Source organism: Corvus moneduloides, chromosome 2, assembly GCF_009650955.1.
Source record: "Corvus moneduloides isolate bCorMon1 chromosome 2, bCorMon1.pri, whole genome shotgun sequence".
Taxonomy (NCBI): Eukaryota; Metazoa; Chordata; class Aves; order Passeriformes; family Corvidae; genus Corvus; species Corvus moneduloides.
In genome coordinates, this window is record NC_045477.1 from 56,620,890 (window position 1) to 56,687,326 (window position 66,437).

Below are 66,437 nucleotides of genomic sequence, written 5' to 3' on the forward strand. Positions count from 1 at the left end.
GGCAAGAAATGTGGGTGGGGATTTTTCTCCCATTACAGTCTTTATCAGAATATTTGCCTCAGTGTGTGTAATGGACCTTTTTGTGTTCCCTCTCCTGCAGATCAATCAACAGGACAGATGTCTGACTGTCCTCCTGTCTCAATATATATCATCATTACTCCTTTGGAGCTGCTGCAAAATAGCACAGGTGTCAATAAAAATAGAATTTGGACTTTCATTTACTTTCATTTAGGCTTTATAGGTGAAAACGGTAAAATAAACCTCGCCTTCATATTACTGAGCATGTGATGTCAACACAAGGCTGCCTGGGCGATGCAGCAGCCTCCAGAAATAGGGCAGGCTCCTGAAAGCTGAGAATGTCAAGCCAGCCTGGCCTGACAAGCTTTGCCAATGGCTAGCCAAGTGCAATGAGATTACCCTGATCTGAGAAACAGAGATACTAGAGCTCGGGAATTTCCCCCTCGGTGTGATTATCTTGTAATAGCCACTATCCCTCATTCTCATTTCTAGCTGGGAAAGAGGTGCAGAGTGAGTTTACTGGTTTGTGTCCACCGGCTTGTAAACTGCCAAGGCATGGCTTTCAGGGCAACCTTGGATAAGTGCACAGCAACACAAATGTCTCTGTCATTAAGGTGCTGAGCTTTCAACCAGAAGGGTCACTCGCATGTTGTGTCAGTGCAGTGTCCAGGTGTTTGTTTCTAATTTACTGGGGGAAGATTTAGTGAATCACTCAGATTTGGATTGACCATTAGAGCCACTGTTGCACGTTTTTTGCCCTTGATCTCTTGTTGCTCATACCCAGGATTCTCTTTCAATGATGCCTTGGAACAATAAACCCAGGGTGAGGCAGGCCAGGCAAAGTGAGATGTATATGAGAGGTCTGAGTGGAGAACAAGGTGTTATCCCTTGGTTATCTGTTGCATTCCAGAACAACTTGGCCTCCAGCTGAGAAGCCTTGTCCACGCAGGTGAAGAGTTTTGCTTTGGGAGCTAAAGGAAAACGGGATGCACCTGCCTGTGGGTCTTGGTGGAAGACTTTTTAAGGTGAAAATTGTGTCTGATGTGGGAACAGAGACAGGCAACAGCACCAGACACCTACACTTCAGTGGCTACACTTCAGCCACTTTGCCTTAGTGGGATACATGCCCTGGTGTGAAATGCAGGACAGAGGGATGACTGAAAATGGTCAGCCCCAAAAATACACCCAGCCCAGCATTCTGCCCTGGATGAGACCCAGCAGATGCTCAGGAAGTGATACAAAAATAGAGCAAACTTTTGTTTATACTTCCCAGAATACTTTCCATTTCCCCAGTGGTCTGTGACTCAGGAACCTGCTGAACTGTAGATGCCATCTCTGCCCTTGATGGATTCCTCTTCTATCAATCAGCTTACACCCTACTGAACCAACACAAACTTTAAACATCCACTGTACCCTATGGTGAGGGGTACCACAGCTAAAAATCTCCTCTGTTTATTTTGAATTTGTCACTTGATCATTTTCTTTGATGTTCACTCTCTTCCTTTGAAGAGCACTGAATAGTATGAACAGCTGTTTCCCAATCACATCGCTCTTCCTTTCACAGAAGTCGGTCATATTTCTTCTTCAGTCATTTTTTTCCTCCAAGATAAAAAGTCTTAATCTATTCAGTCATTCCCTGAATGGAGGCCCTTTTGTGCTTTTGATCATCTTCAACTGCCTTTCTCTGTAACTTTTCTATTTCTTCTATATCATACTTGAGATCAGTGAATCAGGACTGCACAATGGCATTCAAGAGAAGGGAGACCATGGATTTACACAGCAGCATAATGATTTCCCCTGTTTTGCTCTCTCCTCCTTTCCTAATAATTCCTAGTTTTCTGTTTGCTTTTTTGATTTCTACTGAGTCTTGAGCTGACGTTTACATAGAGTTATCTATTATAACCTGAGGATTTTGCTCCCAATTGGTAATAGCCAGCTTGGAGCCCATTATTTTGTATGTAAAGCTAGGATTGTCTTTCCCCATGCGCATCACTTTACATTTATTTACATCGGATTTTATCTGTGATTTTATTACCATTTCATTCAGTGCCATGAGGGTCTTTCTGCAACTATTCACAGTCAGCCCTTTGCCTCAACCACTCTTAATATCACCAGCAAACTTCTCCTCTCTCTGCTTGCTGCTATTTTGAGATTATTTATTCATATTTCGAAAGCATGGGACAATGTTTTGGCTAATTTAACAGCTTCCTCTCTCAGATTTGAAGTGCCAGCTCCCAGGGAGAGGGGAAAAATGCCACTTCCTGAGCTCTTGGGGTGTCACTGGAGAGCAGCTGGCCTTTCTGGGAATAAATGGCTGGTTGTCTGGTGAGAAAAAAACAGAAATTACCTGTGAGGAGCACTTTCCCAGTGGTGTGTTTTCATGGGAAGCAGCACCTTGCAGCAGCGCCCAGAAAAGGATCAGTGCTGGGTAGCAACAACAGGGGCTTTTCTTTCTGCTGGGAGTGTCCTTGTCTGAGGGAAGAGGCTGGAGAGTTGCCACTGCTATTTGTAGATGAAAGGAGCCAGACCAAGCATCGCTCCAGCACCACAGGGGAGCAGGAAATTAATTCACCTAGAGAAAAAAAAGGAGAGGGTTCCTCATCCCTGTCCAGTGGTACAACTCAGAGCCACAGCATCACACAGAATGTTTCCTTCTCCTCTCTGGCTCTAGTAACTTCTTGTTGCAGCCTCTAGAGCCAGGCAGTGCAGGATTTGCCAGCTCTTTGGTGAGAAGCCTTTCAGAAAAGGTGTGTGGCTTCCAGAAAAATGCTCTGTGGAAGTGATTTCATGCTCCTGCACCTACAAGGGGAAAAAGAAATTGTCTCTTCTCTGATGATAGTGCAAAAATTGCTTCAAAGGACAGAGGCTCTCCCCTTTTAAGAGGCTTAAGCTTGACCATCAGAAAACCAGAACGCTTTTGATGACAAAAGAAAAGAGCAGGCATCAGTGACTCAAGCATGAAGTGTTTCTTGAGCCGTGGGAACACTTCCGTCTCCTGGCAAAAAGATGTGTGCGCACATGTATAAAAAACCGACTGGTTTCACGGACCCAGGGAGCAAAACAGAAATTCAAGAGAGGGCCAGTGGCAGACCCACTGAAATTGCAGCCGTCAACCCCCTCCTCATCTGAGTGGGGAAGGCGCTCAGCCACCCAGGCAGAAGTCCTTATTTCCACCCCAGCCTTTCGGCTGCTGGCCGTGCCACTGCCCACTCTGGGGACTGAACCTGAGGACCCGCAAGCGACCGGGCAAGGGCTCCTCCAGAGTGGCTGAGGATTCCAGCAGTGCCTTCACCACTTATTTAAGGGTGAGATTTGGGCTTGATGCGGTGTGCCCAGAGCCAGCTCAGCAGTGGTGAACCACACCAGCATGGCTCACACATCTGCAGAGCCCTGCTGCATTGATAGGGGCTATAAAATCAGCCCCTTCGGTTCCTGTTACAAACTTTGCACTTCATTCAGGACAGAGCTGGAGGGTCTTTGCCTTCCTCTCTCGATGGAAGGTTTTTGGGAGGAATGAGTAATAAATAACCACCTTCTCACCTTCTCACTACCAGAAAGGCAGATGTGGATGGTAGGCAGCAGCCTGTGTAACTCAGCCAGCACAAACCCACAATGCCTGCAAATAAAGATGGGTAAGATGCAAAATGCACAGGTGCCATTCATTGGCCCGGGTGGCACCAGGGTTTGTGCTGTCAGCCAGCTCATCCAGCCCTGGACCACAGCTGGTTGAAAGATAAGGAAAACCCATCTGGGAAGAAACCTGGGGAAAGATGGGCTGGATTTAGGTGACAGGACTGATCACAGTAGGAGGCACAAGAATGGCTACTATAAATACCACAGAGAAAAGAAAGGCCCTTAAAGCTAAACCAGACTTACACTGCTTTGGAGCCATTATCATAGAACCACAGAATGGCAGCATGGTTTGGGTTGGAAGGGACATTAATGATCATCTGGTTCCAATCATCTAGTTCCAGCGCAGGCTATTTTACTTTCCAAAATGCAAATTTTCTAATTTCCCTTGAAGATTCTTCATATTAACATTGTCTTAAAAACTGACTGTGTCTTGATTTTTAATGTAGTTTCTCAGGGTTTTCTTTTTAAAGAAGAGACAGGAGCTGCTTTTTGAAAAATTGTTTTTAAAGTGTTAAGCCTTTTAAAAAGGCATATAGCCTCTTTTTTCTCTTTTTTTTCCACTTTCTCAGTGCTTCACAGGATGTTAAAAGAAGGCCAAATTCCCAAGTTGTCCACATTTTCATATGAAAAACAACTACAACTTTCTATTGAGCTCTCCAGAAGGAAGTGTAAACATACCGTGTTTGTGGGAGCACAGATAATTAAATATAACCTACATTTCCTGACACTATATATATATATATATGCCTTTATGAGAACAGTCTAGATCTACATCCAATTTAGTTTTTAAAAAATTAATGGCACTGATGCTGATTTTTCTTTGTCCTCCGAGGAGACCACCTGGATAGAAGACTCTTCAAAGTGCACCTTTTGCAGGGCTCCTGTAAAGCTAATCACAGCAGCTGTAGATTGTAAGGAACCACCTCAGGGAAAGGGGAGTCTACCAGCACTGTGGGTGCATGGCTGCAGCACAAGCTTCGTCCTGGCGAAAAGGGAGTGACCATCCCATGAGAGTGGCAGGGAAATAGACTTTACCCACTTCCATACCATTCACTTCTCTTACCCCCCAAACCAGGCTGCTCCATTCCAACTGCCCAACAGAGTCAGATCCAGGTTCTTTAGAAAGGAATCACTAGGGGAAGAGCTCCTGGTCCCAGGCCAACAGTTTAACAGCACAGGCAAAAGCTTTACAGGGTGCAGAGAGCCTTGAATTCATGAGTAAGGACATCACCATTGTGCCCAGCAAGGGATGAGGTATCCTGGGACATCCCCTCCAACCCAACTGCCAAGAGAAGCAGGGCCCCAGTGCCTTTTGTCCCAGCTTCCGTGACCCTGGGAGGACAAACAAGGACTGGTGTTCTGCCCCATCAGCCAGGGGCTGAAAGGGATCTCCCTGACAGCTCAGGCCCCTGCAGCATGGCCCTGCTTTTCCCTGCCTGCTTCTCCTCTCCCTTCCCCAGCCAGACAGCATTGCAGTTTCTGCCAGCATGCAAGAAAATTACCTGTGATTTATCACACAATCAGTGACTTTGTTGGCTTTTTTATTTTGGACATAGAAGCACATTATACTGCTCTCCCACACTGAAATATAGGGGTAGCAAATCCTCCTGCCTGGGACTGTCTGTCTTTTTAGCCTCATAAAAAGCCTGAAAAATGAAAGCAGAAACAAAATCGTCAGTTTGTTGCTTTTTTGTTCCTCTCTATCCCTTACAAGCAGGAAGGAATTCTTAGCTACTCTGTAGAGCCAAAGCCTGCACCTTCAGATTATTAAATTGGTGCCAGAGCAATGGCTGGTGTCACCCACATCAAGTGTACAAACTGCCTCCACCTGGGAGCTGCTGCAGATGAGTTCCTCAAGTCCCTGCCACAGACACAGCCCGAGCACAGTCCCTTTCTTCATGTGAGAATTGGCTGCTGCATTAACAATGATCTCTCTGCTTCCCCCTCGCCTAGTTGCTCTGCATTCTTCCCAGAGAAGCAGGTGGCAATGCTGCTTATTTCTATCAGAAAGCATTAAACCCTGCTCCCTTGTAATGCTGGGAGCTAAGCTCTTAGCTAAGAAATGTTTCTGTGTTGCTTGTCAGTACCTTGCAGGATAAATTACTTGTGTGTCTGATGAAAAGAGGGCTGCTAGCAAATTATATCATCAGAGAACAGCTAATAACATAGAATAAAAGGAGTTATCTTTTTATATGAAATGTGGAAACACAGAAGTGAAGGATGAGTTTTCCTCAGTTATTTGAAAGGGTTTAATTAAACAGTAAGCAAACAAACAAAAATACCCAAGGCGAGGTGGAAAGCACAGATTGTGATGGTCTGGTAGTGCTCTGGGGTTGGTACCAGTGGAGGGGGGAAGAAGACCTGGGGCAGCACATCCCCATCCCCTCTGTCCAGGCAGGCATCTGCACCACACTTCCACATGGAGCCCCAGGTGACCACAATGGAAAAATGTGGGCTTGTTACCTGCAGCTGTGGGGGGAAGCCACAATAGAGTTGGTGAGCTTTAGGTCAACATTGCTTCTGGTTTGTTTCTCATCTCCAGTGAGTGTTCCTCACTAAAGAATGACTTAGGTGACCAATTTCTTGCAGTCTAAGTTGTTATATGAGGTGAGTGATGTCTTTAGTAAAAGCTGCAAGCACCTGAGCCATCAAATAATAATTTTTGACATCCCATTCCCAATGTCCAAAGTTTCCCTTCAGAAAGCTAGTATCTGGGGGAATCAGTAAATCCCATCTCAATTTACAAGTCCTCCCCATGCTAAGGCAAATTAATGGACATCTTAAATCTGTAACCAGCTATTACAAATCATTTTAAACAGCTTTTGCAATAATGCCTCCATCAGACTCCTACAGTCCTGCCGTTTGCCTGCAGAGATGTTGCTGCTTCATCCATCACACAGCAGCCAGGTTTTACAGCCTGACACCGAGGAGATCCTGAGCAGCACCAAGCCATCGCTGACATGCCACGGGTTTCTCCTGACCTCACAGGACCACATGCTTCCCATCGGTGTCAGTCAGCTGCTGGCTCACCCCCGAGGTGGGGCTGGCTGCTGCAACACATCCAGCCTCCCCCAGCACCTGCAAATTAAGGGCAGTTCTGAGTGACCACTCTGATATTTGTGAATGGAATGTGATCGTTTTGATGGGAGGAAAAGAGAAAACTGACAGCTTGTCCTGCTTATGGACAGGCTCAGGCTTGCCCATGGCTGGAGCTGGAACATGTCACAGATGCAAAGTTAGGTTTTTATTTCTTTCCTGTTGGTTTCTTCCAAGCTGCAGCACCAGGTAACACTGAGGGAGGCCAAGCTACTCTTGCAGCCCAGTGAGAATCAACTTCTTCATGCTTAGGCAGGAAAAACTCAATGCAACACATGCTGCAAATGACAAAAACTCTCCCTGTGCCACAGCTGAGGGATGCTCCAGCACCCAGAGCTGTCTACCCAGGATGTCATAAGATGGGGAGCATCAATTTGTATTTGTATGTGTGAATATGGACTGTTTTCCCTCACATGCTGCCTTTCCCTCTCCTCTGTAGTTTGGCAAGGTGATTTCTCATACCCAGCCACACACACAACCATACACACATGCATGGAACACCTCTTTTCAGGGTCTCTCAGATGTAGATGTGCAACAGGAAGAGAGGGACTGTGGAAAGATGACCAGGGTAAAGAAGATGACAGTGTGGAAATTGTGGAGAGGAAAATACAGATGCTACTCCCTGGATGGAACATGGTCAGCATATCCAACCTCCCACACACAGCACAGCACAATCTGAGGAGGACTAAAGGGAGGGTGGAATGGAGACACCATGGCCAGGCTCTGTTGAAACCCTTGCAGACAAGGGAACTCAGTGGTACTTTCCAGCTGATAAGCCCCACAGCAGCTGAAAACCAAGGGAGACAAAGGAAGATGTTCTGCTGTTGAATCAGCAACTGTGGTGAATTCACTCTCCTTGGACTGGCACATGTCCCCATCACAAGGGTCACAGCTTTCTGGGGGTGTTGGCAGACCAAACACAAAGGGTTTGAGTTAATCTCCCCTTTTCACGTGACAGGGACACACACACACACACACAGCTGACACTCCACCCAAGGGGTTTTTCTGCCTTTAAGGGACTCATGGCTCTCCAAGGTGCCATCCAATTTCTGTAGCGTGCTTTTACCAAAAGACAAAGATTTACCAAAAAACAGCCCCTCACTGGATGCATCAGGTCCTAGAAGCAACTCTTGAATGGAAAAAATGGAAGTTTGGTCCAATTGCAGACAAAATGTGGTATTTGGGACCATGAAGTTGTTGGGTCTAAATTCATCCAGCTGTGTGTTACTCCCCAGGGCCACCCTGGACCCATGCACTGGGATCTACTTAGGCTGGGAAGGGGCCAACCAAAAGCACTGAAAGTGCCCTGACTTCCATCACTCCCACAGCCCATCACCATGGAACAGAAAGGGCACATCACCATTAAATCCTGGGTTTAGGATTGAATTGACTTACTGTTCCCCAGGCACAACAATCCTGTCTGCTTCAGTGTGGGGTCCCAGCTCCTGATGAGCACTTGCCATGACATCCCTGCTCCTGCCTACCAGCTCCTTGGAGAGCAGCAATGAAATCACCCAGTGGAGATAAACCTGGGACTGGTCACAAATTTTCATGCAGAAAAATCGCTGTTCCATTCAAAACCAAATTTCCTGCCTGTGTGACTCTTAATGAAATTCCCTCCTGGGAAAGCATTAAGATGAGCTGAAATGCTGTTGCTGGAGGGTAAGAACAACACTCACAAATTCATTTTGAAACACTGTTTCTTTTCAAAACATTAATATTAAATGTCAGTATAAGAACAAAGCTTCTGATTTTATCTAAACAGCATTTCACTTAACATGAAACAAGCATGTGGGGAGAGGAACACCAAAATCCTTTGGTATTTGTCACCACTCACTCAGGTTTCCCACCTCTGACCCCTCCTCAGAGGTGGAAATGCTGTTCTGGCCAGGGCTGAGCCCCACTCGGTGCCAATGTGACTGTCCCAGCCTACTGGTATGTAGCCCTGTCTCTTACTAGAGGCAAACACAACTGGTCAGCACTGAAATAATGCGCTGCTCGTGCTTGGTTGGGGGCTGAGGCCTCAGGGGGAAGGATTCAAGTTGTCTTCCCTGGTGCAGGCACAGACCAAATGCTGGCAGCCCTCACAGCAATATTCTGTACGTGGTCACGGGCACATTGCTAATGGAAACAATTTCTGCAGTGGCTGTTCAGGAGGGTGGCAGTGAGCCAAAGCCCCAAGTGTGTAGAACCATAAAGCACTGGCTACTGCTCTTTGACCCCCAAAATTCAGACTTCTGCTCAGAACCATCTGCTCTGTTAGATAAGGAAGTCATCTTCCTTGTCCCACTACTTCTGGGCAGCCCAGTGTTCTGGAAAAGGATCAGCTCCCAGGGGGAGCTGTAGGGTCAGTGTGCTCCACGGGCACAAAGGGAAAGGGCACCCACGGCATGTTGCATGGTGAAAGGCTGGGTTCTGAGACGCAGGATGCCCTCCCACTCAGCCCCACCTCACAGAGTTTAGCATTAACACCCTTCACTCTGCACGGGCTCTCTTTGCAGCTGAAAGATCCAGAGAAGTCACGCACTTAGGCGGCCAGAAAGTAAAGAGGACCTCTTCCTTCAGTCCAAAAACATTCAGCTCAGGAGCCTGCTCTCCAACAATCAGTGTTGCAATATTTTTGGCAATCTCCTGAGTGATATCACTCCTTGCATCTCATTATCTTCTACCTGCATGAAATACTGAAACGCAAGAAATTAGTGCTCACAGCAAGCAGCCACATCAGCATTTCAGACCAACTTCTCCCTTACCAGGGTGGTAACAGTCACTTTGCAATGAAAATAAAGCTCCTTTCTTCAAGCTCACAATGCCCATCTGTACATCAGGTCCTTGTAAGACCAGGTTTGCCTCAGCTGACAGCATGTGATGGATCCCAGTCTGATCAGCAGGGTTACACACCAAAAACTCAGTACCCTGAAGCACATGGCTTCCATCCTACAGCTGGGGAACCGGAGATTTGGGAACTGCTTGTGCCAAGTGTGACTGACCAGCTTGCTCTGGCTCTCAGCCAGACACACCTGGGCTGGTGCAGAGGGGATGGCAAAGAGCAGCCTGCGCACATGGACCAGGGGCAATTCAAGAGAGGGAACACGAGGTCTCTCTTGGGTTTCCAGGCTCCAGCTGATGGCAATTCCCATGGCTTAGTGGTGTGTTCCCCACCACCGAAAGGGACAAACAGTGATTCTTTTTTCTTTTTGCTGTATTTAGAGGCCTTTATATCAAATGTCTGATTTGCTCCACTGTACTGGCTGGGATCCAGGGCTCAATGAGGATGAAAATGCACAAGAGCAGAAAACAGCATTTGTGGACAGAGCTGGATCTACCTGCAGTCATCAGGATTTGCTTCAGCAGCACAGACTCTTCCTCCTTTCATACCCGCATCACTTGGTCAATACCAAATATGCAGTTTGAGAAAAGGACTATTACATTTTGCTTGAAAAACACATGGCACAGCAGATTTTGCTGCAGGCACCACTGGTGTCCAAAAGCTGGCCAGGCATTCACCTCATTTACAAGACACAATCCAAAGGGCCAGACCCCTAGAGGAGGCTCCAAGCAACCAGGAAGCTCTAGTCACACATCACTGCCCCACACCGCTCAGAGAGAAGCCAAATTCCACAGAGAAGGAGAGCTTTTCCTTTGATAGTTCATTCCAATGACATTGTGAAAGCCAGAGGGTGAAGGGAAACTTCATGCTGGCATTATAGGGGGCAAACTAGAAGCTTCTGGATAATGTGTTTTACAACACCAAGGGCCAGAAGAGCACTCTGGGGTAATGAGAAACTCTGGGTAGATGAGTCTTTGAAAATCCAGGCAAGAACAGTCATCAAATACAGTAATACTTGTGTTTTCTGCCACTACCTCCCAAGCTCTCTTAGTAAAAGCCAACTTAGTTAAAATAAGTTCTTGTATTATAGTTGTGGTTCCTTCCTCCTAACAAAATTGCAAGGAAAGAGACTATTTAGTCACACAAGATTGCTTGTCAGTAAAGAAAATACAAATTTACTTTTATTATAACCATAAAGAGGCATTAATTTAACAATTAGCTGTACATTCAGCACTAAGGTATATATCTGTGCCAAATAAACTCAATTCTCTCACTGCTAAAAAAAGAACACTTCTCAGCAATGCACTGCCTGTACTTACAGGATATTTATTGTCTCTGTATTACAGTTATCTTGACAGACAAGCCTCAGGATACAGAATAAAGCTTTACTCTTGGACCAAAATAGGAGGCAACATTTTTATTTAAAAAAATTAAAACCAGCAAGTTTCTAGTCAGATAATATAAAGCATCTTAAATTAATCTTTTGAAAGTATTTACACTATTTGTAAACGTAAATATCTGAAACTGTACATGTTTAAACAAATGTTCATTTAGCAAACAGGCTGTATAAACTGATTGCTCTTCTAATCTTTCCACCAGCTGTCCTAGAGCTGTCTGGGTACTCTAAGAGAGAAAAAGATCCCAAGCTCAAGAGTGACTACTGCCATGGTTTACCCTTCACATCTCTTCTATACAATATCTGTATTAAGTCAGTCATAACTCTGTACAGTGACCATGCAGTCCTTCTGAAAAACTTTATAAAAAACAAATATACATATATTACAACACACTGGACATTATTTTACAGCCTGTATTTCTACAAAAGTAAAGGGAGAGGGCAAGTTTTTCTCCTTGTTAGTTCCTTTAGTTAATTTTTAAGGAGTCATGTAAGGTCCTATGAGTACCATTTATGTACCTGTGCACCACTGCTGCAACATTTCTTGTGGTAGCTTTCCATCCTACCATCTTATACTCCAGCCTTGTTATTTATAACAGGAAAATTATTAAATCAAAATACCACCCATGTGCAAGGAGATTTCTTCATATTCAAAAGTACAAAACAGGCTTTATAAGTAAGTTAAAAATCTGCCACATCACCCACTACAATTTCATTCTGCAGGGCTGCACAATGAAGATTTAAACACTGAGACACTCTGAAGTGCTCACTGCATTAAGGGCCAGGCATTTAGCATCCAGCTTTCCACACAAACGTCCAATTAATGCTCATCCAACAGCCTGCACTGTTTACCACTTACCGAGTACTTAACCTCTCTCTACAATGCAGATTTGACAGCCTTGCACATCGAGTTTCAGGCATCCCCACACTCCTGATTAGCACTTACTCCAGGGCACAAAGGCTGTGCAAGTTCCAGACCCAGTTCCCACTTTAAACCATGTGACACCACCATCTGATCTTGGGAAAGGCAAAAAAACCAACTCTGCCCTAAAACTAAGTACCTGAAAACCTCAATGCTAAGCCTTGCTGGAAAGCATCTGAAAACATGCAGTTCCCTCAGAAACAACAGAAATTATATTGCACAGCTTTCCATTGCAAATCCCAAGGATGTGAGACTCTTTACATGGAGAAAGGCTAGAGTATGAAACTTCAGGTCAGACCTCACAGCTCCCAATCACAAGAGTATAAGAAAGACAGAACATCCAGTGTTCCAAGAAACACTTCACATGTGGGAAATTAAGTTTTCCCAAGCAAGAACCTCTGAATTATTTTCAAGCATGTGATGGATTACCAGGATTTTCAGGGAAGTTAAAGAAAAACTCAGAGCATGCCTGCTTAAGTCAAATTGTCATACCAATGTGCTCACCTTCCAAGTCTCACAAATAACTATTCCTGCTCTCATTTGATTCCCTGCACTGTATAACCAGCGTGTCTTTGAAAGTGTGACTTTCCATTGCCTATATCAGCTCATTAAGGGAAAGCCAGAATGGCTTTTACATTAAAAAAAAACAACAAAAAAGGTTTTCAATTTTGAAAATATCTGGAAAAGGCAGTAACTGAGCTTCCATAAGAGTGATCAGCAAAGGGGTTTTTGTTTCATTTTCTTCGGCCCACTTCTCAAGCCAGTGAACAGGAAGACCTTTAACAAATCAACAAACCAGTTCATTTTGGTTTTTTTCCCTAAAACAGGGTTTAGCAGCCTGGATAGTTTTGATGCAGACTGGACTGCACAGTGGTATCCTTCGTTTACTTTAAGCAAATGTCTTTGCATTCTCTTCACTGCCTGGCATTCAGCTGAAGCTTATTCCAAGCAGCCTCACTGTTGGGCTACTTGGACATAGACAACAGTAAGTTCACCTGAAAGACAAAATGAAAGTCTATGTTAGACAGAGCAACCAAGTTACAAAACTGATGTATCATATTTTAACCTTTAAACAGGATTCCGGGGAAGCACATTAATCAGAAGAAAATTACAAAACAACAGCCAAAATTTCCATTTAAATGCCTACTCACAGGCTTTTTAAAATTCAGCTGCTGATGATGCTGACCACTCATTTCAGCAGTCAAAACTACTGTGACAAACTTCCTAAGATATCTTCATGTGTTGTCAAGAAATTCCAAAGAACTGGCACACTGGCAAAAAATGTTACCATTCATCTCAAATATCTGAAACACATTTGGGATCCTTCACAATATTTGTTTCCTACACATTACAATATTGTTTTCCATACACTTCAGTTTGCAGGATAAGTGATCCCAGGGTTCATCAGATAAACAATTAGAGGAAGCCACCTCCTCTAGGATAACCCCACCTCCTTATGGTGCATCACTCCCACTCAGTGCTCCAGGACAGTTATCACACATTCCTGGGGCCACACGCACTGCAGGCAACATCCTCTAATCCATAAACTAGATTACCTGTTTAAATACTGTCATCCTGTGATAATCAAGATTCTACCCACATTCCCTAGAACACTAAAGTCCAAGTGACATTTTTAAAAGCCTACTTGGTTTCTGACAGAGAATCCTAATGCAGAAAATTCTTAACCCAAATTATCTCTGAGACTAAAGACCTTACCATGTAGGGTTACACTTCCACAAACATCTGCACATTTCCTCAATACAATTCACTTCAGATGCACTCTAGTAATTCATTCTCGTGCTTCCTAAATGTAAAAGCTGCTGCTTTTTGTATTTGTCAAAAGCAAGATGCCTTCAAATGCACAGGTTTTTTTAAGGCATATTCACTGGCTTTGATACCTTTCCAGGAAGACAATGCCAGGACATGGCAAGACTCTTCTACAGTGCTGTACAACCCAATCCCCAGAAACATCAATCACCACCTTGGTTTAAGAAAATCTATTAGATATTTATTAAAAAAACCCAACCAAACAAAGCCTCCTCCTAGCTGAGAGCCTAAAGATCAGAAAAAGCCCAAAGTTTAATCATCCAGGATTAAGTAGGATAAAAAATAAATAAGGACTCTGAACACTGGAAATACAAAAAATGAAAAAAATCAATGTTTAAAAAAGCCAGTCACATGGAAGACCAACTGATAAAATAGGGAGCTTCAATATATACCTGTTCCATTGAAGGACAAGCTATGATCTGGAGGTCTTCATTACTAAATTCTTCCTTTAACAGAGTATGGAGTTTCTGGAACATTTGCTGAATGTTATTCTTTTAAAAGAAAGAAGAAAAAAATCAATATTAAAAAACGTAACACCCATCTTAAACATGAACCAGAACAAGCACAATGTACATGGAATAGCTACTGAAGTGATGGGGTAGGGGCAAGCAGCCAAGCATTAAGAACTTGTCTAAAACAAGCACCAAAACAGCTACAAGGAATCCACATTAGTTGTGAGATAAAAACTTCACCTAAGATGTGCTAAAGCGAAACACTGAGTCCTGCATCTGGAAGTTTAAAACTCAAGCTTGGTTCTTCTGGTGGTTTACAGTAGGTTTTCCACTGAATCTGTATTATCCTCTCTGCCTCTGGTGTTCCTGCCATGCATAAGTGACCAAAACCTACTGGTTTGGTGTTGGACAGAGTTAATTTTCTTTATGGTAGTTCATTTGGTGCCAAGTGGAAGATGTACAGAATAAAGAGCAGCAGTTACTTCCCTGTCATATGTGTGTGTTGTGTAGCAGAAGCAAGAGCAGTTTGGATTTGGCTTTTTTAAGCTACAGATAGCACCACGAAACACCTCCAGGAAAACATGGCAGCAATACTCACCCTGACTGGCTTAAACAGAATTAACTCTGTATCTTTATTGGACAAGTATAAGGACATGCTTCGTAAAGTTGATGGCAACTTTGTTTTTATTGTCTTGTAAGTGGAAGAGACTAGATCGTTGATCTTTGCTGAAAGTAAAAGAAAATATGTTTAACAGGCTAAAGCGGAGTTCAGCTCGCTGAAACCTACGCTCCACAAAATCACCTCCACTCTTCTGGGCAGATCATTACCACAGATTTGAGTGGAAGGGAGAGAGGGGGCAGCTGGGCTGTGCGGTATCAAACCCATCACAGGACCACAGCGTGCCAGATACTGCTTCCTTTCCCTGCAGAAAATGCATCCACCCCATTTCTGAAAGCTACCACATCCTCCTGAGGTTTCTGAAATCACAGCCCTCCAACAGCAACAAAAAAAGCAAAGTTCTACATAGGCTCCCTCCCAGAAAATTTACCTGGAAAACGAACTGCTAGGAAATAAACAGTGCTAGTAAAGAGAACAGAATATCACAAATTCTCCTTATTGATCACAGGCCGTGTCTGTGGGAGGAAAGACTGCACCGTAATCTGGATTTTGAATCAATCAGACCGGAATCCTCTGTCAGACAAGACCCTCTCTCTTTATTGCTCGGAATTTTAATGATTCTACAAGATCATTGCTTAAAGGCCAGGGGAAAAATACATTCTGTAGTTTTAAAGTACTGCAGTTAATATCCTATGTGGGGTTTTCCCCCCTTCAGCTTCTGCCACATCTAAACTTTTTGCCTAGTCCTGTTTCCCAGACAAATGACGCCAAGAAACAGCAGAAGCTCTACTTCAATCTCTACACACATAATTATCTCCAAACAAACATTAAAAATACTCCTGAAGAAGTGGGAGATGTTAAGTAGAAGCTCAAGTTAGCCCTTGAGAGTGTCTGACCCATTGAGCAGCACTGAATTATGTATGAACATGGCTGGCTTTGCATCTTAAGAATATGATACAACAGAAGGTTCCAATGTATGAATTGGAATAATCAGATTTTTCCACCCAGAAGCACAACTTTGTAATATGAAGAGCAAAACAACCTAGGAACATCTAAAACTGCTCCAAATGTTCCTATGAAGCATTGACATTTAAATTTTTAAAAAGAGGGAAACAAACCCAGATTCCATTTTTGCATAATGACAGAAAAACTGAAACCAAAGTAAATACCAAATGTACAGACAATAAGGGCTTCAATGAGGATACATTCTTTCCTACAAAAGCAAAAGCTTTATCATAACGTAATCAATTAATTCCTTAAGCACATTCTGTATGCAGTTGCAGAAATGCTGTTTACATGCAAGAACAGTCACAGCTTGAGAAATACTCAAGGCATTAATCTACTGCACCAATTAATTACATATTCTGAAGTTTGTCAGGTTTTTAGAGCTGGCTTAAGACATTTCAAATAGCACACAAGCAAAAATGGAAGCCAGGATTTGCAATAAAAAGGTAGACAGTTTTTATATGCAGAATTTTTCAAAATCACAGTCTCTCAGTCCAAGTTATTCTGACCACCTCTTCAGTTTCCTCTTAGTAACATGAATATAAACCAAAGTAAATACCTGGCTGTGCCCAAGGTTGCTGTGAAAGGCTGTAATTGGGACCTCCTTGAGTGGCCATTGTTTTTAAAGCAGCTACCTAAAACAAGTAAAATCAACAAAATGATGTTTCTTTTAGTTGAGTTCACAACAAAGTGACCAAATAAAAATAGCGCAACTCAGATACCACAGTGCATGGAATCTCCACTGCTCTCTCTCTTCTATGACCTGACTTAACAACACACAGGGGAAGCAGCTTGACAGAAATGCAATTCAAAATTACAGCTGTGATAAATTCTTGAAAGTAAAATTCAAAATGGGATTAAATTTACAAAGATGTTTAGGCATCTAAGGATACAAAACCTCAAAAGAGATTTATCCTTAAGCAGCTTAGTCAAACTCCCCAGATTCCAAATGAATCATTGAGATTGCTCAATCTATCAATCTCAACCAGTTACCCATCTACATTTTAGGCTTACCACTGACCTCTACCCCAGCGTGACAGGTATGAGTAAATTTAATACTGTAATCTTCTAAATTCTCAAAAATCAGCAGCTGGGATATCTGCAGTCCATGCAATGCTGTAGCCCCACTTTCTGAGAGGTCATGTCACTTATTCTCAGCACCTACAGTCCAGAATATATCCTATTGTGAGGTTTTCTCAAGATACCTAGAAATCCTGACCTCTAGAGCAGGTTCTAGAACGAAATGTATTGTAACAAGACATCTCATACTCTAAGACCTCCCTCAAGAACACACATGACCCAAGGCTGTTTTTGAAGGCTTACAAATGCAGTCAAAGTGGTTCTGCAAAAAGAAAAGCTCCTGCCAACTTTCACACACCTGTTCCAATTCAATGAAAAGCTAAAGCTTCTTGATCAAAGAACACAAGGGTTAGGGTTGCTTTTAAAAACAAACTATGTCATGTTCCTTTAACTCATTAATCTCAAAAATGCCTGGAAAATTGCTTTGTTGGAACTTAAAAGGAAAGAATATTATCTTCAGCTAATCACAGAGCACTAGCAGCTTGTCCTATAACCAATTTAAATACCAATTCCTTTGTCCTACCAGTACTTCAGTTAGGTTAACAAACATACAACACCTTTGTACCTTTGTCATGAACTCCTCCAGCTGTTCTATAAACTGTTTGGTTTGCTGCTGAATAAACTGCTCACAAGCTGATTTCAGATGACGATCTACGTCTTTCTTGGAGTCGATATAATGTTCTCTGATTTCTGGAGTACCCTTAAACAGAGAATGACAATTCTCTTCTTTTTATTTGCCAGAGACCACCACACACTTAAATGACCCAATTTTTCTTAATGCAATAAGACTCCACATTACCTCCAGTAAGAACTGTATCAAGGCGTTGTTGCTGTTTAGCCTAAAAAATCTTGAAACTGTCTTAGGATTCAGGATTTTAAATGCTGCATCTGTGAATCAGAAAGTCACTCACACTGTAAGTCAATGCCATTCACCTCCAGGAACTACAAACTCTAATCCCTCATTTATGCATAAAAAATGGCCCAGCATGAATGATTATAACTGTAACATTAATGATGCACAAGTGCACATGCACAGAAGCACATAAAGCTTAATTCACTATTTTTCAATGGCACCTATGGTACACCTGAACCTAACAGTTGCACAGTCTAAACAGATAAATAAATTACAAGAAACAAACAAGTTACTGCAGTGCTATGAGCATGAAAATTGTGTGAGCTCTCTGCTTCCTGTTACTGTATCTCCAAGTGGAAGACTTTTACATAAGCTATTGAAGCGTTTACAAACAATATGCAGAATTTTGCACACACTGCCTGGGAAAACCAAGTACAGTTGCATGAAAGAACTACAAATTGGTGCTCTGAACTTAATTGTTTTAGTCAGGACTAAAAACAAAGCATCAAGGTTGATAAACATTCATGATTATGTTCTCCACAGAAGTCCCAAGAAGGAAAACCAACAACGTCTGTAACTAAGACAAGATACCGGAATTACATCTATAGTCTTAACAGGATGCTGTCAAGCTGAAATCTAGTCAAATAGGGAAAAAGAAAATTATCAATAGTTGCAGTATAGCTTATTACCCTACTGTCAGCGATTTAACATCCTACACATCTATCTGGTTTCTTTTTTTTCATTTCAAAAGGAATTCGGCACTCTGTATAAAACAGAGGGAGGGAAACAAGACCTAAGAGTAAAAGAAGTGTTCTCTGAGGCGTTAAATAAAGAGGGAATACCAAATACGCAGGCTTGTAGGTTTTGCACTGAACTAAGAATCTGCACTCCTACGCAGTGAAAGGTGACCACAGAGAAAGATTATTTTTGTTCTCTGAATTTTTTACCAGAAACATCAGAAATTCCAAAGACTTCCCAAATTCTTGTTTAGAAGCCTATGAGCTAGTCCTTTATCCCACTGCATATTTCAGTTACATGAACCTTAACATTATACTACTTCAAAAAATTGGGCAAAAGCATGACTTTTACAGTAAGCAGTATCTCTTCGTCTGTAAATACCAAATTAGATCTTAAATCTGTGTGCAGGAAGTTTGTCTAGAACACAGTAAAATTATTAGCCAGGTTATTTTTCTTCTACAATTCATCCCAAATATAAAAGCCCTACTGGCCTATGCTACACCACAGAAAGAACTAAGCACAACATACATATTTTCAACACCACTGCCTCCACCACCCAACATAAAGAAAGTATTTTCCAGTACTTACCACTACCACCTGCAAAGTACTGGCTGGCACAAAAATTTATTCCATTAAATGAAGATGGAGAACAAACTTGTGTGTCAGCCAGGACAAGACACCAAAAGGATGTATTTGCCCTTTAACCTCCAGTCAACTAGAAACCACTCAACAGGTAGGAGGTTTCATTGATGTTCAAATGCAACAAGTGAAATGGTTAGTGTAAGAAATGCTTGCTTCAGAGTTAAGACTGCAGCAAATCAGACAGCAGGAAAGAGGAGTCACTTCTTCAGCTTTCTCTTCTGGAATGGAAGGAGAGAAACTTGACATGCTTCCTGTAGTTTTTCCCATTATCCTTACAGCTTGGAAAGTGCATGACAGTTCAGTTTTGTATTGAGAGCTTTTTTCCTGAATTTTACAGGGGAACAATAGTACAATTTCAAAAACCATGGTCATGGCCACTACTTCTATTTTCACTTCCTACAAGAGACACGCTTGCTACATAATACCACCCAACAATACTATTTATTGAACTTGCAAAATAAAAAATCTTTCCCAAAACAAAAAAGTTCACACAAAGGTCCAGGAAATCTTAATTTGTTCCAGGTAAGTTGACCATGTATTGTTAAATTCACCTGCTAAGCACCAGTAAGAAGAGATATTCCTTTAACGGGTCAGAAAAGGGGAAAGACACGTCTGTGCAATAGAAATGTAGATTACTTAGCTGTTCTTAAAAAAGACTGGATAAATAAGTTAGGTCAGCAGCAAAAGCAGGCAAACGCATTTCATACAAAAATAAAGAATTTGTTAGCTACATCTTGAATTGCCCTGAGGAGGCGAACAGTTTTGGTTTTTTTCAGAGAAGCTAGGAACAAAGCAAGAGATTAGAAAAAAGCATACAGGTCATTGCAAGTGAACATAAAATAAACCCAAAACCTGTGCTGGCACATTAAGGGAGGACAATCCCATCCCATTCTGTAGCCAGCAACTGTTTAGTACCTCTAGTTTTCTTAAGGTCCAGGGAAATTTCCTTAATGGTGAAATCAGTGTGGAAAGGAGCAATTTGTTCACGAAGAATCAAAAGGTGTTTTATTAAGAAAAGCTGTCCATCAACCTGGGTCTACAGCACAAGAGAAAGAACATGCATTACATGTAAAAAAAAAAAACAAAACCCCAAACAATTAAATGAAGAGCAAAGTTTCAACATTTCCACTTTTATTAGTTAACAAGCTTTTTCCATTAGTCTGTAGTGCCATTAACTACACTGTGGGATCAACAAATCCCACTTCTGTACTATTCCTAATACAGTGTACTACAGAAGCAGACTTTATTCCCATTTCTTAGAAGAATTAGATTACACAGCCGTATTACTAAATGTCCTCATTAAGTACAGGTATCCACTATTTGAAAGATACAAATTTATTCTTCTTAAGAGAGAGGAATTATTTCATGCAATTCATATAATTTATAGTTGAAAAACATGAAGTTCTAAATTAGTTTTCATCATTACAATGACTAAAAAAAGTTAATGTTCCTGTAATAACCTTGATTAACTGTGCTTTTCTGCAAAGGTCTTACAGCGCATTTCTCTCATGTCATTAAACACAAAGCTTAGTTAATTTCTAAACAGTACAGCAAAGATACAAAGAATAAAAGAAGGCCAAATTCACACCACCGAGATGATCAGTTTTGCACTGCCTGTTATTTTAGCTACATGCTTTATACTGAGTGCTGGTTTTAATCTTTAAAGTTCATGGCTCACTGAGGTGAAAGGAGAAGGACGCAAGAATTCAAATTTGCTTTTGCAAGCTGGAGAACTTTCCTTGATATAATGTTAAATAAAGCAGAAAAGAAGAAATCAGATTTAAATCTGCAGTTTCAACAAATTGAAATTTCACAAGAAATGAGTGGTGGAAAGGGCTTCTTGAGTTGTTTGGGTTTGGCTTTTTTATTAATTCTTATATGCATCATTTCACCAGAAAATGTTAAATTAACATGCAGCAAGAACAAAGTGATAGAGATCCTAGTTCTGGGCCAACCTATTTAGGGGTCACTGCAGGATGAGTTTCATTCTCTGCAATACTTTTAAGTCAATGTTGGCCAGGTACACAGTGCTGGAATGGGTATTTAACTGTAGAATTCTGAATCAGTTACACAGAAAATAGCTATCTGCTCAAGCTAAACGGAAGTGTAGCTTGAATTTCTTTTTAAAGATACTATGTTTAACAGATATTTTTCAAAGGACACTCAAAAGAAATACTTCAAAACAGATCATTTCCAATCAGAACTAAAACTTTTTTCATTACTAAATATTTACTGCTTCTAAAAATCCAACAATTTTAGCCTACTAAGACTTTTTTTTTTAAATTCATTTACTGGCTGTTAGGAATTAGCAAATTACTACAGGATTTAAAGGAACTGTGACAGGAAAAAAGAAAGTTTACTCCAACTACTTAAACTAACAGTTAAAGTTTAAATGACCTGATGAATCTGCATTGAATTCTGAGCAACACACGAGATCAAACATTTTGACAGTAGAGTTCTGAGCAGAGAATACTTAAAACTTCTTCCCAGTGAATGTAACAATCAGAAAGATTTTTGAAAATTCAAACAACAGAGGCAGAGAAAAAGAGAAAAGAATAGCAGGCAGTGAAAATAAATACAGGGAGCAAAGTCCTCTAGCAGAAACTTTTCTTTAGGCATCACTTCCCATGGGTTAGAGCAGCCTGTAAACACAACTGCTATGATTTGTATTCCACCTTTTCAGAGATAGGCTAGCATGTAAATCATTGTCTTTGCCCTGCAATACATTAACCATAACTAAGAACTGGCAAATCCATCAAGTCTCTAGAGGCAGAGTAACATGCCTTGACTAAGATTTTAACAGAATTCTGAACTGCTGCTTCATGACTTTAGATATACAAGGGGCTGGGGGTGGGGACTGTGGAAATCATACCCAAAGCACAGATTCTGACCTTGTTTTTGCTGATGGAATCAGCAGCTCCCAGCAGTGACTGGATGCAGGCAGATAAGGCCTCTTGTGATAATCCCTGAAACACTGCCCTCTGCAGGGAAGAGGAAATCAGACCAATAAAAAAGGTGTTAGCAAAGCTTAAGCAGAATTTTAAGAGTTGCAGTTTGTGAACAATGTGTTCACCACCTTACAGAACTCCAGATTAACTAGCTACAAACATACTGGCTAAATGCAGCGACACAGGATGGAGCATTCAAATACAAAAGCTTGCTACAAACACTCAGGTTGGATGCAGGTACCCACACAAGCATGCCCTGCTCACCCTGCAGCTCTGAACTGGCAGCTGGGTAGTGACATGGTCAGTGACACCTCACACATTCAGAGCCAACAGCATGAACGGTGTTTGCTGGGTAACCTGACCAACACCTCTTTGTGTGTCAGGGCAACTACCTGTGCGTGCAAGCTACATCTGCAACAGACACGAGATCATTCGAGTGATCTTAACCTCAGGCAGACTCAAATTACCTCACACTTGTGACAGCTTAGTAAACAAATGTGACAGCTGCCATGGCCCAGGGGACATGGATCAAGTCCTTAAGTGGCAGCAACACGATCCTACGGCTGAGCCAGCCACAGGAACACAGCCTGCCCATGGCTGTGCACTGCAACGGAGCACATGAGAGCTCTGAGTGCTCCAGACTTGCCAGCACCACTTCATTCATGTCTTCCCTATCTACAGGGTGCAGGCAAGGGGTACCAGTTCTGCTACAGTATCTCAGAGTAGAACTAAATCAACCTCTGTGCAGACACACTATAAACGAGCCTTGCAAACAACGCAGAAATCACCTCATTTATAAAGGCCTAGCTGAAAACAAGGGCAAATATTCATCTATCTTTAATGGGATTGATATTTTAAGCAATACAGCATTAGTATTTTCCAGCTTCTTTTTTAGCAATAGCATCTTGGCAGGAGTTTCATATACACCCATCAAAGATATTTTGAAATCCATTAAATGCATCTAATAAAGATACAACACATGCAGAAAAGCAAAACCACTTGCATCAGTTTCTTCAGAGGCTTATCAGCCTCATATGCTGTTAAGTAAGCAACATAAAACAGATTCTAATGGGAAAGTCTTAAAATATGTGTTAAATAAACACTGCTTCTGTCTCTGCTAGACATGAAAATTTCTACTGTCTTAAACTTTGGAAATGTCTCCTACATTTTGAAACATGAAGAAATGTGCCACAAAAACATTTTCACAACATTTCCAAAATGTAGAAGCAGTAGAGTCACCATTTTTAAGACCAGAGACATCACACAAACACATTCACAACATTCATGTAATTTCAGCAATAAAACCATTCCATGTAATTGACCCAGAACTTTCTATTTTTTCTTGTCCTATTCACTCCTCAACTTTGGTGAGACCAGTATCTTGAACATCAGACACTAAATTATTTCTGTAACAGCAAAAGCAATAAATGTACAAATCAGTGCCATTTTTCTAATTCTACAAATATAAAACTGTCTTAGAAACGATGACCTAAGTTTGTCAGTTCACTTGTTTTACATAAAGATAGCAGCAGAAAGACTAAGAGGTTAGAGGCCAGTAGTTGTCCATTCCTAGTTTGTATTAAAATATTGTGACACGGTGCTATACACGCTTTATAACTTCACCTAAAAAATTAGATAAGGAAATTTTTGCATACATCTATACATCTGTACAGTTTGGAGAGACACACTAGAGTCCTTCTGACAGTAGGATACCACATTCCATGCAGATCTGCTGGTGAAATCGTGGTCTGATGCCTGGGATTAAGGGATTCAGCTGAACCTGTTTAAAAGCAAAATACACACATGAAAAACTTGCCTATCTGTCCTTTCAACCAAAGGAGACTGTAATATCGACTGCATTTTATACTCTCTACACAGAAATAAGACATTGTATTTTACTCTAACAGGTTCACTTTTTTTCCTTCTGAGGGGGTCAGTACTAGATTTCGATGCGAATAGAGCACAAACGTGTGAAAGACATGAATTTGCTTTCAGGGGTGGCCCAGCTCGACCTTTTTTAATGAGTTAGTTTTACAGCATGTCTCCAATGACACACACCTCCCATTCAGCTGAAATGATCAGTTACTTTAAAAAATAAAAGCACAAGAGAAAATAGGAAAAAGAAATGGTTAGAGATCAAGGACTTACAGGAAATGCTTAGGGAAAAAAAAGGAAAAAACATTCTATTAATTTTATTTCTTCATGCTTTCCTTTCTGCTGGGGATAATCCTACATGGACTAAACAGTTGCAGAAAATATAGCGTTTAAACATAACTTCAATAACTGCAAAAAGAACAGCAAAACCGATTTTGTAATGAGGTTGTTGCAAACATAAAAAAGTGCTCCTCCTGAGTAACCTTCATAATAATACTGTATGCTCAAAATGGATTTTCACAACACCTGACAGACCGAAGTCTGATGGAAAATGTACTTGTGTTTATGTGATCAGTGCAGAAATCACCTGAAATAATCCAGTAATATCTTTCTACCTTTTGCAACTATGAATTTATTGTCACAGTAATTAGAAAGCCTGTAAAATCTTGAGCTACCAGTTGGAGGTTCCTAGGCCATTTGTTAGTCATTTCAGCTACTCCTGCAGGTACTGAAATGGGAGAGAGGCACCTCAGAAGGGAAAATAATCCAAATTATCTCAGACACATATCCTCAAATTATACCACATAGGTTCCTTCCATTTCCTGAACGCAGGTGAGATTTACAGGACTTGCAAGTTCCATACACCTGGGGTGAAGTATGATGAACCCTATTCTCAATGGGATTTGTGGGGTCCAGCTAGAAACACCTCTGCAGACCTTCCAAGCCAAAGGCAAGAAACTACCATGCAATCAAAAAGGATATGAGAAACAAGTGATAAAGAGCTGAGAAAGATGCTGCTGGGGAAATAATGCTGTACCATTCTGACCAATGATAAAAAAGAAGGAGAAATTCTTCCTGGATCTTTGACGATAATTTACATATTTGTAACACTCGAATGACTGGCATCAGAACAGCCACATTTTATGAAATTTTATTCCAATTTGCTGTAATTTACAGACACACGCGTCACATGTTTAAAATGTCAAGGACTAAATTAAGAATTATTGTAAATACCTGCAATTTAAGAGATGTGCCTGACACACCAAATCACCTTTCTCATCTTAGCACAGCTAACAAACAAAAGCATCCTCAAGTACATATCTTGAAGGCACGGCTACTTTTCAGTGGAGAATACAAAAGCTCAGCTTTATACTTTATGTAAGTACAATAGATGCTGTTGGCTGCAAAAGTAGTTGCTTCACAAAATGGACTGCACTGGGAGCACAAAGAAATGCCACCAAAAGAACAAGATTAGGCTGTTTCTCATAAAAAAATATAAAAATAAGAACTTTGAGACAAAGTTCGCCTCTCAAAATCACTTATGAATTTCTCTAGGAAAATAACCCTTTAAGACACATGCAAGTTTCTCACAGATGGTTCAAGTTAATGCTCACATCCCATGAGCTTTATGCATTAATTTGACAATATGAGATGTATTTCATACCAGATTTAACTAAGCTGCAGGACTCGGGACCTTCTAGCCGGACATCTGAAAATGAAGCTTCAGATGGCAGCTTCTTCTGTTCCTCTTTTAAACTCTGTGCAATTTGCTGCAAAGAAAGATACACAATAATATTTTAATATCACATAACACTGCTTTGGTTACAACAGAAAAAAGCATGCTGAATTGCAAAAGGAATCAGCTGCACTCAGCTCCCAGTGTTTCAAAGACATTTAGAAGAAATAGGCAGATGTTTCCAAAACAGTAGCAGAAATATTGCAATAAAATGAAGATTCACAAATACATATGTCTGTAATACACTGTTCTTTCCATTTTGCCTGTTTTTACTGATCTCTAAATAATGACCTATAAAGCCACCTAGAAAGAAAAGCTCAAATTAGGGTAACCCAGCTCAACACTTACTTAGATTTTAAACAGATCATTTTTGTGATGGCTTTTTTTCCATAAATGATACGTGCAGATGGCCTGAAAGTACTCTCTAGTTTATTCCCTGCAGTAGTTCAACCAAAAGCTTTCCCCTAACATTGCTCAACATTTCCACACAACCTTTTCCACTACTTGGTCTGCTTCAAAGCAACAAGAGGCAGCAAGAATGGGCAAAGAACTGCATTAATATTTGAGCAGAACAGCACAAGAAACATCTCTGCCCTGTGCTTTTAGCATTTTAATAATTCATTTACTAAGACAGAAGGTCTCTCTAAATAGCAAGGTTTTGAGGTTTAAAAGCAATCAAGTAGCAAAATGAATCTCAAACCAGGCAAAAACAGGAGTCTTATGAGCACATGTGAAGAGCAGCATAATTTCTCAACATGGAATGAACTTTCTCTTCCTAACTGAAGGGCCACAGGACCCTTGTTAGAAAATAAGGCTTCATACAGACCAAGCAGCAGCATCACCTGCCTAAAGATGCTCATTAGTCTATGAACTTTCAGTACAAAGAGCATGTACTCAACAAACTCACTAGCTTCAGCATTTAAAACCCTATGGATATCCCACATAATTGCCAAAGTACAAACTGAACACAAAAGAAGCTTTAATGTGTATAAAGACAATAGCATCACAACATGAGCTCACTAGTGGTAAGTTTCTCAGTGTTTTGTCTGTTTGCAGGCAAGAACTGAGCACAGTAAGATACAGTTACTATGTTAATTTCTTTCAGCCCACAGCAAAATACATATATTTCAGGTAGACAGAGAGACAGACAGAGAGACAGACATAGATAGATAGATAGACAGATAGATAGATAGACAGATAGATAGATAGACAGATAGCCAGCCTCTGTGCTTTATATAAGTAATGTTCTGATTCTGAAGTCAAACAGCAGCTTCTCTACCAACTGGTCAGCTGGAAGTCCTACAATTTTCTAAGCACCACCAGCCATTCTGGCAGCTAGATGGAAAGCAAAATACAGCAACAAAATTTGGATTTCCAACAGTCCATGTTGGAAAGGCCATTCTCAGTCACCTCAGTCCTTTAAAAGCTCTGGTCTCCCATTACAAAGTGAATGGCAATAGTTACTTGGAGGGGAGATTTTTACTAAGTTTTACTACTTCCATGCAGTGTTCATGCAGTTGCATATCAAATGCATATCAAATACATCTTGTTCTAATCAAAAACTCATTTCAGGTTTCTCATTGCCCATTTATTTATTTCTGTGAGTTGTTTCATTCTGAACCTCTCATCAATATAGTATTAACCTTTTAAAATAAGTAGAATTAGTTTGATCCATTTCAACAGGAATGTTGCCTCAAAGGATTTGGAATGACTACAGAAATGGCTAATACTGATAAGGACTTGAAAAAGGTTACTGGAAGCCATTACTAACATGTTAAATTATCTAAAGCAAGTCTCCTCTCACACTGCCTGAGCATAGGGTACACACATACCTGCCAATAGCTAGCCGACCAGTTATTCTAAAAACAAACTTGCAGCTAACTGGGGCTGTCTAAAGCTTCTCTTCAATTCCAGCTCAACTAGAAAATACACTGGGTAATACCTACTACTTATGAATGTAAATAAAAATTCAGAAGCTTCAAGTTTGGATAAAACTGTTAACTGTGAGAACTATTGTCAATGTCACTAAGTTTGACATAAACAGTTTTTTGGCATCTAGTTTAGGGTCATAAGTTAATCAGCAGGTGTCAATTTGAAAATGCCAGTAACACTAAATATACCTAAGAACTGGAAAACCCAAGCTGCAAAGCACTGTACTGCACGACTGCATACACTGCATGTAAAAAGAACACTAATCAAGGACAATGAAAAAGCTGAGGCTGTACCTCCATCATTTCCAGCTTGTCGGGATAGGCGAGGTCGCCTGGCGCAGGCTTGTAGCCAGTGATGTCAGTCTGAATGTAAATATGTGTCCTATAGACAAGGCGCTCTTGTACATCTTCCAACATCTGCTTGACACCAGCTGCAAACGCACCCAGTTGTTCAGCTGACAAAGGGAAGGAAGGCACAAACTTGTTAATTACAAAACAAGCTCATAGAAACCTACGTTTGAAATACCACATATAGAACCACAAAAACCTGGCTAGCTGCAGATGGAGTCTGGCTATTTTTGGAACAGCAGCATGCAGACAAATCTGTGACAAACAAGGAATTACTGAACTCCATGCTGCAGTTGCTTTGGCTCCCCAGATTTTCATCAGAACATGAAAATGCAACCTTACACTGATGTCATCATATGCCTTGTTAGAATTAAGTGTTCTATTTCAGACCTGGGTACGTTAAGTGGAATTTTGGCGGGAACAACAAAGCAAGGTGGCTTTGGTTCTGTCACAGCCAATACCCGTGGTGCGACTGTTGGGAGTTGATAAAAACAGATGAAGCAAAGCAGCTCACATCAAACTTAAGAATTATTGTATCAGCCCAAATTTAAGTAGTAGGAAGACACTTCTTATGATAAGCCAAAAGATTAAGTCAGCAAGTTTTTGCTCATTCCCAACAGTGTTACAATTACAGTTCCAGGAAAGTGAACAATTCTTCATGATTACTGGCACAGCTTCAGCGACCAAGAGCTACACTGGATGATACACCAGCTACCAAGTATGATCTCTGTTTATTGCCTGGTGCAATAAAGACTGTGAAAGGATTCCATTATGCACTGGTCATACTAAGGAAATGAGACACCAGGTCAGCTCACTCCTATGAGACTTTGAGCTCTGCATACTTACAAAATTCCAAAATCTACACTACTACTTAACTCCTCTGCTGAAGTTACAATTTCTAGACTGGGAAACATAATATTAAGGAGAATTGAAAAAAAAAAAATCAGTTTGCATTCCTTTGTTTTATCATCATTATGCAGAAAGCTCTACATGGGTGATGCAGTAGCAGGGCCAAGTAAAGCAATTCACTCATTTGAAAAGGTGATTTAAATCAATCCTTGTGCATGCATATGCACTGGGTGGATGCTTGCTTGCATTTGTACGATCTGGAGAAAACAAGACTAACATCAGTACGTTACTTTAACTGAAGCTAGGCACAGACCCATAAATACAGACCTTTACTATAAATGAAAAAGCATAATTAATTTTACACAAACATGTCAAAGATGAGTTTAAGATCCACTAGAATGAAAGAAGCATCTAGAGTTTTTGACTATGCAATTAAATAATTTTATCAGTTAAGAAGACACTTAAAAACAATCATATTCCATCTATGAGTTACCATTGTTCTGTACATGATCCTCAAGCATCTCATTTTTGAGAATCCCACAGAGTTCAGAAAGCGTCTCTAAGTGAATGACATGGATGATCATTGGTCTCAGGACATCATACAATGAAAGACACAACTTCTCCAAGAGTTCACTATGAAGGAAAAATAAAACAAAGCAAAATACTTTCAGGATCCCCCAAAAGCAGAAGAAAATTTTGTCACAAACATAGATTATTTTGTGACAAAGATTTTTGAAAGGAGGGTGAGAAAACAAGTGCCATAGAAGACTTTAGACAAGACTGTTTAAAACATAAATCCATTACTCCTACAAAGTGGGAAAACTTTTCCTTTTAAAAGATGCGGTATACCAACTGCTTAAAAATGGTGTTTCTGTTTTTAACTCATTTTACAATACAATTTAAAAAAACCCAAATAAACAAATAAAAAACCTACACACACCAACCAGCAACTCAACCTGTCACAAAGGGAAGATGCTGCCAACTGGTTTATTTCCCTTCTGTGTAAAAAAACGCTCCTGCTGAGCTCAGAATCATAACCCCAATTTTCCCCCAAGAAAAGGCTCATCTGATTCCAAGAACTCAGCAGTGTATTAGAACCAGGAGCACACAAAGAGGGATGCAGGAGGAGAAGCTTGGTAATGTTTTCTGTAACAGCTACCAACATCTCAGAGCACACTCTCCAATCTAACTGAAGTTATGAGATCAATGCAGTGACACACCAGAAATCCCACTTCAATTTATTTTTTTCTTTCATGTTCAGAGTGATACGTATCTTGGTTAAGACACCAAAAGCACTCACTCTAGACATTTTTGCCATTCTCAATGCTCCCTTCACTAATCACAGATTAGGCACTAATACTATTGCCAGTAGCTGAAAATTCAATTCCCCAGTTAGATTTGGAAATATAAACATCAACAACACTGAAGTAATCACAGTGTGATAAAGATATTGTGTTTACTGCACTATTTTTTTTCTGATTCACAAAGAATGTCTGTCAATAGGACAAGGACATTTCAGTTCCTCAGCGAGGGAACAAAAATGCTCATGAAAGAATACTCAGAACATTTTGAATGCCTCTTCCTTTGCATCCTATAGCACTATAAGCAGTTTGGTAAAACAGTAACTCTCCAAGTCAAAAGCAGAAACAAAAGAGAAAGTTTCACCAGCCTCATTATTAAATACAACACCCAATCTCAGATCTCTGCTCTTGGGTAGAATTTTGGTAAACTCTTTTATCTGTACATAGACACCTGTCTGTAATGTCTTCAGAGCACCTCAGCACTGCAGAAAAGAAAATGGAGCTATGTATTATGCTAAGAGAAACCTAATAAAGTAGCTACTATTTGAAACATTTTTCTTAAAATATTTTATTTAAATGTAGGCAAAAAAAAAGGGAAGCTAGTTCTCAGGAAATGAGGTAAACTACATTCCATCAAAATTCAAAAAAAAATCAGAAGTCTATTCTCATTCTTGGTGTGAATAGCACTAGTGACAAAATTTCTGGCTGAACAACATTTTACACTGATTCCAATTTGGGATGTTTACTCTCAGGATTGGGACTGGGATAGCTAAATTGATTCTTAAACAAATTTAGTTAGGTCACCTCAAATTCTGAGCATGCCCCACAAGAGGCCACAATTTCTCAGAAAAGGCTGGAACTACTCTGGCACTGTGGCTTATCTCTAGTGAGGCTTTATGCAGGTTTGGTGTTCCTTTAGCTTTGAAGGATGTGGAGGGTAGTGGGCAGTCTTTTTTTCAGGTTACACACTTGTTCAACTCAAGCTGCCCTCTATTTAAGACACTCCAACTCTCAAAAACAGTGTCTCAGTTATATTAATAGGAATATGCTTTAGTTACGAACTTTATAGCAAGGGAACATGACCTACCCAAATTTCAAAACTAAATATCAATACTAAAACACGTCAGAAAACTGGAGAAGGGGCATAATTTATTCAATTGTTTTACTATTACAAGTCTGTTGTAAAAAACTTAACAATACTTTTACAATACAATTACTGTGTGAAGTAACAACCTGTCCCTCTTTTAGGTCTAGGCAGAGGAGAAGAGACACTGTTTTTGTCAGGCATCCACTACCCTGCCTTCTGTTCAGCCCAAACACAGGCAACATGCAATTATTCCTTGACAGTAAGGGCAGCTCATTAAATCCTCCAGGAAAAATAGCTGGAGTTCATCAGCCTAATTTCAGACAGAAGCAAATGAAAACACTTGTGCAACAGGCTGTGCAAAAGAGGCTGTACAAAAACAGCTGAGACCTGTAGACTTCTATAGCTATTCCAAAGTACCTGAGTATCTTTATCTCTTTCAGACTGTCTACAGAGCATTTGCAAAGATTTTTTATGGAGAATGGGAGCTATCGGCTTTGCTTGAAGAAAAAGGAAACATAAGAACATGAAATTCTGATGCTTAAAGTGATTAAGTTGGTTTTTTATCATGCTAGTTCTTACCAAACCACTTGAACACAGCCCTATTTGCCATATAATATAATCTGCTACATCACAACACACTGAATACAACATGCAGTAAAACAAAACCAGCATGTACCACCTACTCCAGTTTTGGTGTTGGTTTTGTGAAGAACTCATTGTAAAGCTGGTGTTCGTCCTGGCATACATGGACCATAAAGGCACAACCACTTCGTACCTGCATTCACAGAAATACAAATACTTGGTTTTTAAATTCTTTTCCTTGCATCAGTATCACAAGTGATATTACAGGTATTACTACTATACATTATGTGTGATGTTGTGATTATTACTGCTATGATCAAACTGAAGCTTTGTAAAATGCAAAATTAATGAGATGAACTCTAAGACCATGGACTGAAAAGATGTTACCAGCCAAATAAAAGCTCATTGTACAACTTCTGTCCCTTTTTTGTTTCTGAAATTTAAATAACCGCATTTTATGCTTCTTTATCCTTCCCCCTTTGTGAGGTTTGTAACAGGGTGGAGTTTTTACAGAAAAAAAATCACGTATGGCTTGAAAATATTAATAGAATGTTAACAATTCAAACCCACAGACGACAGTAACAATTCTGCAGGTGAATGACTGAATTAAGTACGTTCATTTTACCTGGGGGGGAGGGGATTAAAACATAACAAAACCCACACAACACATGACTACTTTACCTACCAGAGCACAATGATCTCTGTTATTCTGACTGGTTAACTCTGTAACGGTGCTAGCGATACTTGGACCAAGCAAAAGCTCCCGCTGGTCGAGGTAACATTGATGGATTTCATTGAGAACTTGCTGATACCTAGCCAAGGAATTAGAACTGTAACTGTGTCTGAAGATCATTTTCTGGCACACATAAAATGCATTTAATACCCTCTTTAGTTCTACGTAATTTCAATTTTTAAAACTTTCTTTTAAACAAATAATGTGTTTAACAGTACTTAAACAAAAGTAAATATTTTCAAAACTTAAAACCGTTGAAGATAAATTATGTAGACATACTCACTCTGGCATTTTTTCAGATCTTTGCTCTACTTGTTCAATAAGAGTCTACTCAAAAAAAAGAGAAAAAAGTATTATCAGTAAATTACTTTTCTGTAATAATTGGAAAATAATTTGTAGTTTTTTCCACTGATACAAAATGCAATCTTTAGACATTCACACTTGCACAATATGCAATCCTTGCATTCACACTAATAAATTCAAGCCTCATTTTCATAACTTCCTTTTTAAAAGTTAGTTACCAGCCTACTTACTCTGACTTTGGGAGCAGCTGCTCTGAATTTCACATAAAACAGCGTGAAGGCATTGTCAGAATTTGGCACAGCTGAAGGATCCTGAAAGAAGAGATGAGTAATTGGTTAAAAAGCAAAATACTATATTTGGCTTCCAGTATATAATGGCTGAGATAATTAGGCTCTAAAAGAGGCTATTGGTTCTTTATGCTTATGCTTCCAGTGGAACAGCTCTTTGCCACTTCCCACCAAGAAAGGCGTGCTGGTTTCAGAATTCTAAAGTCAGATGGAAGAACAAAACCCAACCCAAAAGTTTCATCCAACAGCCTATACAGAAAAAGGAACGTTTTCAGTAATTATGACATTCCCCATTAGAGACAACAATTTTCTCTGGACCTGCCAGAGTAGTACTGATTGTTAGTCCTTAACGTGTGGTACTAAAATAGAACAGATTTCCCTTTTATCTGCCAGTCCCCAGGGAAGAGAAGTTAAGTTTCAGCTCGTATTCAAGCTCCAACCAGAATATCAAGTCTTGAGGCAGCTCCCCAGCCCAGACGGGCAGACAGCTTCAAATTCTGGTACTAACAAAGCAAAGCAGAGCCCAAATTTACACACCAAACTTTCTTCACCTTATCCCTACTGATGAAAGAGAGAAGAGATAGCCGTCTTTAGAAACATGATGGGAACAGGAAAACTCCACCATACCCCACCTCCTACTTTCATCCCTGCGAGCAACCTGATCATCCTTCTACAAACAGAGATCAAAACCTCCACTCACATGTGTGTATCATCAAAGAACATCCAGATCTCTGTCCCTTTCCAGTTCTGACAGTCTTGTTCTGTTGCAATAGGAAAACTCAACACTTGATCACAACTAAAAAACACTGGTCCAGTACTGCACTTCTAGCAGAAGGAGCCAATCGATGTTTCAAAGTATACAAAATATCCACAAAATGCCCATGTAGATGGGAAGGAAAAGGTAATCTAACTCCTAAAAGGTGTATCCTTCCTGACTTAAAACTCCTAAGCAGCAATTCAAATCCAGAAATTAGGTTACACCCTTCTTTCTGTAGACATGTTTATTCTCATAGATGTTCAATTTTGTTTAAATTCAGCTCAGTCAGGGCAATCCACGGGCATCAAACCAAGCTACGATACCTTTTTTTTTAAATAAAACCTGGTTTTGTATCAAACACGAAGAATGTTCAATGCCACTTAACCAAGATCTTCACTCCAGGAGTACCCTTTCACAAGTTTCCATGAACATTGCCTAAAATTCCCTTCTTTCAGGTGTGCCAGTTCCCAATTCTAGCACCTTTCAGTTTCACTGGTTATCCCTCAGGACACCAAGTTTGACTGTAATAGAACTGAGCACAAGGTATACAGCAATTATTTGGAGAAAGAATCTAAGTGCATAGAAAGAGACATTCCCTTCTCCCTTCCGTTGTGCCAAAATATTGCAGTATGAGACTATCAACATTTTAATGAGATGAAAAAACCTCCGTGCTTACATTTATGCCTAAATCTCACTGGAGCGAGTGGGAGTAAACACCTAACTCTTCCCTGGGACACTCTAGCATTGCTGTCAATATTTTAAAATCAAACAAAAAATACTGGCAAAACTAATAGGAACCTGGCACAGTTGTTATCTACAGTTGTTAGCTACATAAACCACTGCAGAATAAATGAAATATTTAGATGACCAAGAGCACTCAAGAATACTTCCTGGAATGTAATACTGAAATGGTGATGGCATGAACTCAGAGTTGCACTTTACAATTACCATCCTGTAACACCCAGCACCTGTATACTTTTTTCAAGTATTACCTGTTGAGGTGACTGAGCCAGCGATTGTGATGGCTGAGGAGTCAAGAAGCCCCGAAATAGGAGAGGCCTGCGGGCGGACCAATTCCGAGGTTTTAGAACACCCCCTAAAATCATGGTGTGAAAGGAAAAGCCTCTCCCATGAGACTTAGTGGTGCTACGCAGACTTGGCCTGTCTGAATGGCTTGTTACCCGGCGCACCCCCAGGCCTTCTCCATTGGCTCCCTTTTCCTAGTCCCGCCTTTGTACCGCCCCCGTGCCCTCGGATCACTGGTCCCTGATGCTTCCCCTGCTTCGGTACAAAAACCCTGGGACTGCTGGTCTCCCTTGACAGCAGGATGCAATAAACAAATGCCATGCGAGAGAGCCTGCCTGACTCTTTGCCTCTGGTCACGCTGAGCTATCCAGCCTGTGTGTGTGTGAGAGTCCGTGCCTTACAGCCGCGCGGGTGAAAGGAGGGCGCTTGCTGGAGTGCTGTACCGCACCCACCGCAATGATTCCTTGCCAGGGACGTTCCAGGGAAACGCAGCTACCCTTCTCGAACCCCACGCCTTGCGTTAATTACCTGCAATCTCCCTCTGTCTCCAAAGCAATCCATCTCCAGAACAAAACATCACAGTACCTCTATCTCTTTTGTGTGTACCCTCCCCATTTGGCAACACCCCAACAGCCAATTCAGAGCTCCAGTGCCCACACGAGTTCAGGAAAGCAAACTGTCTGGCCATCTGGTGTCTCTAACACAGTCCTTCAACCATCCCTGGCCTTCACTAGCTTACTGCTCACCTACTTCAATTCACTGACTTCACCTTCTTCAACTTTCACGATTTTTAAATTATTACTACTTTTAAATCTTTCGGATCTCTAGGTGTCTGACATATTTGGCTGAGAATTGGACAACCCACACAAACACCATAGCACTGACCTATTTTCACAAAAAACTGCTGACACATCCCACCCTCAAAAAATAAAAAGGGAACAGTTTGATGTTATAACAGACATTTCAGAACAGCTCCACTTCCCACTTACTGATTCACCTTACCCTTTTCATTAACTGGCTTGTGAGGTTCTGTAGTGTGTTCACAGTGTATGTCTTGATAAGGTGCATAGCTTTAGAAAGGCATTGTTTAAACTTAGTCAAATATACAGGATAGTCTTTAAAATTTGGCTGAAAGAAAGAAAGAAAAAAATCCATTTTAAATAGAAACAGTCAAAAATTTGTCAAAACTTAAAATATTCATATAACTACCTAGCTTGTACAAACTAAAAGCTGTATTTTATAAAAATTAAGCAGAATAATAAGTATATTCAACAAAAATTTCCCAAGTTTATAAAGCACCATCCTTAACTTCTTTCTGTATTTGGCAGAGAAAACTTTTTATAAGAAAAAAACCATTAACAAGGTATGAACACATGAAGGCGATTTAACTAAAATTAATACAGAATTACTTACATGTGATGAAATATATGCAATACAATCATCAAGTTTAGCCAGCATGGGAATGAATCCTTCACTGTTCACGGACAGCGTAGGGGAATTCAATTTCTTTGGAAAACAAGACAAGGCATCATTGTAAGGAACCTAAGCACATTACTGCTGGTGAGTACGTTCAAAAGACCAGTACACTTTCATTTTCTAAGACTATTAACAACGAAATCATACTTACAGTGTTGATGTTTTCCAGCTCATTAAAGTAAGAAAGTTTTTGCTGGATGTTTTCAGCCAGGTCAACAAGTTCTGACTATTAAAGAAACAATAAATAAAAGAAAATCATCAACCTAACAAGTAGCTTAAATACATATATATATATACATGTGTTTATAATATTATTAAGCCTCCCTTTCAGCTCTCAGCACACACCATTGTCAAACAGCTCCAAGTAACTTGCAACTAATTAAGTACAACAAAAGATGCAGAATACAGCAGTGTTTGCTCTCCCTTACCAGAAACTGACATAACAGTTTCAGTAGTACTTAAGATAATATATTCTACAGGTTTGTCAGTATCCCACAGACAATGCTGCATACAAACAGCAGTGCTGCCATCAGTATTACGGAGAAATCCTGTATTTCAGGACTGGAGTCTTAAAAAGCTCTCCCTTATCCAGTCTGACTAAAAAAAAACGTTTATTGTATCACTGTTGCAGCAGTTCATGAAGAAAAAGAAAATTATCTGGGAAATAAGCTCGCAACTTTGAAGATCTTGCAGTAACCAGCTCAAAAAACTTCTGCAAGTGACATGAATTATTAATTCCAGTACAGTTTGCACTTGTCAGGCATCGGTTACAAAAGCTGCCCTCGGCTAGCTTTCCTCATTAACGCATATACTGAGACATACTGAACATTTTAATCCAGAGCCTGACACCCCAGTTGCAGGTGAAACACACCCAAAAAAATTAGGTCCAAAGCAAATGGAGGAATTGTTACCACAGCTGACATTTTTCCAGCCCAAGAAAAATAAACCTGCATTTAAGATGTCTTAGCAGTTCCCGGTAATTCTCCTGTCAAAGATTACCTGCTCTTTCAAAAGCTGTTCACAGGCCTCATGCAGCGTTCCTGTCTTTGTGGACACAAAAAGATACTGTTTTTGCAGTGACTCCAGGTGCTGAAGGGCACTATTCACATCATTCAAGATAGCATCACACTGCTCCTGAAAGCCAGACAAGTAATCCCTCATCTGTCTAGAAAAAGAGAATCAACAGATAACAGAAGTAAAATTTCCCTTTCTGTATTTGCAAATCCAGCTGCCTGCAGGGACACTGCCACCACTTTTCTCTCTCTAGGAATAAGAGATCATTTGCATCAAGCAAGAGTGCACAACAAGCAGATGTTTCATCACCTGAGAAATAACAGAGCTGAAAGTCTGGAATAGCCACTCCATTTCCCTGACATTCCTTATAGCAAGCCTGCCTAGAAAGCAGCAGCTTGCACCAGAGCTGGCCTGGAGCATGTGAATACTGGCTAAATGGGCAAACATAGAGACTACTGCAAGCAGCCAAATTCTACCTGCCTTGCTCCCAACAGGGCCTCTTCTATACAATTTTCAGTTTCCATTTAGAAATTACTTTTTCTCTCCTAAAGTAGCTGAAGTTATCTAGAGGATTCAAAACTTACTGTGAGGATTGAAAGAGGCTTAGATGAAATACATCCTGTGTCTAATGTCACCAAATTAGTCTAAGGCTCAATGCAGACAAAACCTCTAAATGACAACTAAATGTTATGTCAAGCATTTGGCTTATCTAAAGCATCACTAAAAATTAATTACTCTTGGATGTCAGCTCAAACTTCTGAGTTCTACTTTACCACTTATGAAGCTGCAAGTGAAACAACTCCCTGTATCCATGTGCAACAGGCAAAGAACTTATTTTCCTCCTGCACCTTTGGCCTCCTGCAGACAGTTGCATATTGGCCATCCTACAAATCACTGTGCATCCATGGCACACTTGAGCACCTGTGTGCACCATTATGAACATGTCAACTGACAAAGTGCAAGCCTGCTACCGTATTTAGGTTCTTCATGGTCATATCACAGGATCAGTACGTGCCTCACCCTCTGCTTTTAGAAGTCACATGTCCTCAAATGTCAGAGCAAAAGAGGAAGAAACAGCCCAAAGAAAAGCAGAGGGAATACAGCAGCATCTCTTTGTGGCCAAGGGCAAGTTTGTGAAGTCTCAAAACACAAGCCCGTTTCCATAAAAGTCACCAGCAGATCTAGCTAAGCCATTCAGCTGTACTTCAGACTTCCAAGGAGTAACTGTCAAAGTCAGTGGGAAGGGGTTCTTCTGAGCCCGATGGGAAAGTCAGACAAAAATAGATGAGAATGGCAAGACTCAAAACTAGAGTTGAGAAAAGTGTCAAGGAATGCAGGGAATGCAGATACAGAATCACAACCATAGTCACTGGCGAGCCAAAGGGTGAGAACAGAAATGACCACCAGCCACATCTGCTTACACAGTCTTGCCCACAGAGGATGCCATTCCAACAGCAGCAGCAATTGAAAAAGCATAGGAAAGCTCTTCGATGGCCTTTGCCTACAGCCCTGTCTCCAGGCCAAAACTAATTTCCATCTGTCTAAATATACTGGGCAGTTCAGACGGAAATCTGCATCCCCTTTAACTGCTCTGCCACCTGGGCAAAGGCCTTCAATGTGGGAGTGAGGCACATGGCCTTGGAAAGCTTCAGCAGCTCCAACACATTCCCCCATTCCCCACCAGCTAAATGTGAACACGTGCTAACATTAATTGACAAGATGACGTCCTTCAAGGGTGGAACTGCTTATAGTGAAAGGAACTGAGGAAGAACACGTACCTATACTTGGCACCTTCATCTTGATCCATCTGTGTTTGCACCTGAGCAAACCAGGAGAAGAACTAGAAGAGATTTTATGGTGAACAATATAGATATCACATGCAATCAATTTAAAAAAAAAAATCAAATCTATGATCTATGAAATGAAGATGAGCTTTTGTTAAAAACAGAGCTGTTTCAGAATTCAATTATTAATCTGGGAAACAAATTCCTCACTGAATTATTCCAACTGAAATATTCCGTTCTATTCCTTCACTACGTTAAAGTGGGAAAGACTGAATTCCATCTGGCTTTATTTGCACAAGAACAAGGGTATCACATTAGAAAGTGGGGGTTCTTCCACTTTAAGAGGAACAGCACTTTACTGAACACATATTCTCACGTTAGACTCCACTCCAAATGGAAAAAGTACCTGTCACTTAAGAGCTAAGACTTCAGTGATGTTTTCCCCCCAAGTTCCCCCTTATGCATCTTGAAAATGGCCCAAAAGATTTAGCATACCCACCAAAAGCTAAGCAAGACACACAGAAACTAATCTCTGAAGATTACTGCATCTCGGAGGTTATTGAGCATCACTTACCTGCTGTGCGGTTTCAATTCTTTCATCCTCCATCCCTAGTGCTGCAAATCCCTTCAAAAGGACATCCTCTGTGGATTCTGGCACTGCAGCTGTCAGCAGAACAGGCAGTGACTGGGACGTCAGGCTGCACAAGTCCTCAATGGGAAGCTGCTCACAAAACACCACAAACTTTGGTCAGATAACTCACTGAGAATTAGTATGTGCAGCTCACCTATAAAGCAATCCAAAGCAATATGATGAGAAAATTACAAGCATCTACTTTTGAAGAAATAAATGCAATGGACATTCTATCTATCAATATAATAAGCACAGAATCATTAAGTTTAGAAAAAAAACTCTGAGATCACCGAGTCGCACCATTACACCAACAACTACAACATCTATACATTTAGAAACATCACACAGGAACTGTCAAAATTTTTTTGCCAGATATTCAAGGAAAATTCAAGACTGCTGCCATAATTTATTCGGAAGACAAGGAATAGCTCTGCTCAACAGGAATTATTTTTTAGCCACAATTATTTTGTTTAAGCAAGAAAAACATGGAAAAAACTAACTTGAGATAAATTTTATTTAAGTATGACTTGAGACTATTAATTAGCCTATATGGAAGAAATTAATTCAAGAAAAAAATACTGTTATATACACTTAACTAATATAATACCCTCTTTAATTACATTATGATGGATTGTATGTTTTGTGGGAATATCAGTAGGGTAAAAACAGAAAACACTGCTTAACTACAAATTTGTATCTCTCTAGAAAACAATGTGTTTAGTAAAATATTCCCTGCCTGGTAATACTAGTCCAGCAAAGAAAGAACCATCAGGATTTCAACTATTTGAGAAAAATTACCCCATGTTGTCCAACTTCCACACACCTCTCCACCCCGCCCCCCAAAACAGGGCTGACCCTCGCAGAGGGTTTCTCTCATGTCTAACACAGAGGGAAAGGTGAGTCCATCAGAGCCCACTGCTTCAGGACAGCTGGGACATCACTGTCCCAATTCTCTGAAGAACTCAATGTCTTGGCTTTGCTGTTGTCCTCTGGCAAATACAGTACCTGCCTTGTTGCAAAGCTGGTTTAGATCCTTAAGAACATCCTCTGATAGCAGGACATCCTTCTACAATCAGTTTGGATGCCTGCCAATATTTACTTTTTGCATACTGCTTACACAAAAAAAAAGAAAGCAGGAAGGATTAAATGAGACAGGTGCATCTGAGGAAGGAATTGCTTTATACTCTCCCTTTTGCAGTTCTGAGCTTTCAGATGCGGAGAGCCAACTTTGTTGATTTTATGGCACTGTATCTTTAACTACAATCCTGTTTAAATACAAACCCTCTCCTGAAGAGTGCAGTTAGGAATGCAAGCATTCTGTTCCACCTCCCTTTGTAGACAAGTGAGGACTCATAAATAATCACCCGCTCAGAGCGTGGAATTTTATACAGTGGGAATACTGTATACTTATATCACATCCTCTGTGGTGCTGACAAATTATTAAGCTTTTAACTACTATTCCTGGCTCTCTTCAGTTCATTCGAGTCTGCAAGTCGTACCAGGAAATAACACTGGCGCCAGCAGCTATGCATTGGTAAGGCTCAACTTAGGAAGACCAAAAGAATGAACTCCACGACTAAAGCTCCCAACTTTACGAGGACAAATGCTGGTGGACTGCGGGAAGCAGCGAGGGCAGGCAGAAAAAGCCCGTGAATTCCCAGGGGAAAGCTCCCACCGCTGCCTACAAACCCCTGCAAGCCAGGGCGGGCGCGCGGCACGAGGCTCCTCGGGAAGGCTGCAGGAAGAGTGAGCCCTCCCGAGGGAGGTGAAGAGGCTGGGGACGCGGCTGTGGGCGCGACCTACAACGCAAAACGCTACTGAGCCCCCTAAAGCCCGGGAGCAGCCGCGGCCCCGCAGGCCCAACCGGTCTGGGCCGTCACCCCCGACAGCCTGGCGACGTGGCACCGCGGCCGCTCCCGCCCTCGCTCCCGCCCTCCGCCCCTCCGGGCCGGGCAGCGCCGCCGCCTCACCTCGGGAGGCACCGGCAGGTTCTCGGCCGCCGCCTTCAGCTCCAGCACCGAGTCGGTCTGGCGGTCGCTGAGCGGCGCGGTGGGCTGCGGGCGGCGGTCCCAGAGACTGAGGCGGTCCCGCACGTCCCTGCCCGCGGGCGGCGGCTCCGCGGGCGGCGGCTCCAGCATGGTGCCGGCGGCGGGACGGGACGGGACGGGACGGGAGCGGCGCCGGGAGCGCGGCGGAACGCTGGGAGCGGGGCGGCGCTTCCGGGGGAGGCTCGGAGCGCGCCGCGCCGCGTCGCGTGGCAGCGGCGTCACTGGCACGGGGGAGAGAAATGCGTCACGAGGGGCGGCCGGCCGGGATGGCGCCCCCTGGTGCCTGGGAGGAGTGCCGGCGGCTGCAGCGCCCCCGCGTCCCCAGGGGATCCACAGGATCACAGACTCGCTTGGAAAAGACCTCGGATCGTCGAGTCCAACCTGTGACCCAACACCACCATGTCAGCTAGACCACCACACTGAGTGCCACGTCCAGTCTTTCCTTAAACACCTCCAGGGACAGTGACTCCACCACCTCCCTGCGCAGCCCATTCCACTGTCTAGTGACCCTTTCTGAGAGGACATTTCCCCTTACGTCCAACCCGAACCTCCCCTGGTACAGCTTGAGGCTTTGTCCTCTCATCCTGGCGCTGGTTTCCAGGGAGAAGAGACCGACCCCAGCTGGCCACACCCTCTTTCAGGCAGTTTTAGAAATGATGTCTACCCTGAGCCACTTTTCTCCAGGCTGAACAACCCCAGCTCCCTCAGCTGCCCCTCCTCATAGGACTTATGCTCCAGACCCTTCACCAGATCCATTGCCCTTTCCTGGACACGTACCAACACCTCAATATCCTTCCCGAAGTGTGGGGTCCAGAGCTGGACATAGCACTTGAAGTGCAGCTTCACCAGTGCCAAGTACAGGGGCACAATCACTGCCCTGCTCCTGCTGGCCACTCTATTGCTGATACAGGCCAGGATGCCATTGGCCTTCTCGGCCACCTGGGCACACTGGCTCATGTTCAGACACTGTTGACCAGCACCCCCAGGTCCTTTGCTGCTGGGGCACTTTCCAGCCACTCTGCCCCCGGTAGCACTGCAGGGAGTGTTGTGGCCGAAGTGTAGGACCCACACGTGGTCTGGCTGAAGCTCCAGGCAGAGGCAGCCCCGCTGCACTCCCAGGCAGGGACCACCCCATCCACGGCTCTCGCAGGGACAGCAGTAGTCAGTCTGGAAGCTGACTCAGTCCTTCCCTTCCCCAGAGCTTTCGTTCCTGAGGCAGCAGAGGCCATTATCTTTGGTTTGTTTTTAGTTTTTGTGAACTTAAATCTTTTATCATTACACACTAAATCCTAACTAAAGCACATCAGAATTAAAGAGGTTGAAAAGAACTGGAGGTATTCACTGTAATAGTCTCAACTGAGGTCCTGAACTATTATTTCACTATTTTGTTGCCGTTGGGGCTTAGCAGTTAATTTCAGTCCATCTTGTCCAGCTACCCCTCTCCAGCACTGGTACAGTGCAGTTACTATCACTCCAAACTGGCAGATTCCTCATCCCCCTCAGAGCTAGTCCATCATATGTGTTCTACCACACATGATCTCCAGAAAGCCACTCTGGTTACAAGTGTGAGAAACTTACTCTGTTGCTACACAAAACTAAGCTGATTAATCTGTTTCAGACCAAGCAGTTTCTGTAACAGAGAGGGAAAATAGTCTTGCTGTTTAAGATATGCCAAAGAACAGCAAAAACCTATGGTCAGTGCCTGTTATTCCGCCACAAGTGACAGAAACACAAGCTTTTAACTACAGCAACTTTAGTGTGCCTTGGCCAAATAACCAGTAACATGGGACAGCTCAATGCCAGCAACAGCTTTCCTTTGTTAATCACCTTGAAGTATTTGAAACTTCCCACCACTGTTTGAAAATTAGAAACTGAAAGCAATTCTAGAGTCATCACACTTTACATTTTAATACTTTTAATAGGCTTGAAAATGTAAAACATATACTTTGCTTACATAGTGTACAAAAGTATTTACAGATTTTTTTTTATTAAAGCACAGAAACAGTTGTAAGGGTAAACGCTGCACATCAGCATAACCCTATATATAGAAAACATTGTACCTAGGAAAGAAAGTGCCTTGTGCATTTAAAAAACCCACTTGTGAACTAAAAATTACTAAGTGATTATAGCAATTTTGAAATCACAATGAAACTCCTTTAAGTGGAATGCATGATTCTATGAAAAATGTGTAAAAGATTAACACAAGGCCACAAAAATCCAAAGCTATGCATCCTCCTTTGCTGCCCTCTGTAAACACAGAGGATCCATCCTACAACTTGCATCTCACACATTCCTTTTTCCTGGAATTCAACTGCAGCACTTAATAATAATCTTGATGTAACTGTTTAGTTAATGGCCCTGAAGTTTTGATATACCTTTAAGCCTAAAGGTAACGTTTATAGAAGCTGTGTTTGATTTCTACATCAAGTGTTTCCTTGCATGTAAGAGCAAGTTGAGCCTCTTTGGTATATGAAAGTGTTCACTAGTTCTGACCTTGGGTATCTTTTTAGAGAAGGAAATCAGTATTTATAGTAGATTCACTTTTGGGGCCGTTGGCTCTTGTCACACAGGCACCTATGTGACAGAGCCTGACTGCTCAGTGTAAAACTTGCACCTTTCAGATGACACCTAACAGCCAGTAACCAGTAGTTCTTTCCAAGGACAGAAGAGGCATGGAAAGTTTCTCTGCAAGATCAGCAGATGGGCATGAACTTGTTTGAACTTCATTCCTACTTGCAATTTACATATGAATATGTTGAAGAATCACTTATGCTGAAATCAAGAATTATACATTGGAAGAAAAAAAACCCCAACTTTCTTTAAGCTATGCAAAGCTGTCAACTGTAGCAACCACACTTGCTAATGAAGCTGGATTATTCCCAGCAAATTATGCAGACATCTCAGGACTTAGAACACAGGAAAGCTTCAAAACCAGAAGCAGATTTTATACCGCAGTAGTTATTCTGCCAACCTGAAAGCTGGCAAAGATGTCTTGTGACACTTCCAGTTGACTGGAAGCTTTAAGCTATTACAATCAAATTGTATACATTTCTGAAAGCAGGAAAAGCCCAGCTCCGTGGTTCTGCTTATCTTCCCTTACAAAAGTATTTTTTCCTTTACAGAAATCTTTTTTCTTTCCTTCCTTTATGGAAATCTATGGAAATACAGAAGAAAAAACCTGGTCTTTGACTCTTACATAACACTGTGCTTTGAGACTCAGATGCACAAAGTTGCATTAAAGATCCTTACATTCAAGAACATCGAAACAGTTGACAGAAGATATTCCACCATGTTTGGTTCAGTCTGAAAAACAGTGCACATCATCCACTGAATCATGTGCACAAGCCATGGTTACAGGAGCCAGTTTGCCTTGAAATCACTTCCAGGTTCTTTCTCACTCAGTCTTGCAGTGACCTCTTCCTTTGGCCAGCAGTTCAGACAATAATGAGCAAGTACTCAAGACAAATTGCACATTGCTCAGACAGTACATTAACAGAATTCTGTACACAGCTCAGCATGTCAGGCATCCAATTTCTTCAGCTGTTCATATGTCAGAAAGAACTGACACAGTTGTTAAGGAAAACTGCTTCCTGTTCAAGCAGTGAAAACTGGACACTTCACTACCGAAGGTCAGCTGCATCTGTGTGAAACTGTGTTCCACTCCTTGTTCCTTCCTATGCCATGCTACAGGTTGGCTACTTTTTTTACACAATACTAGGCAGAACAATGAAACTTGCTTTAAGGCTGGTGATACAACTTACTATCCTATCCTTTTTCCTCAGGATCTTAAACCCAGGACTGAGGAGGCAGGACAATGCTGCAAAAGCACTTAAGAGTCTTTACTCACTTAGCTTTGATGGGCTAAAGAATGTTTGCTTATTGAAAAAAAATTACTACCAACCCACTTCCCAAGGCTCTGATCAGCTGGCTCTTGAAACAAAGCCAAAATTGTGAGACTAAGGTAAACACAAAGATTGCATCAGTAACTGCTTACAGTTTCCCCAGTTCTGGAAATAGCCACCATTCCTAACTCACCTGGTCAATTCTGTTTAAAACTAGGCTCAAAACAAAGGAAATTGGCAGGTATGAAATTGGAAGAACAGAAAATTATTTTGCAAGATCGTATTTTTTTATTCACTCTGTGTGAATCACAAATTCAATCTGACTGGAAGCAGTTGACTAAAAAAAAAAAAACCCAAAAACTGTCAACTGCACAATTTTCCATTCATAAAAAAAAAGGGAATATCTGTGCTGATATGACATTTCCCACACTGAGTAAATCTGTAAAAAACAATACTTGCTGTTGTATGGCTAACTTAGCTTTGCACACCTGTGGAAAGGATACAATAATATTCCAAGGACCAAGTCTTAACCAGTTTGGCCAAAATCCTTTATACAGAGCAAAAAAGCCTTCATTCTTCCATGTCTAGGAAAAAAAACAAACAAACCCACATAACAAGAATACACTTATATAATTCTTTTTTAGTGAAAAATTCAGACAGCATCTCAGCTAACAAGACAAGGGGGTGGCTTAGTCATGTAACTTTAATTTAATCTTATTTTCTGACAGGACAAAAAGCACATTTCACTAGATAAAACCAAGATTAGTAATGCCTGCAGCATTATCTGGCAGGTAAAGCTGCAGTCTGTATCACTCAGTACTCAACATAGATTGATCCAAATTGCATTTCTGGACTTGCCCCCACTCCCCCCCCCCCCCCCCCCCCCAAAAAAAAAACCCACCAAACCAAAACACCCCACCAAAAAAACCAAACACAACCCCAAAAAAGCCTTGCAAAGTCCTGCCTGTAAACCTGCAGTTCACATTTGGCAGCCCCTTGAAATTTGCTGCATGTAAACCTGTAGCTAACATTAGGCAGTCCCTTGAAATATTTCAGTCTCCTTTATGGACCTCACAATTACACTGGACAATGTGACTTGGACTGCTCAGTTAACAGTTGGACACCAATAGCTTACTATCCATTCTTCTCCATGTAAAAGGCCATCATGGTCCCACCTCATACCAAATTTAGAGACTTAAGAAATCAAATCAAAGTAATCAAAATCAGAGGCTGACCTTGCCTCTGGCTGCACTAGCCTTTCCATTATGCAGTAAGCAACATAGAAAACCATCTGTTCCAGACGATCTTGTTCTTCAAGGACTGACCTATGAAATGATAATATCCTGTCAGCCTGACATAGTATAAAGCTGAGCAAGATAGAGTGCTGCTGAGAGCCTTCCTCTCCTCATCCAAGGCCCCAAAGGAAGCAAGGTTCTGCAGGAGACACTAACTTTCTTCCTGCCTTTCTGTCAAGATAGTTGATACTTTTCATACCGAGTGCATTACTGACAGCATAGTCCTTTTGAGCATTATGGAAAAAAGCGTATTTAAGTTCTTAGGGAAAACAGAACAATTTTGGGCTCTACAGCAAAACCACTGCTGGTGGCAGCAGTTTCCATTTGTGATGATACATGAACTACTTACCTGTAACAAGCAATCCAAAGTGCCCTTGTAGACTGAGTGTCCCCCATGTTGTTGGCTTTTCTGATTCATCATGCGTGTTCTTACAACATCAACTGGGTTGGATGCAAGGGCTCCAGCTAACCCACAAAGAAAACTGGAACTAATAAAAGAAGGGTTTAATGAAATCTGATCTAACACACAGATGCACAAGAATTTCCCCTTCCCAGGAAATTCACACAATAATAATGACTGTTTAATGCTTTTAGAAAGAATTAAATCAGCTAATGGATGCGGAAAGTTACTTTTCATTTACTATAAACGCATAATTTTGAAGATTTGCTATACAGCCCTTATATACAGTATGCTTGAAAAGATGTTTGTGCCCCTGGGGATAATATTTGACTAACTTTCATCTAACCTTAATTTGCACAGTTGAATGATTCAGTCCACCCACAAAACAAGTTTCCATATTTCGAAAGAACATTAAATCCAAATGCTAAGTAAAATTAGCTTCCATGCTACCATTTGAGATATTACATTAAAAATTATAAACACATCAAAAGTATATTTACATCTAGACATATTAACATGATAGAAAAATCAAAATACTCATCTCCCCTATTGCAAAAACTAACCAATCATGAGCTATACAACCAGTTAAACAAACTTACAGGAAGTGAGTATATACTGTATCTCCCATATATCCAGACATAATTATGTGCTTTTTAGTAAGGTCATACACTGGCAGTTCCACTCCAACAACAATAGCAGCCCTCTGTGCTGTCAATGATACTCCCTGGCAAAAGAAAGGATATAGCTGAAGTTTAAAGTCAACCTTTGTGCACTGTTAGAAAAGCCAAGCTCTTATAATACAAAGCAAAACACCACAAATGTGTTAAGAACATTGCAAATTCAAGTGAGGCTAATTAGTACAAGTCTTAGAAGTATGAGCTCCAAAACCACAAATTTGAAATAACAGATAAATCACTTCTCCACACAAAATGGCAACTTCAGATCCTTTATTTTCTATCTCTGCTTAACATCTCAATTCTTGCATCAACAGTCAGCTAAAACCTCAAAACCAGTGTTCCTTTGCTGCTAGCTGAAAAGCTGACAAAGTAAGAAGAATGAACAGAAAACTTTGTGAGAAAAGCACACTAATAGAAAAGCATTCATATTTTCCAGCTGTTTCAAAACAAGTGTCCATTTTGGGTCTTCAGTTGTTATACAGTCATTGACTATAACTGGCCCAAGAGACAACCTGTAAGACTGAGTAAGAGAATTCCCGAGCTAGAGGGGATGCTCTTTAGCTCCTCTGCTTCCAAGTGTTCTTTAGGATATGTTTTAAAACAGACAGAGCATACAGTTAGAGAGGTGTCATGCCATTGAGAGGTTCAACAAAGGGTTGTTGAACTATTCCTAGAGACAGTCACCCTAATTGAAGCCTACATTTGTCTTCCCTCTCCTAAGTGGCAACTAATCCATGCACACAAGACTTCACCAAAAAGCACTGAGACACCAGCAGTGAAGCAGTCATGACAAATGACAGACATTACATCCTCCATATTTCAGCTGAGAACACTGTAGGAATACATGAAATTCTGAGCAAGGAAGTGTAGTTGAAGTGTAAGACACAGTCCAAAAAATACTTGCCTTCCATAATCCTTTAGTGCCTTCCTTTTGGTAGATCTGTATGAAGTTACCCATCATTCCTCCTTGAATCATATTACCTTGGGCTTGCATTCTGATCTGAGATTCATTTGAAGATACAATTAAAAGATAAATACAACCAATAAAATAATAAAACTATATTAAACTACTAAGTTACAACTGCAAGTAGTGCAGTCAATTTCTCTTTGAATACAAAGCAAGAGCTGACATTATCACAACCATGGTGCAATCTTTTTGCCTTAACTATCCAAATGCAGCTGCTAATTTTGAACAAGTATGTGGTACAATTCTTAGCTGCATTAAGTCACTTCTATTTCTGTATTGGGTACACTCCTCCATTTAGATAAGACTGGCAGATGGGTTCTGCAGGACGTTCTTTGCAGTGCTCTCACAGGAATATGTTGACATGAAAGGTTAAAAAGATTAATGTTTCAGCCACTGAGAACCAGAGTCTTCAACCCTGTAGATTTGTAAGAACATCCTTAGGAACCTGCCAAGGTAACTTCCAAATACAAGTTGTCAACAAGCAACTTGCCACAGGGACATAATTTTAGGAAGTAACTAATTGAAGCCACACTTGAAATACAAGCTTATGTTTGAAATGCCACTACATAACCACACTAGCACTATGAAGGATTAAGCTTTTTAGTGGCTTCAGAAAAACAGTTTTCTTGACTTCCTTTTCATTAGGAGCAGCTGTGTAAGTCACAAGCTCCAGTTTTGTAAGATTAATACCATCAACCCTTCCAAGTAGCCTACTATCATTAAGCTAACAGATTCTTGAAGATTGAAGAGGTGGTTGTTTCACTAATTCACTTTAAATGACTGATGCTGGAACGCCATTTCCTTGGAACACAGATTTGCAAAGCCTCTCTACAGTGTTAAGGAATCATACAGTACAAGTAGCATTCACTGGAACTCTTCCCTCTGAATTGATCTTCACCTATTTTGAGCTCTAGAAACATCCTAGTGTAATAGTGTTACCAAGAAGTACAGATGAAATATGCAGTGTGGCTTCCACACAAACACTACAGCAGGAAAGTTATTCTCTCCCCACACTCAGAAAACTGTGGATCCAACTGCCTCCCCAACCTTCACTTTCCTCATGTGTACTTCCAAATAATTAGTATGGACCAGAAGGAGGTTCCAAGAATTCAGGATGTTACTGATTTTTTAGAAGCTAAGAGATAAGAATAAATATGGTTACAAAACCAATCCTATATTCATCAGGAGACTGTTTTTATTTCAGGAGAGAACAAAAACTAAAAAGACAAGCTCTACATAATTACCTTTAAGACATCTGTAGGGTTGGCAATAGAGGACGAGATTACTCCCGAAAGAATGCCACACAGAACATTCATCATGAGGGTTTCATCTATTTCACAAACAAAGAGTTTAGCTGCAGATTTACAAAGCATAAGATGCATTATGACAGGATGATGCCTCCCCTCATTTAACTTGAGAGTGCCAGTTACAGAAGCCATAAAACCTGTTCTGACGAGTTATCCTTGCTGACTCACTTTGTTGTAACTGGTATAAGGAATGTTTTCTCAGTAGCCTTGTTCAAATGCTACAGTAAGATACCAAATGGAAACAGTCAGCTTCAAGCAAATCAGTCCTCAATTAAATGGAAAATAACCACTCACCTTCTGGATGCTCAACAAACATTCTTTTTAAGCTCTGGTAAGTGCCTATTTTTAGAGTTCCATATGAAGCTTGCCGTAGCATTGCAGGTGCAATCCTGTGAAAAAAAACCAGCAATAATGTTTATGCTCAAGATCTCAAAAACTCATCAGAAAATTCTTCCTGGTGCCGAAATATCTAGCAGAGAAAGGTTTGTTCATTTAAATCAACAATTTAAACTCACTGTGAACAAAACAAGCTTTAGAGCTTTTTAGGTTTTGGTTTTTTTAAATAGAGCCTGCAAGAACATGAATGAACTGTGAAGGGATTACTGTTAGACCATGCTTCAACTTATGATCTATAAAATAGCTTGCAGGCATGTCTGAAATGTAATTCCTCCACCATCCTGCATGTTTTGAAGAAAAGCGTGCTCATTTATAAACAAAGGTTAATTCAATTTTAATTCTGAGAGACGGAACAACCATAGCAGCACTGTAGAGAATAACCTTATGATTAGCTATTTTGTTTCAAGTAGGTTTTGTTGTTTGATGGGGTTTTTTTTTAAACATGAAATGCTATTGCAGTGTGCAGCACTGAAGGTGTCTAAGCTTGGTCTTCCAACTTCCAGATTAAGGCTAATCAAATACCTTGTAATCCTGAAACCCAAAAATTCACATACAATGGGCTTATACTTATCCACAGACTGTTCATAAGCCATTGCTGCAGCCCAGTTAATCTTACCCACAGTATAAGGCTTTCAATCCTTCTTCTCTGCATATTCTGACCAGTGCATGCACCATTCCACGGTAGCGGATCTCTTTGTATTTGGCATCATTAACTTGACCTTGAACCTGGAGACGTGTTTTGGTCAGATCAATGGGGAAAGTACCTTAAAGGAAAATGAGTGAGAAAATTAATGAAGTACCTACCTAATCAAAGACAACAGAGCACATCATACAAGAACCAGGAACATTTATTATATATCATAACATATAAAAGCACTCCCATAGGAAAGAAGTCTTTCTTACCAAGACTCTCTTTTAAAGAACTTACTCACCTTCTATCACCTTGGCTCTTCTAAAGGCCTGTCAGAGGCCCTGACTACTTCCTGTGTTGACATTTCACATTCACTGTATTTTCAAGCAACATGGCATTGCCTGGTTATAATCAGCCACACTGAACAGGACTCTGCAATCCCACTCAGGTACTGAGTTTGCATGTGTATTCTGCCAACACCTTTAAAGAGGATGTCATTGAAGGCAAATAAATTCTATAGGACCTGCTACACAGACTCTGGCCTAGTATCTTAAAAAGCAGTAGCAGCAGTACCTATTTCTGTTACTGCTTTCCTGTAGCCCACTGCTATGTTATGTTCAGTTCATACTCTCCATGCTCCCCTTATGAAAGGATTCAGAAAGCATATCCATCCAAGAAAAGGATGACCTCAACATCCCATACTCACCTAAGCACTAACAGCAGTCAGGATTAACTACACCTGTTCAAGTGAGGCAAAGCTTTCGTAAATTGTTTGTCTTCCTTACAAAGCTTTTGGCATTATTGACCATATTCAGTCAAGTCAAATAAGAGAGGTTTCAAAATCAAGTTTGCACAAGTTTCCTATCTAGAAATCCTTCCCATCCCTGGAATCATTCAAAGTCAGATTTGACAAGGCTTTGAGCAACCTGATTTAATTAAAGATGTCCCTCCTCAAAGCAGGGGGGTTGGACCAGATGACCTTCCAACCCAAACTATTCTATGAAAACAAAATAGTAGTTTTAAGTGTAATTTTATATTGCATCTACTTTTCTAGACAGACCTTGCATGCAAGCCCACCACATGCCAAATCATCTTCTGCTTCAATGAAAATTTCCTTTATTTTCATGTACGTGCATTTCAGATACGACTTTGTAAGGATGTTGGTATTTTAGGGTTGCCTTTAGAGTAGGCCTAGAACATCAGATGCACTGTCTCACTACAGCAATTATCCTGTGTTGCTCACTATTGAAATTAAGTGTTCAAATCTAAGCAGCCACTTACACTCAAGAAAAGGTAATTTAAACTGCAACATAGAGACTCAGGAAAGCTAAGAGAAAAATTTACATGTTAAGAGCTTAACTTGTCTACTGCAGCAAAGCAGAAAAACTGTATCTACTTACAACCACTGTCTAGGAACACATCAAACAAACAACAAACAATAAAGCACAAAGGCAAAATATGTATAAAAGCAAGACTCACCAGGGATGAGAGTTTACAGACACAAGTGTTCTGACATTGCAACAGAGATCAGAGGAACTCTTCAGTCAGCATTAAACAAAAAATTCTATGCAATAGACCACCATATACTACTGTGTCACTGGCAGCATGGAACCAAACTTGCTTCACATAGAGACTATCCAAGTCAAGAAAACCACATCAACAGTTAAAGCAAATGCTTACCACATTCTGCAGTGATTGATGCTAAACCTCCATAGATAAAGGGCTTCCAGTTCAGTGCTGGCATTATTGGTTCCTCTTTCTGTGAAAAAGGAATATTTAACACTTATGTAGGTACATGCCATATATATACATGCTAACACCTAGGAAAAACTTGGTGCCTGGTCCATTTAAAATGGGCCTTTCAAACATGCTAAGGGTAAAAAAATATTTAATACCTTTGACAATCAGAAGAAAGACAGGAATACCATAGAAAGGCATCTCGGTTCAAATCAGTGTCCACTATGTATTTTGGCCACCACTCTCCTCACCATGAAAGGTTAAAGCAGTTTGTCTCCCAGGCACAATTTAAGGAGCACTGCAGTGAATAACCTCCAAGGATTTTCACCAAGCTAAACTAGTTTGACTACATCCTGCAGTTGAATGGAACTTTTAGGACAATCATTACAAAACTTCCTTTCTTCCAGTTACCGACATTAATTAGCATGAGCTACGCTGGTACACTTGGACAGAAAATAAGGGTGCATACGCCATTTTGCTTCCATTAAGACTTATTTCTGCCACCAGGGTTCACAATATTCATTCTTGTGAATGTTACGTGAAACTTGTGTCAATTAAGTGAATTTGACAAAGTAACCACAATTCATAATCAACTATGGCATATGCTTTGCAGCATGTTAAAGTAATCCAATTATATTAGAAAAGAAGTAAGAACTTCAAAACCAAACTAATCCAGCCAATACAAGATTGCCCTTCCCAAAACCAAGCAGGTCTCTCCACAGCTTATTTTTCCCCTTCCTCACAATATAAATACTTTTCATTCCCCATTTTCTGTAACATCCCCCTAAACATTGCATTCTACAGTTATTTTTGCCCATTAATTTTATGGGAAAATTTTACTTGAAAGTACTTCACTTGGCACTTACACTCCCTGTTATTCTCCTGTGCTTAATCACCCAGAGTGCCCAACTGGAAAATACCACAAATACACCAGTTACTTAGCCCTGCCTTTTGTACAGGAGAACCTTCTTCAGTCATTTCCTCTAGAAATGCCAATAATCCAGCACCTAAATGAAGTTTCAGAGTTGCAGACACTCAGCAGGGCTGAATAGTTTCTGCAGCCCCAGTTTTCTTTTTATCATCTTTACTTCATGATAAGCTACCTGATATTCTGACACACAAGGAAACAAAAGAAGCTAAAAATCACAGAGTTTCATATACTCAACACCTACATGCACAGAAATCCATTTACTTTTTAGACTGCTGCAAAGAACACCATTGATGGAGAAAAAAAATGCAAAACAAAAAAATCCAAGGAAAAGGCAACTAAGGCCACCCCACTATACTACCAAAAAGAGTGCAGTACAGAGGGTCTGGGCACACAGGCTTAGACCATGCCAGCTTTTCAACAAATGAGGCAGAGCCACATGGATATGACACCGTATGAGAGGGAGGCCAGTTCCAGCTCCAAGTGCCTCATAATCCTGTTCTGCCATGATTAATGGCACATCATTTAATTAACAGAGACAAAGCTAAGCTCAGTTTGTCCACTATCAGCCACACACCTGATCGTTGCTCCTGAGAAACTCATCAAAACTGACAGTTAAGACCCCCCAACATATCAAAACAAATTTTCATCTATCACAAATACCATAACAGTAATAAAACTAAAATATATCATTTTTCTGTTTGTTTCATATTTCACTCTAGGCAATGAAGGCTTTTTCTATGTAATTCTGAACATGGCCAAATGAAGTTTTCAGTTTGCACGCAGATTTACAAATATTAGTTGAAGCTTCAGTACATACATAGGATACCCTAATGCAAAAATTTTATAGCACACTCTTCCTTTGACAGATCCCAAGGTGAAAGTCAAGGTCTGTACATCTGAAAGGCTTTCAAGTCTCGTCTCCCGCCAGTATGCCAAACTAACAGTATGAATCTTTCCACTTCTAATCTCCAGCCCTCCTTCTAGATTTCCATACTTTAGAAAGAAGTATGAAGAAGAAGAAGAAGAAAAAATGAGAGCAAAGAGGGAGAGTTTTTCTCAGAAAAAAACCCCAAAACAATCAAAAAGACACACCAGCCAGTAATTTCGCCCCATGATCTCAGCTGTCTCATTTTCTGCTCATATTCTGAATTCTTGGTTTGCTTCTTACTCAGAACTTCTTCCCTGTATCAATAAAAATAGTTAGTGTCTCCTCAGAACAGTTCTGTGTCAGCTAAGTGGCAAACTAGTCAAAAAGAGAATCCAGCCATCATTATAGAAAAAGTTGATGTCTCCACTTTTACTAGAAAAATGTCTTTACAAAATATACATTGTTGTACCCTGAACATCAGTGATGACAGAGGGGATGCTTGACCTTAAAGGACATTGGGTTTAATTATTACAGAGATTCGTCTATGCACTTTCTGCAGAGGTCAGAAGAGACTCTTCTTTCTTTTAACCACAGCGTGACCAAAGCAAACCCAAAAGCCCAGGTTCCATAAAAGAACAAATCACTTAAACAGCCCGATATTTCCCTGATGGGGAACAGGCTTGAAAAGTCACACATCGAATCATATATTGGTGAAAAACACCGCTAGTGTATTAAGCACACAGTATACTCGAGTTCACAGTGGTTTTAACTATTTAAAACGGATTCGGATCTAGGAAGGCAACAACGACTGTATAAACTACGCATGAAAGATGGGCTCCCACCCCCCAAGACCTGAGAGCAGCAGCGGCCGCCACCTCCGCACTCACCACCGAGCCCTACCCGAGTCCCGCCGCGCCGGTCCCACCGCTCCCAAACCCCAGCGCCGCTTTCCGCGGCCGCGACGGCTTTTGGGGGACGCGGGGCTCCGCCCCGGGGCGGGCTGGCCCGAGGGGCCGAGCCGGGAGTGGGGTGTGGAAGGGGTGGGTGTAAAGCTGCGGTTGGTTTGAAGGGCCCTTCGAGCTGGCTGTAATTATCTGGGGAAAGATTAACCACGCTGACCTTGCAGTCGGAGGTCTCCCCTCGCCGCTGGCCTTGGGAAGCTGCTGGGCTGGTGGGGCAGGCTGGCATTTTCCATTAGCATTCCTGCCGCAGGAGAATGGAGCGGCTGTCGGGTGTTTCAGCGCTCCCCGGTTAACGAGCAGGTCGCTCGCCCCGCAGGGTTTGACCCCATCGTTACCTATAAGGACGTTGATTTTGCCCCTCGGTTTACGATCCTACGGGCGCCTGTGCTGCCAGCGACAACTCAGCAGTACCTGGGCAAAGCTTTCCTCAGGCAGCTCAGGAAACTACTACGCAGCTACCTGCTGAGTGGAGGAACAGAAAGGGGCTTAAATAGCTACTTTGCTCTTTAAAACACCCTCTTGAATATTTTTGGCAGAAGGATTCAGTAGTGATTCAGTAGTAGTAGTAGTAGTATTACACAGTTCTGTGCCATTCTAATTGTTTCTTTGCATTACCAGTGCAGAAATAATGGATTCAGCACATAAGCTTTACGTTGCTTTGTAAACATATATCCAGTGCCTGTCCAGAAGGAAAGGGGCTATCCAAAAGGGCAGGTCTCAGCCGCTATACAGGTGTCAGTGAACACTGGATGAGAACCAGAACTAGTCTGGTCCAGAGCCCAGGGCTCCCTGTGAAATAGCTGGAATCAGCTCTTTTGCTGCCCCTAAAGGCAGAGTGTTCTGGCAACTCGGTGCTTTCTGAAGAGCTGCCAGGAGTGCTTGTAAGGACCTACCCCACGGTGCAGCCCTGCTGCCGCTGTCAGTCCGCTGCCTTGCAAGCGAATGGCATGCCTTACCCCGGAAAGGGCAAAACATCCTGCGGGATCGCTCCCCTCGCTAATCTCAGGGCAAGGCTGGAGGCTGAGAGCCTTTATTTAAGCTTAAGGGATGGTAGAGAAAGGGGGTAACACCCGCTCAGTTCTCATTAGGAAGCTGGATGTGGCTTTGCATGCAACCCTCGATAAAGCATAAGGAATCCAAAATCTGGGTTCCAATGTGCTGTAAGTGCTTCATACAATGAAAAGAGCTCTCTAAAGGAATCCAAGTCCATTACAGACTTCCCAGAAATTTTGACATTACAGCTGTTAAAGGATGGGCAGCCCACAAAGCTCATGCTCTAATCACAGTGTTGCAAAGTTGTCTTTTCAGGTGGGCCTTACAGAAGGTAGCTACAAACTCCCACCTCAGAACTGGTATTCATGTTCTGACCCCTCCTGCAACTCCTAGTAACTGGCTAGTACTTTACAGGTTTTTTGTCTACAACAAGTAGTAGTACGAGCTTACTTGACATAAGCTTTGAATGGCTCCTTTCATTTTGCAGAGATCATTTGGACTGATTCTAACATTGAGTGATTTTGCACTTTGATTCAGCCACTTAGGTTTTCTGACTTCTCAAATTTCTGCCTCCTTTTAAGAAGGACTTTAGTTCCATTCTGACCTTGAGTTGACCAGCTCCTTCTACAGGCAGATGGGGTTTATTACCTCTGATGAAAGTCAGTTCCTGCTCACTTGTTTTATCTTGCACCCAATTACGTCTCTTAAGTACCTGCTAGTTCTCAACTGTGCACTTCTGAAAACAGAGGAATTCAGGTTAACTTTTGTTACCGCTGGTGACTTTTGCATGGGTCCTCTGAATAACGTCTTCTGTTGTATTCTCACCCCAATTCCTACTACGTATGAGATACGTAATGCTTTTGTCAACAGCCAGTGGACTACTTCTGGCAAGCTGTCTCGAGCCTGGCATCTGTGTCATAGCAGCATTGCCTTAGGTACTCAGCATCTTTCCACATGTCTCTGGACAATCCATGTGCTACTGATTACACAGTCTTGCAACAGCTTTTCCAAGCACCAGTTCTTTCCCAATGGGCTGTGTAGGGCTACAGTTTAATTAGTTAATTCCCAGACCCCTGAACTTACTGCTCCTGAATTTCCTCACACATTTTTTGTTTCTTTTTTTTTTTTTTAAGCAAAAGAAGACTGCCCTCAAACCATTATACCAGGGACCTCTGCTTTCTGTGCATTCATTCCTGTTTCACTATTTCCACTGTTGCTTAAAATGGAAAATCATTTCACTTCTGGTCTCTGCAGTGGTGAACACAGTTTTGCCAAGTCTCCTGCTGCTTAAATGAATGGTTAGTGAAGAGACACAGATGGCTACAGGTATTGTTCAAACTGCCTTGTCGTTTTGTCGCTAGCTTTAACCACTGGATAGTTACCTTTATTCCTTGGAAGCTTTCACAATTATTAGTTACATAATTGATTTGCATTTTTCATGTTCCATTGGGTGCACGCTGAAAGCAAGCCTAGGATATGGGAGTCGAGAGCTCCCTGCCTTGGCACAGCCTCCTCACCTTTGGTGTTTGCACTTTCTCTCTGAAGAGCATTTGATCTGACCCTCAATCATACAGCAGATGACTTTGTTGGAAAAACAGACACTCTGACACAGATCCGTGCCGTAATCAAATCTCTCCTGATGGGAGAGAGTTTTTAAAGTCCTTGCCAGGAGTTAATTTGAGAGACAAACGGAGACTTTCAGCTTTCACTGCTGCTAGAGAGTTGTGTATTAACTCTTATCAGAGAAACAGAGTCACTAGCGTGACCCAGACACAGCACAGAGCAGAGAATGCAGGAGAAAGACCAATTATCAAGATTTACACAGCCTTTTAAAGATAATTTAACCAATGGTTACTAAAAACGTACATTATTTTCACTTTTATACCAATTATTCAGTGACACAGCCGGGAACTGTGGAATTCTCTATCTAATCATTACACACTACTTTTACTGCAGAACATGGAGTAGTAGAAGAAGAAGAAGAAGAAGAAGGTTTGGAGAACAACAACAATCCTCCATTTTGATGTTTTTTGCTCTTATCTATTTACTACAAAGAGAAGCCCAAAACCTCTAGATTTTTCACCCTGTGACAATCTTACATAGTAGTCTATCACCTAATTCACACCACTGTATTTTCTAGTTCTTGTCTAATCGTAGGCAGTTTTTTCCAAGGTTGGAGGTCAAAACAGTGTTGTTCAGGGGGGTAAAAACCCTTCAAAACAGGCAGAGAAATATTCTCGGCACTCTGGGTTCCTACACACTCACTGCACTATTGGCATGTGTAAAAATGTAAGACATAATAAATAGTACTTCTGTTGTGTTTGCCAGGGGCAAAGCCTCAGCCTGGAGCACCTCATCCAGCTATGTATGGTGCATGTCAGGAGGGCTGTAGAGAAGAGTTAGGAAAATAAGGCTAGGAATACAAATCTGTAAGGAAAAATTGAAAGAAATAGACTTCCAAAAAAAAAAAAATTAAAGAATGAGGATAACATAATCTTCAAGACTGAAAGTTATCCATAAAGAGGAACTGAATTATCTGTTCTCTACCATTTCTATTAGACATTGAACAGACTTTCTAATGGTGTGGTTACTACTAGATGAGACTGACTGTGGAGTTTTCAGTACCTTCATCATCACCACAAACTTTTAAGAACTGTTAAGCAGCTGTTTTTGAGACATAATTATGATCTGGATTACCCAGCCCAAGCATTGGGATGGACTCAAGGATCTTTCCAACCCTTTTTTTCTGTAATTATTCAATAACATTTCCTCCTCCAGCTGCTAGCATATGTCATGTACAATGACAAAACAACTGAAGTTTCTAACTTAGTAACAAACACTACTGTGCAGAGGTCAAGGAGAAAGGAAAGTGAAATCACGAGTAACAGTAAATGTTATTTTGTAACCTTTTTTAATAAATATTTTTTTATAATCTGATTTGGGCTCTGGCATTGGCAGGAGCCAAAGGTCTTTACCGTGTCATTGTTTTGTGGATATAAAAGGGTCATGTTATTTGTTTTTAATGGGTAAAGGGTGAAGGAACAGAGGGCAGGTCCAGGCTTTGAGGGTGAAGTAACTTAGGACAGTTCTAGGCTTTGAGTGGATGAGAGTCACACAGGATAAGGTCCCAGCAAGGCAGTTCTAGTAAATGCAAACTTGTAAACTAAACAAAATTTTCTGAAAGTGTTGCAATCTTGCAGCAGGTCCTGGGAAATTGATTTCTCTTCTTTTCTGAGACTCTATACAGAGATAATAACTCCTATGGACGTCACAGTGTTGGGTTTGATGTCATTTAAATGAGCAAATGAAAAGCTACTAAAGTTGCTCAGATAGGAAGGCACTATAGGAGGCTTTTCACTACTCCAGAATACTTTCCAACATCAACAGGTAATCTTCCAGATCCTTACTAAATAAAGATCAGTCACAGTTGCTTCACAGAGGCTTTTGTCCAACATGGCACTGCACTAAACAAAGTAGCAACTGGAAGAAACAATGACAGTTTAAACGCTGGTAGATGCAACACAAAGGAGAGCAAACATTTTTCTATGTCCTACTAAAAACAAGACAGAATACGGTATAAGATACAGCCTAATCTTTTCCACAAGGGAGATGATTCAATGTTGAATGAATGACAGAGAGGTTGACATGACACCAAATAACATCTCACATATGGTATGTTTTCTGCCACTTTCAGTACCCCCCTTACTGGCAGTACTCAATATCCAGGGATAGTAGGGAGCATCTGTTGGGGGAAACATATATCTGTGGAAGCATCTGCTGGGGAAAATACATATTTGGACTAGATTATCCTGTGAAAGCAGAGTTGCAGTTGAAGTAGTTCTACAGTAACAGGAATGTGACTCAAACAAGACAATGGTCAGAGAGATGTCCTGGCAGGTGAGCCCAAGCCACGTCCTTCACAGTGCAGGATTTAGGCTGATCAGAACACAGAACTGCCTACATAGAAAAATTTCAAGCTTTCAGTGCTATTACTTCTTAAAGGAGCCCCACTATTCTCTTTCCTGATTCTCAAGTTTTGATTATTTTCTTCTAGTGTTTACAGAATGCCTTGCATTAAATCATTACCCAAATAATCCAGCTTTTCTTCTGGTTACCCCAGCCTGGCTTTGCGTAACCTAGCTTTTGGTATCAGCACTTGAATACCATTTCCTTCCTTTTAAATTTAAAAATGTACTTTATAAAATTTTGTAAAATTAAGCATTTAAGTAACTTTTTATTTTCTTAATTAAAAGTTCTGAAAAGGCAGGATGCTTTCTGGAGAAGTATTCTCTTGCTTTGCAGGCCTGCTGATCCACAGGATGACAACACCAGAAGTAACACCATGTATGGCTGAGATGAGCTGACTGCTATTAACCTTGGGCAAGATGGGTTATTCTGCACAGCAGGGGAAAACAGCTGTAGGATTTTGTCCTTGTGGTAGTTGTCTGTCACAAAAACCACATCCTGAACAAGTCTCTCAGGACCTTTAGTATGCAGTGGGATTCCTTGCTGATGCTGCAAAGCAGTGGTCATGGGTAGGAACACACATCTCCACTGGCTCCTAGTAACAAAGCCTGGCAGAGTGGGAAAACAATTGTTTTCCAGGGGCTAAAGAAGCACAGCCTGCCGTGACAGACGTCCTGGGTTTCCACGAATCATGGCAGCTGACATGTTCATGTCCCTCTATTTCCCACAGCTATCCTTCCCTGCACTTGGTTCAGTGGATGCCAGATTTTGGATGGCTTATGCCTTAGGAGGCAGCACCAGGGAGCAGAGCAATGTGCCTCACAGCTATAACAAGGGGCTTTGTTCTGCAGCAAGGCAGCACTGATGTAGCAGCTCACTGCCACAAAGGCAGATGCTCACTTACCTTCCCACATTCCCCTCCCATTCCCAGATGCAGTTCTGGCCCTTTGCTCAGGCTGGTGATTGCTCTCATCTGACTCATGAGTGGGTTCAACTCACTAACTACAGAATGCACCCATCAAACCCCAGGCTTCTGCCAGCTGATGGAGCTGAACTTCCTTCACACTGACAGCAGCACCAATGTAACGGAAGAAGAAGGAGTGCATGACTTGAAGTGGGTTCATCCTGTTGGAAGCGTTGAAATATTAGAATGTCTCAGCATCTCAGAGGATTTAGCCACAAGTACCTGGGAGAGCAAAAACTCTTGAGGGGTTGCAGTATGCATCCTGCCTTTAACACCCACCGCATCCTAATTCCTCTGGCCTCCTGTCTTGCTCGCAGCAAGAGCAGGAGGTGGCACTAATGCCTGGACTTCACACAGTGTGCTAACAACTTTTTCTGACCTTCAAGGCCAGAGAACAGAGGCAAGGCAGAGCCACCTTGCAGCCTGCAGGCTGCCAGCTGGATCATTTGTAAATCCTCATTGAAGAACTTTGGATGGACTCCTACAATACAGCTAAAAATGCAGAGTCTAATTCATGCCAAAGCCGGCTTGGCCTTGTTTCAGCTCTAAGGCCATGGGGAATCCAGTCCTGCCTAATCAAAGAACCAGCCTACAAACTTCCTTGCTTTTCATTTCAAATGCAAAGCCAGAAAGAAGACAGGGAGAGACAAAAAAGCAATTAAAAGGAACAAAGATGAACAAGAGAAGATAGTGCAAATGAAGGCTGAGACAAAGAGACATGAGGAGAACAGGCCTGTATAAATTGTGCAGAAGGTTTTACTGGTGCTAGACTGTCTGAAGTGACAAGAGGGTTTTTTGTAAGTGAAAAAAGTAAGTGGTGCTTTGAAAACAGATAGGCTGCCACTTCAGTAATAGTTGCCACGAGGACAAAGACACCTAGGTAGCTTGTTCCAGAGGAAAGCTTTACAGGTGAAAGCTACTTCTGATGCTTTCAGGATTCTGAGAGAAGAAATGTTCCAAGGAAGGTGTCTGGAGATTGAGTGATTGTCTCCACCTCTGGAGGAGGTGTTGAGGGATCCTGGAAGATCACAGCACTATGCAGTCACACATCAGGACACCCAGCATGGCCATCCTTCCAGGCTGCTTGGAGCACAGGACTTAGCAATAGATGATATACTTCCCCCTGGATGGAGTTAAACTTTGTGGGTTCGTAATATCTGTAAATTTTATAGGAAACTAGCCCACCTCTTGTAGATCTTACACATCCTGGATTTTATGTGATTTCAAAAGATCCATTGTTTTTATTATTTCTATATCTTAAATTAGATCCCTACCTGAAAGGCTTCTATAATGGAGGTAATTGTATGTGTATGAAAATGAGGTAACTATAGAAGCTACACAACTTTTTCCCAAATGTATCTCAGCAATATATAAATGACAGCACTTTTTTCTGATGTTGATTTTCACTGCAGACTCCATTGTAACATTGAATTTTGGAGATTATAAACAGGCTGTTCTGTATTTCTAAAGCCTTGAAGTACAAAAGCAGTTCCAGAAATAGGGTAACCCCAGAAAATGGCTTTTGATCAGTAAGTATACAGCATCTGAAAGCAATAGGAGAGGTGAAAGAGTGAGTACAGTAGAGATGATCTTACTCACTCCATACAATCCAGCACAAAGTAGAGGCATTTAAATGGTGTGGTTAAAGACTCGATGGGGAAAATAACAATGGTGTGCAGACTCCTGCAGCTCTATCTGGTTTATCTGAACAGAGCTCATTCAATTAGCTCAGCAAGTCTCTAATCAGCAAAAACGATCTTAGTTTAAGCACTGCCCACGTCACCAGTGCAGAAGGAATTAGCTCCCAAACAGAGCTCACCTGACCATGTTAGCACATAGTTATGTGTCTGTCTTTTCCATGTAAAAGTTAACACGCCTGACTTCATGGGTTTTAAGTATCAGATTAGTTGTGTCCCAAAAGCCCTCTAAACTTAGCCAAACACAGGCTTCTGGATACCAGCCCAGAAACAGTTCTAAGAATTTTCTTAAACTCTGCACTGTGCTGTAATCCCCTAGCAATCGTTATAGGAGACAGAGCTGCAGCAGCAGAGACCTTCAAAACTTCCTTTACATGCTGCAGGAGGACAGCATTAGGAATGAATTCTAGGCGTGCTGTCAGAAGTGCAGGACTTCTTGCAGCAGAAAAATCAGAATCAGGACTCTTAAAATCAAAGCTGTTCTGCCAGTGCCACAGATTTTTTGTTTTGCTGTTTTGTATTAGAAACAATGAGCAACATTTTTGCATTTTCATAATTAACATTCTTGGTCAAAAAATCAGTTTACCCAGAAAGCTCAACTGAATAGCTTTTTGGTTTTTTCTTGTTAAATCTTCTAAATCCACTGCAAAATACATCAGTTTTCTGGAAAACAATTGTTCAGACAGGCCACAGCATTCTTGCTCCCATCCACTCTCTCAACTGTTCCAGCAACCCCAGAGTGCATTTCCAAGGTTTGGAGGTATTTGCCATTTGCTGACAAGTGGCAATGGCATCAGGCCCTGGAGTTTCTCACTGACATTCAGTTCTTTCTCCTTTATTTTCCCTGTTTTGTTTACTTCAAATGCACTGAAACAAATGGCCATATAGATGTTAATGAATTACAGGCTCATTAATCAGACCTAGGTTTGCCTCCAAGTTTCAGCTGATCTCTCTTAGCCTTGTGAGCAATGTACTATGAAAATTCTTGAAAAGCCAGAAATTCAGTCTCAGAGGGTGGTGGTGGGAGACAAGTTATTATTTTGTAATGTTACCAGGCCATTACTTTTTTGTAGCAAAAATGGGGGGGAAAGCCTTGAATGAAAATCAAGAGCAAAATATTCTTGCAAGGGGACCGACTGCTCATCCTAAACCAAGGGTCTGATCTTCCAATATTAGGCTAGATACAGTAATGTCAAAATACTCTATGTGCACTAGCACTTAAGGTGCTGCTGCAAAAGATGTGGCTGAATTTATGAAGCAGATGATCCTCTCCAGTGTACATTGCACCTAAAGACATCTTGTGACACTGACACTTGGGATGGCACTGTAAATACAGAGATGTGTGTTCCAACAGTGCTCTGAGCTCACAGAGACTCTGCTCTGCTGATTCAAGTTGACTGGGGCCATTGAGGTGAGGAGTCAATGGTGCAAGGCGCAGCTGTAGTCACTCCAAATTTTTGATGACTGAGATTGGCTGGTTTTACTCATACATAAACATTGATCCAGCTTGGCTCCAGTATGTCTCAATTTTAAAATCTTCTGGAGCATAGACTAAAATGTTTTCCATCGCAGAACACCCACACAAATATAGATACTCTCCACCCCACTCCCAACCTTACTTCATATTTGAAGAGGTGCTTGCAAACATGAACCTTAAAAAGTACAGCCGAAAGGGCAGTCAGGAGCTCTGTAGGAGAAGAGCTCCTGGACAAGGTAAAAAGATTATATTAAATCTCCTCTGTCAGAACTGCATCTTACTTCTCACTGCCTCTGTTTTTAAACCCAGATTTGAACGTCTGAACTTTCCCCCAAGTAGCACATGACAGAGCCAGATTGTGCCAGGTTCCAAAACCAGCTCCCAGAGACCTTTCCTGACCACAGACAGGAGCCAGTGCAGGCAGTGTGACCTTACTGAGGGTCACTCTGCACCCATGTATTAAAATATAATTATTTTCTTTTCTGCCTTTCATTTCTGCAATTACATTAATGTTTCATTTCCTCTTAATATTCACTATTAACATAAGAATTGGTGTTTGAACTAAGTCAGAACAAAGCTATGATGTCACTTGCCAGAGCATGGAAAATAAAACATTGCATTGAAAATCACAGCGCTTGTCTTATGAACTACATGATTAAAAAATGTAGCAACTACAGCCATGTCAATACTACTGCTGTATCACACAGCAGGCAAAACCAGAACACACGTATTCAACAGTCTTTAGCTCTCAGATATCTACTGGACATTTGTATTAAAATACTGAAGTACTTTCTCCATGAGTTCAATATGCACCTCCAGGTATGCTGTATATACAGTCTGTAGATTTCATATTTTTCATATAAAAATTATTTATTATATTAGCTAACAGTAGTTAACATTGTGTGCATTTTTATATAATTTTTAATCTTGGAGATATATATATAGATGATAATATATGGTTTAAATGTTGTGGTGATATGACAAGTCTGTCTTTCGCCTCTCTGTGCCTTTCTGGTAAATTCGTGGCTATTCCTTGTTACATTTTTTAAGCTATTAGGTCCTTCACATTAATGGTATAAAAGAACAAATAAAGGACTTCAGAACATGACTGAAATTGCACTGACTGTGAAAAAAGGATGTAACAGCGCCTGAAGCTGTTCACATCTCTGCAGCTAGGCTTGAACAAGGGGGTGCAATTCTTACATGCTTTGTAATACTCAGCCTTCTTCCTGGAGGCCTTAAAGGGATCTCATCCTATAGACTGCACTTCTGAGCTGTTAGCAATGACTCTTCAGGGTATTTCTTTGTGGTCTGTTACTGCCCACATGTACATATTATGAATAAAGGGACTGAAACCAAAAAATGGAAATCCAAATTGAGGGCCAAGAACAAGACCTGAGCATCACAGGAAGCCCCTGCCTCTGCTGGGAATCAGAAAAGTACTTTGATTCCTAAAAACGTACTTACAGACTTAGCCCTGAACACCCTAGAAAGCAGCATGGCT

The 66,437-nt window shown here is 41.2% G+C and overlaps 2 protein-coding genes across 5 annotated transcripts; both read right to left on the reverse strand.

Moving 5' to 3' along the window:
- Positions 1 to 10,726: 10,726 nt before the first annotated feature.
- On the reverse strand, positions 10,727 to 41,947 carry COG3 (component of oligomeric golgi complex 3). The gene is made up of 23 exons (XM_032099783.1): positions 41,746 to 41,947; positions 39,719 to 39,865; positions 39,139 to 39,200; positions 37,346 to 37,511; positions 36,498 to 36,572; positions 36,284 to 36,376; positions 35,873 to 35,998; positions 33,031 to 33,111; positions 32,781 to 32,824; positions 32,450 to 32,576; positions 31,866 to 31,957; positions 29,288 to 29,427; positions 27,892 to 28,052; positions 25,595 to 25,700; positions 23,712 to 23,836; positions 22,000 to 22,089; positions 20,024 to 20,144; positions 17,675 to 17,763; positions 17,441 to 17,575; positions 16,355 to 16,430; positions 14,770 to 14,897; positions 14,112 to 14,210; positions 10,727 to 12,887 (listed from the first exon to the last, which is right to left on the reverse strand). The coding sequence occupies exons 1-23, from the start codon at positions 41,911 to 41,913 to the stop codon at positions 12,858 to 12,860; spliced, it is 2,481 nt and encodes an 826-aa protein (XP_031955674.1). The 5' UTR covers positions 41,914 to 41,947; the 3' UTR covers positions 10,727 to 12,857.
- Positions 41,948 to 43,721: 1,774 nt separating this feature from the next.
- SLC25A30 (solute carrier family 25 member 30) lies at positions 43,722 to 55,871 on the reverse strand. Of its 4 annotated transcripts, none has more exons than XM_032099784.1 (11): positions 55,775 to 55,871; positions 55,099 to 55,188; positions 53,019 to 53,097; positions 51,324 to 51,471; positions 50,606 to 50,700; positions 50,249 to 50,358; positions 48,942 to 49,037; positions 47,960 to 48,084; positions 47,310 to 47,448; positions 46,169 to 46,249; positions 43,722 to 45,384 (listed from the first exon to the last, which is right to left on the reverse strand). In XM_032099784.1, the coding sequence occupies exons 2-11, from the start codon at positions 55,117 to 55,119 to the stop codon at positions 45,343 to 45,345; spliced, it is 936 nt and encodes a 311-aa protein (XP_031955675.1). In that variant the 5' UTR covers positions 55,120 to 55,188; positions 55,775 to 55,871; the 3' UTR covers positions 43,722 to 45,342. The 4 variants fall into 4 exon arrangements, with proteins under 4 accessions (XP_031955675.1, XP_031955677.1, XP_031955676.1 ...); XM_032099786.1 differs by having other exon boundaries at positions 45,022 to 45,384; positions 50,249 to 50,334; XM_032099785.1 differs by having other exon boundaries at positions 45,022 to 45,384; positions 55,762 to 55,807.
- Between the last annotated feature and the right edge of the window lie 10,566 nt (positions 55,872 to 66,437).

Excerpts from the sequence above, each read along its gene's own strand:
- COG3 (XM_032099783.1), bottom strand. The coding sequence starts at position 41,913 with ATGCTGGAGCCGCCGCCCGCGGAGCCGCCGCCCGCGGGCAGGGACGTG. Across the intron at positions 25,701-27,891 it reads ACAAGCTGGAAATGATGGAG|CAAATTGCACAGAGTTTAAA; the intron begins GTACAGCCTCAG and ends CTTTCTTTGCAG. Across the intron at positions 14,898-16,354 it reads GCAACCTTGGGCACAGCCAG|CAAAGATCAACGATCTAGTC; the intron begins GTATTTACTTTG and ends TTTTACTTTCAG.
- SLC25A30 (XM_032099784.1), bottom strand. The coding sequence starts at position 55,119 with ATGGGGCGAAATTACTGGCTG. Across the intron at positions 50,701-51,323 it reads TTGAAAGCCTTATACTGTGG|GATTGCACCTGCAATGCTAC; the intron begins GTAAGATTAACT and ends TTTTTTTCACAG. Across the intron at positions 48,085-48,941 it reads GCACTAAAGGATTATGGAAG|GGAGTATCATTGACAGCACA; the intron begins GCAAGTATTTTT and ends TTCTTTTGCCAG.